Below are 68,211 nucleotides of genomic sequence, written 5' to 3'. Positions count from 1 at the left end.
GAAGATCGTAATCAATGTCTTAACCATGTGTTGCATGATGAAGAGTCTGCTCCGTCGGTGAGTTGGTAGAGACAGGCGAAAGCTTCGTACTTATCTTTGCATCGCCTTTTATATGTTCAGTAGTAGTTATAGGCTTCTCACCATAAAACATAATCCACCTGGAGAACTCTCCCTGGTTAAATGCTATTTTAACAGGCCAAAACCAGGGCGGACTCTTATGGCCATGCAACGCCGCGTGGGGGAGTTGCTCTTTTCGACTTCGACACGTAGATGCGCCAGATTGCGACGTGGGCGCCATACCACTATCCTTCGCTGTGGCACAGCACGACAGACTGACGACGCACCGAAGGACGCAGCTTCCCTGGCTCCGGCCGGCGCGGTATGGAAGGACAAGAGGTTGGTTTCTTCTTAATTTTACCTTTTGGAATTTAAAGTCGTGTTATTTTTCAAATTTATCTAAATAGTTAATTTCAAAATCGATTCTATCCCAAATCTAATTAAAAGATTATCAAAGTCAATTTCAACTAATGGAATAGACTTTAAAAAAAGAAAAATAGCACGGTGTCATTGACACGGTGCCTCTGCCGACATCCCATGGCCTCATCTGATGTCAGGCCTTCCAAGATCATCCATCAGCACTTTTATCTTAATCAATTATGTAATCTTAAATTATGAAATTAATTTGGTCATCGTAGAAGAACGACTTCATTGGGATGGAAAGAGATCCTCCGGTAGAGTGAGAAAAAAGTATCTAAGAAGATTTCATGACCTTCAGCATTTTGAGTCTCATTCTTAAGATCTCCGTACATTTGAGTTGTTGGCTACTAGATTTATTTGGCTGTATTACGAGAGTTAATCTCAAAATAAAAAAAAAAATTCCGATGCATTAGGCATATTGAGATGTGATAGATCCTAAGTTCTCCGCAGCCGGAAATGATGGAAGATGAAAGGTGAGGAGTATATACAAATAGGGAAACGAGAAAATACGTTAAAAAATATTTCTTTGTAGATAAAAGTTAAAGAGGAAGATATGTAATCCAAAGGATTCAATTGAATATACAGATGTTCGAAGAGAGGTTATGAAAGTAGAATACAGACGAAGCGGAAGATATCATATTGAAATCGGAGGTTTAAGATGAAAAGAAATGGAGATAAAATATTAAAAGGTGGAATGGAGATGAAATATTAAAAGGTGGAATGCATTTTGCTAGGAAGTTGATAGGATTGTGGTTAAAATACAGTTACTGCCTCGAGGAGGATTATTTTTCAATAGGATTATTTTTTCAATGGCATTCGTTTGCAAAGAGGAAGGACATAAATGATCATAGGTCGATACGACTATCTTGAATGTGTGATGTTGGTTTCCCAATAAGAAGACAAAGTCTTCACATATCATTCTAAATTGATTCACTAATCTGGATTAATTATACAACAGTATGATGATGCCCTCAGAGTAGGCCCACAATATTACCTATAATTCACAGATTTTAAGCTACCGTTTACATAAGTGTTTCTTTGATAGACCACACCACGCACGATTCATTCTAATCATATACACCACGCTAAAAGAAAGAAGAGGGGAAGAGTGACAAGATGACAGATCTCTCTCGTCACGCGGCCGAAGGTGCAGTCACGTACTTCACCGGCCCAGCCTCCGGCAGCGCCCCCCGGAGCGGCTGCTTCGAGGTCACCGCTGGGCCCTTGTAGTCCAGGCTCTCGTCATGGTATACGTCCCACCACCTTTTCACCAGCACGTTGATGTCCTTCCGGTCCATGTTCGCTTCCTTCCCTGTGAACCTCCATGGCTTCGATCCCTGCACTCATCACCACAAAACCTCTCGATGTCAAAACCATGATTCCTGTGTCGGCCCCGTGGGACGGAATAATCGCTGCGGGATGGATGCGTACCGCAGCGCAGTAGTGGACCACCTTCACCTTCTCCAGCTCCACGTTCTCCGGGTGCCTCCACAGCATGGCCAAGACCAGGTTGTAGACCAACGGGATTGGCTTGTAGATATCCTTGAAGAACATGTTCAGGAAGTCCTACAATGGTAGCATACGAATCCTTAGGTTTCTGTACACCTATGGGCACGCGGATACGACTAGGGAGAGGGGGAGAAGTTGTTTCATCTACCTGCTCGGCGAAGGGGGTAGGGCGAGTGATCTTGAGGGCGGCGAGGAGGGACTCGCTGGTGGCGAGGCTGGGCTCGTGGACGAACATGCCAGCGTTGAAGTAGAGGGAGGGCGGCGGACCCAACTCGTCGCTGGGCCAGGCCACCCGGTCCGGGCACTGCTGGCAGTAGCCGATCTTGTACTGTGGTGAGTGACTCCATGTCTTCTCGCAGAAGCAATCCATGACGGCGTAGAAATGGCCGTCCGGCAGATCGAACAGGTGGTCGATGTTCTCGAACACCTGTATGTCCGCGTCCAGGTACACCATCTTCTTGTACTCCACAAACTGCAATCGAGTTTCTCCGTTTCTTACACCCCCCAATCGTACCAACAGAATGGAGCCTCGAATGCAAAACAACAGATAAGAGAAAGATTTAGTTTACCTCCCATAAGCGGAGCTTGGAGTAATTGATGACGTAGTAGGCCATGGCGAACCGGGTCTGGCTCTCCGGGGGGTAGATAGGCTCGATCTCGCGGACGATGCAGCCCTGGGCGGCGAGGAGGCGACGGTGGCTCTCCGGCACGTCGGGAAGGACCGCCACCACCAACGGGTAAGCGGATCCAACCTTCCTCAACCCCTTCGCTAGCCCCACCGCACCCTTCACGTAGTCGCCGTCGCCCGCCAGGAACGTCACGTACGCTCTAGACGGCTTCCCCCCGGCCTGCTTCCCTTTCCCCTTAGCCTTCATGTTCGGCGCCATGGATGCGACCGAAGTCAAGAAAGAACAAGGTCAAACGCAGCTACGAACGCAGAGTAATAGAACAGAGAACACTTCGGAGAGTCTGTTGAGATGGAATGGGGGGAAAGGTGAGTTCGGATGCGATTAAATAAGCGCGGTGGAGAGAATGGAGACTTGTGAAATTACATTTAAGGTAATCTGTCCCTGGGGAGGGTTAAGTGTCGGCACCGTACACGTGTCCGACTAAGGCGATCGAACGGGAGAGATGGTCCTACGAAAGTTCTGGAAGAGGGTTACTTCTGGAAGTCGTAGGCAGCACAGAACACCGATATCAACTCGCCTCACCCAGCGCGTCCGCAGGAGCGCCACCTCGCTCTTCGAAATTGCCACATATCTGTTGTACGGTTCATGATTTAGGTACCGGTTTAGTTATCTAGGAGCGGCGGTACGACCCGTGCTCTCCGGGTAACGTGTTCGCTCGCCCGCTGGCGAAGGGCACAGTAATAATTATGGTCCGTGTCCGCCACGGTGCACCCGAAGGTGAAACGAGTTCGGTGATGATCAGAGCCTTTCATCTGTTAGTTCCAGCGGATCGACGGTGATGAGGCAGCTGTGTGATCTCAACCAACGAACGCGGGGTCGGTCGTTGTCCCCGCGTGGAGGTGGCGCGACGCGAGTGGCCGAGACCGTTAGTTCGTCGAGGTACCATAACCGACTTCGGGATTCAACGAGCGGTGGATCGTGACCGTGCATATCTGGTTGATATCGCGGTGTCGTCACCGGCTGCCCACACAGAAGGCCAAGTGGACAACTCCACCGCCTCGACGCGCGGTCTTTGCCTTATCCGAATGGGCGGTTATGGGATCGCACGTCGTGGTAGGTGCATTCCTTGTTTTAGTGTCCGGTTGGACCACCGACCGGGGACTACACCGGACCGTGCGTGGACACGTGGAGCTACATGAGCTGCCTGATGGAGACCTGATGGCGATCATAGAGACAGCTATAGTCTCCACCTCGCCCTAAACATAAATAAAGTAATGGGTCATATTCTACTAGAAAGCAAGACTAATTAGTGTCGGGTCGACAAGTTTTGTGTTTTGGAGGAAATCACAACATAGAAAGAACTTGATAACGAAGAAAAGAATCATTGGGTTGTTCGATGTATCTCTAATTGATCGATAGAGAGTTTCTTTTAGGAACATGTGTTTCTCTCCCTCATGACCGTACAATTCCTGAAGGCACGAATGCTAAAGCGTCAATTCGATGTTTGCACGATTCTTGAAGCATGATGGGCCTATCGCTGAACACTGATTTGGGCCGAGCCAGGCTGGTATCGGGCTTCTCCCACAGATAATTAACGGCTCTTTTGTGCCACCCGTTAAAGGCCCAAAACCCCATATTATCGGTCTCCTCTCTGTCTCTGCTTGTCCGCTGAGATGATGGATGATGATGATTATTATTATCTCGAACTTAAAGTATTTTTATTAATAATAAAAAAAAATTAATAGATTATTAGATTAACTCTCTTATCGGATCCGATTGTTAAAACCATTATGCAAAATGATCATTAGAGCATTGAACAGCATTATGATTAAATCAATTAAGAGAACTATATTGTTTTTCTTTTCTTTTTTTGTGGAGGAATCGGTTCGTACGATAATAACAAAAGAAAGGCATCACATCTTCTGCTATCTTCATTTGCCAATGCAATGGTATCTTCTGTCGTTTGATATGGTCCCTTTTTCTAGGGCATTCATTTGTCTCCCCTACTATTGTTGACTTTTTAGAGATATTTTGACCTTTTTTTCTATGACCTACCATAATGAACTTGAAAGGTGCATGTCCTCCAATAGCATCGCACCACATGTCCTCTACGAAAGCAAATCGTTTGAAGCCTATATATCCAAAAGAGAAAAAGCTCTTCATATCTACACATCACCTCCATGGCCTGAGCACTTCAGACGGCCACCAAAAACCTGCTGTGTTTGCATGAAAACTGGTGATCTCTATTCCTCTTCCTTTCGTATGAAAGCGAGGCTGCATAGGCTGCAGAATTGACAACAGCAACACGGAGAGTAGAGAGCTGAGGGACGACCAAATCAGTACCTTTTTTTCTGCACCTTTCTGCAAGTCAACCTGGGACATTTCTTTTCCCCGCCTCCGCCTCCTCCTTCTCCATCTCTCGTCCTCTCATACTGTTGACCCTTTTGGAACAGGAGCAAAGCGCCTTTCTCCTCTTGTACTTGGGGTTTAAAGGCTTCTTCCCCAATGAGACGTACGCATCCCACGCTACATCATCCACCTGTGTCGGCCATCTTTGGTGAGTGCTGCAAAGTGAACACGATCGCAAGGAAAGGTGCTTCATATCTTTTGATGACTCTCTCAAGGATAAGCCCCACAGCACACCTCATTGACCTGAGACATGGATTGACCCTTAAACACTGCTGCTGAGGTCGTGATGGGTTGACCTCAGGGGTGCAAGAAGCATCGCTGAACCTTCGTACAAATCAGCACATGGTAGGTACCATGGCACTGCATGTTCGTGATACATGGCTCTGCAGCTCCTCTGAGCATGCAACGCCTGTGGATTCCCCACTCGATCAGCCACTTAGTCGTCGTCGTCATCATCGTGGTTGCAACACGCGGATGTGAACTCGCCTTCTTTGGATGACAAAAGAGGAATACGCGTATAGACTCGGTACTCGGGAGACCTGCGATGGCGGTGGTGGTGGCTATGAGGGAAAAGGAGGACCTAATCACAAGAAATTTAGCCATCTGAATCATATCTTGCCAACTCGAGCCTGCTGACTGTCAGGTGTGAAGGGCTTGGTTGGGTGTCGTTCTCATGCAGCTCTCGTCATCCTCACCATCGGCCGTCTCCCTTAAATCGACACACGGAGCCACCTGATTGGTTCGAGGGAGGTGATGATGAAGACATGATGAAGGATTTCGGCGAGTAATAGGGTGGCTGGAGTAAAGTGCGTGTGGTGGTGTGTGATAGGGATGGCTGCAACTCCATCACCTTGAAATTTCTCTCTCTCTCTCTCTCTCTCTCTCTCTCTCTCTCTCTCTCTCTCTCTCTCCTCCATTAACAAACACGACGAGGAAGGGGAAGGTAGAAAAGGCTCAACACCTGTTACTCATTCTACGATCATGTCACTAAACTAGTGAGCTGCTATAAACCTTGCCTAGTGGTGCAAGAACACGCTTCATTAAAGAACTCTCTATCTATCTATCTATCTCTCTTAATTATTGAGTTGTTTATGATTATAAGTGTTGTGGACTCTTCCTCTCTCTCTCTCTCTCTCTCTTATTCTGTTTATAAGTGTTGAGGATTGAACCTTAGTCCATACGTTCAAGTTTCAGGGGGTTGCTGTTGTATTGGGAAGGGGGGAAAGAGAGAGAGACAAGGAAGTTGAAGGGTTGAAGAATGTGATACAGTGAGCTCCACCACACACTCTAAAATTATCTGTTGATTGAGGGCAGGCCATGACCATTGGATGGGAGATCCAATGGTTGGGAGGCTGGTTTTGTATTTTCATTGTATTCTTTTGTTTCTTTTTAGTCCAATACTATTCCCAAGTGGATTATGCAGCTGAAGCTTGATATGTCATTCTCAAGATTTGTTAGGCAATTAAAGCTTTCATATCACAGTTGCAATTGAGTTTGGCATGCTATGTTACATACAATGTTGAAGAGAGAAGGGCAAAAATTAGTGGTCCACATGAAGCATGCAAAGTCATTCTTCATGTTCTTTTTCCAAGCTCTTTATAGCCATTTCTAATCTAGAAAGATAATGATGAGAGAAAATGACACATGGATAAACTGATGATACATCACTATAAATTTGATTTCGAGTCAACGTCGACGAAGATGACTATCCATTCTGACACAAACATATCGATCAAAAACTCTCGACATTAACAGAGTCATTGTGTCATAATCGTAACGCCTATTAGATTGGCGTACATCATCTTTATACTGGAATGATAGGTCAAGATTTTATAAATTAACTTTTCACTTCAATTTAATGAGTTTTCAAACTATTATAAAAAGAGCTCCTAAATACATCTCTTATCTAATTATCTTAAAGTGTGCCTGAAAACTAAACTAAATACCTCGTGATATTGATTTAAACATCTTGAGGAAATTAACTTTGGATCATCCTAACATGTTATCCTCATAATTATCAGGTTAAGATTCTAATCATCCTTGTCTTTGGCGAGTTAGGTCTAAGTAGGAACCACCATTACTATAATACTACATGTATTTGAATGAAGGTCAAAATATCAATGGAGAACTAAAGAACTTCCATCAACATAAGGATGATAGTTTAGTAAATAAAGAAAAGTCACTCAAAACATCCCCTTTGGCCTACTCACCCTCATCACATCAAAACATGAGGTCACCATGCTAAAATCTGATCTGAAGTAAGGTTTTTTGATTTCTTGTCTGGCTTTCTGACCACTGGTTCCCTTCACAGAGTGAGACACACAGGAGAAAGCATCAGACAAGGAGTACAAGACATATATGGGGTTGATCTTCCAGTTGTGGTGTTGGATTTAGCTGGTGTTTCTGTTGCCACATCCAACCAAGTTTTCTGAGAAGGAGTGACCAGAAAACTACTTGTCATGTGTCATGAAATGGTCTATTTGCATGATGATCTGATGACTTTCTAGTCAAATGAAATATATGACATTCTTCATCGTTAAGAGTTAGTGGTGGTGAGGTGATTATTGTGTGTAATTTATCATGAGAAAGAGAACTTCCAGTAGTTTAGTTTAGCTATAAATTAGGAGAAGAGAAAGTTTCCTTGATTTTTGTGCAGAATGCTGTATTGACACCAAAAACTGAGAGCATAATGGTAGATAGATATCAAGCCATAAAACCTTGATTTGGTTCATCTTTGATCATAGTAATTCTATTTAATCTTGGAAATTCTTATCGGTGTCACCGTAAGATTGTTTCTTTACGATCAAATAATTGGATCATTAACATTAATACTAGTTTATTTTTTACGAGTGGCGGTAAGGAAACCGAAAACTAAAATGATTAGATCCTTTCCTACCATCTTAAACTTTTGAATTTTGAACTGATGATCATATACTTCTAAATATTTATTATGATATCAAATTATGAATTTGAATAATGACTCTATAATTTGACTTCACATAAGAAGGGACATTTAAATCAAATATAAATTAAATTCTTTTCTAGCTTTATGAATCATTCAGATGAAATCACACAAGCAAATGCTGTCAAGTACATACAGCCTCTAAACCCTTTGTTGGTAACAAAGTGGCTCCACCTCAGTGCTTCCTTCTTCTCCTTCCCTCTTCTCATGTCATCTCCACTTGCTACTTAAACTAATACAAACCTGTTAAACAATCCATTAATACACAGATCATAGTATTTTAGGTATATATCATTCATGCAACCTCCATCCCAAGTACCAAATCATTTAGGCATGGCCAAAGACGACCTGCTTCGTCTACTGCAGTCCATGTCAAGACAGTACTCTTTCCTGAGAGAATCCAACTTGCCATATGAAGTCACAGCAGTGTTGCAGGGTTACCCACTTGAGAGCCATGGAAGTCTAAGGAGGACATGGCCACATGGAAAAGAAACAGAGAGGAAAGGCTGAGAAGTCAAAGTTCAAAGGTCGTGTACGCTGTTGGATGACGGATGATGATGAAAAGCCACCACTTTAGGCTTTAAAGAGCTTAAGCCAATCCATATCTCTTCCACTCCATCCCTCTATATAAAGCTCGAGTCTGCTACCAAAAGTGGTCATGTACACATCCAACTCTCTCTTCCCTTCTCTTGTGTGCTTCACGGAAGAACAGTCACAGGAAGTTGGAGGAATCGATGGAGTTCCATGGCAGGACTTGCGGCTCCTTCATGGCCCAGAGCGAGGAGGAGGTGGACCTGAGAAGGGGGCCGTGGACCGCGGAGGAAGACCTCGTTCTGATGAACTATGTGGCGGCTCACGGCGAGGGGCGATGGAATTCTCTCGCCCGTTGCTCGGGTACGTAGCTCATCCGCTATGAACATCTCTGAGACTGTTCCTGATGATGGCGACAGATCTAACTCTCTCTCCCTCGCTGCAAATTACTGTTCAGGGCTGAGAAGAACAGGGAAGAGCTGCCGGCTTCGATGGCTCAACTATCTTCGTCCCGACGTCCGGCGGGGCAACATCACCCCGGAGGAGCAGCTCCTCATCCTGCAACTCCACACTCGCTGGGGAAACCGGTAAGCCAGTCTCACCATGTATAAATCCCCTCCTTGGCGCGACGAGCTTTGCCGACGATGAATGATGAAGAGTCATCTGTCGCAGGTGGTCCAAGATCGCGCAGTACTTGCCCGGGAGGACCGACAACGAGATCAAGAACTACTGGCGGACGAGGGTGCAGAAGCACGCGAAGCAGCTCCGGTGCGACGTCAACAGCAAGCAGTTCAAGGACGCCATGACATACGTGTGGATGCCTCGCCTCGTGGAGCGGATCCGGGCGGCCTCCGGCGTCTCGACCACGGCTCCGGCGGGCCCGGCCGCGGAAGTCGAGCTGGTGATGAAGCCGAGCCCAGAGGAGTCGAGCACCCCCAGTTCGTCGTTCGGAGCAGAGTTCCCACCGGCGCCTCCGGTCTTCGACACCTTCCCCGCCGCCGCCGCCGCCGCCACGCAGAGTGGCGAGGGTGAACTCCCCGGATGGTGGTCGGAGTCCGGCAACACTGACCTGGGGTTGCCTGACTTCGACCACAGCGTGTGGGGAGACGACCTGTGGAGTGCGGAAGACATATGGCTGCAGCAACAGCTTTAGAAAGAGGAGGAAGAGAGAAGAACAAGAGTCTGTACTGTGAAGCCAAACCACATGATAACCTTAAAAGACTTACAACTGTGAAGAAAAAGGAGGATTAGATTACATATTATTTTTGCTTGAGAAAAATAATAAAATTACAATTCTCATTCTTTGGGTTTAACATGACATGAACTTCACTTACAAAAATAAAATAAAATTATCCTTAACCTCTATGTGATTACATCAACACATAATATAATATCTCCTATAAGATGGTGGATTAGAGTGATAGATAGATGTTGAATTCCACTAGTGGAGGTCCCATTTGTTTCACTGTCTCATTATAGTTGGCCACTTATGTGTGCATTTCCAACCATTCCTTCTTCCTTACAACTTAGAACTGTGTCATCATACATTCATGTACTTTTTATTCTTTGGGAAACACCTATAGTGCTCTAACCATAAACACATCTCGAAACAGCACCTTAATCGATGCTTGCATCAATGGAAGAGATGACCCACGCAAGATGATATCTTAACCATTACGTGGGAACTCTTTTTTTTTTTTCTCTCTTACTAATATATATTTGATGTGAGAAATTCCCCCTTTTCACTTCTCCAATAGTGAAAATTTATTTTTAATACCTCCTTCATAAACTGATTAATGATAATTCATATTTTTATATTTTATTAAAAATATTTATTCACAAGAAAATATCATATATCAATAAATAAATAACATACTAGAATGTCGATATAATATTAACATGGTTCGATAATTCTCATTTACATCTACGAATATATTTCAGTTAAATAAAAATCTCCTTGTTTATACTATCATATATATCTTAAACAATTTATATTTTTCTCTCGTCATTTTTATAGAGGATAGTCAATCAAAATATTCTTCATATTTTACTCTCCTCCCACTAAAATATAAGAATACATACGACTTATAAAAGAACTAAATCTAATTTTAATATTTTATTTTTTTACAAGAACTCTTTTTTTATTAAGATTTTTTGTTCTCGCGGGATATAAAAGAACCAAATCTAATTTTAATATTTTATTCTTTTACGAGGACTTTTTTTTTACTAAGATTTTTTATCCTCATGAAATATAAAAGAACCAAATCTAATTTTTGATATTTTATTCTTTTATGAGGACTCTATTTTTGCTAAGATCTTTTGTCTTTATGGGATATTAACTTCAGTAATCTTAGAATACTAGTCATCAAATATAAAGGTAATTGAATAAGAAATATTTATACGGCTAGATTAATTATTTACCTATAAAATCAGAATATTATTTGGTTATTTGTTTTCCTTAATTGCATTAAAAAACACCTGAATATAATTCAGCAGTCCCGTTCGTGGGTACCTTTGGCGCACGCACCCACTTCTGCACCCGCGCTTCAGGTCGCGAGGAGGACCACCGACGCGCACAAGCCGGTCGCCCGCGGTCTCTGACGTGCGTCAACGCCGCGGGGCCCGTCGGCGTCGGTCAAAGTAGGGTCTTTTGCGCACATGGTGGTCAACCGCGGAGTCGTATTCCCTCGTGCTTAATTCCCCGTTTAGCCACGTCGGCCCACTTAGTGCCATGATCTGATCCCCTCAATCATCGATCGCATGTAATGTTGGGGTGGGTGACAAGTCGATAGATTTCCCATGTACACCTACGATTACATAGATGCAACTTTTGACCACTTTATACTAGGTTTAGAATTCCCCAATTCGCATTCCAATTGTTTAGTTTACGAGATGAATTCGGATTACGATTTGTAACACTTACAAATTATTTACATATGTATAGGGACCTCCTCTCCATATAGGATGAATCTCTAGCCATATCTCCAACTACTTCTAATATGTGCATTACACTAGATTTGCAAGATCTTCATATTTCATATCCACCCACTTGATTTCAAACCATAAACCCAAAATCTAGCATAATTAAATTTAATATTATTATCAATACAATTATTTAATAATCATTTTGACTTGGTAAAATTGATTTGACCTAACTTGTGTTTGAAGTATTATCACAAAAAATTATTCTATACGTATATTATTTCTCACTTATTGTAAAACAATACGTCGAGAGTATGCCTAGTAAAGCCTAAGCTAATACGTATTCATAAACATCTAAAACTTGCATCAGAAGACTATTTTACATAGTGTTATTCGTGTAATCTTTAGTTTAATGAAAGAATATATCATTTTTGATGTTGTATAGGTTTTTTTCATTATGTTTTATAATTGACATAACATATTTAGCATGCATCGATAAGATCGCATTTCTCGAATCTCACTCAAAATAATATTCATATCAATTATTAATAATTAAAGAAGCTTTATAAATAGGTTGATTTGGGCTATATTTCTAGCCTCCATTTCGAAGGAAAGTTTATTCTCGTATAGGATCCGAATTACTTTTTATCTATTATTTCATAAGATTGTAATATTTATATCGTGATAAGATTATTCTAAAATTTGATAAAAAGATCATGATAGAGACACGTAGAATAATATCACTTTCCCAACATATTCTTTACAAAATTGACCTATAAAATCCCAATTAAATAGAAAAGAGTTGGAAAAACGTTGCATGATTAATTAATTAATTAATTGCAGCCATAGTATGTGACCAACAAATGGATAGTAAAAATAAATATACACCAAATAATTAGATTATTAGGAATTATTGTTATTATTATAAGCATAACTGCTGTCATCTAGAAGTGTAAAGCAGACAGGAAGAGCGCAGCATTGGATGCTCGAGGAATCCAAATACATGAAACGACGCCTTCGTCCTTCAGCAGAGAAGTCCTCACCTATGATGGTGACCTCATGATGAATGTGTGCCAAAGGCATCATCGTCATCCTATGAAGGCTTTCCTTGATCAGATGTTACTCCCATGGATTCTGAGCCATCATCGTCACCGTCATCGTCCTCGATGGGTCTGTTATCTCACCATCTTGTCATCTGAGATGACAAACCCTGCTATATCTTTTTCCTGGACGCTGCCAATCTCAGCGCTGCTAAAACCCATGGCTTGTTTTGTGATTTCCTCGCGTGTCGCAGAAACCGAGGTGGATCGCTCGAGATTCAGAGCGATCTCGGCATCAAATTCAGTGACTGCATGCAAACCCATGCGAGCTCATCGACATCAAATTTTATGGAGTTTATCTTTGTTTTCTTACAGGCTCCAGCACCATTTTAGAACACACCAAAAGAACTTAAACCCAAAGTGATACATATATACGTACATACATATGCCAGTTGGAACAGTGAAAGCTACCACACATGAAAGAGTGCAGATGATGTTCCAAGACTTTTCATACGTTGTGACAGACTCGAGCGGTCAATCATCCATCATCATCAACATGTGAGACGAAAGAAGCAGGCGAAACAACATTGCAACCACGAGCACAGTCACACGTAAACGGCTCAAGAGGGATAGACGGGAGAGGAGGGCAAGTGGGAAGCGAGAAGAGAGGGAACCAAAGACCGTCGGGGACGAGGGTGGAGATCGAGGAATGAGGCCTTACAAGGTCAAGAAAAGGTCTTACAAGGTCAAGAAGACTTGCAAGGGAAGAGATAACAACATGAAAAAGAGAACAACATGCAAAGAAGTGAAAAGCTCAGTACAGATAGCACCATTTCGAGACTAGTAACACGAAATATTGCATCCATGTCTGGTGTAGCCAAGCAAGTGGATGCTGGTGATGACAGAAACAACGACGAGTCCTCCCATCACAACGGACTTGGAATAGGTATCCTGCAAGTAAAAGAAGGAACATGAGATGCAGAACTGAAGAGTATTAGTATATCCTTTCTCTTCTCCTTACCAAGTCGTTATCAGAGGTAAGCCATAGAAAGTGACCGAGATCCTTGTCCTCCATTCTCCAAACCTAAAGCTAGGCCTGCAAAGAAAGAAGATAATGAAGATGCCATTTTACATGTACTGCCTCAACTCGAAAGCCTACCTACCACGGGGACAGCGCTGTAGAGGGAGCAGAGTGAAGCAAGACAGATCGTGAAGGGAGGGAGAGGGAAGATTGGCTAAGAAAACAAAAATAACTCTACAAGTTGGCTTGAAGAGATGGGGAAGAAGACATGAACTCGTAGATGGCTATTATATAGCTGTGTGGTAGTATGTGTGGCGGAGAAGGCAGGTGCATGTCACACGAGTGCCTTCACATTCACGTTATTACTATTATATTTGGAGACAAGGTGGAACTAAGCACAAAGACTCACATGAGAGTTCGTGCACCACGAAGAACATCGGTATCATCTTTCTCTTTGAAGTTAGAACGACTCGAGTGGAGACGACGACGCACACGTAGGCTGGGACGGGTATTTAATGAGCTTTGATGAATGCTCCATGGGGAAGCGGGAGGGCGTGGGCGCTCGTCGAGCACAAGGGTAGACACTGATGATGGCCATGGCGACGTCAACACGGTCTTCAAAGAGGGAGGAGAGAAGACCGGTCAAAGAAGGGCTGGAGAGGCAATGCTTCTGCTGCTGTTGATCTCTTTTATCATCATATCATACGTAGTCGATACAGTGACGAGGTACTGTTCTGTTTGACGCAAGAATGAGAAGAAGATGGAGGTAATGGTAGAGAGAGAGAGAGAGAGAGAGAGTTGGTGGGGAAAGACAACAGAACAAGAAGAATCATCCTTCATGTTTGAAGCCCTTGGCATCAGTGAGACTTACGCCAACACAGTAAAGAGATAAAAATGATGAAAGCGCTCTGCATGACTCGCTGGAAAACAATTAAGTACTCGCTTTCATCTCTGCATGAAAGGCTGTCATTTCCTTCAGCTCTCAACCTTTTTAACACTTCTCTCTCTCTCTCTTACATATATATATACATATATATATATATGTAAGAGAGAGAGAGAGAGAGAGAGAGAGAGAGAGACAAAGACACTGATTCTGCCCCTGCCGTTGGCATAAAACTCTCTTCCCGAAGATATAATTAGATCAGCTTGAATGTTTTCTTTCAGTCACGTGAAGTTGATCTCCATATGCAGGTTTACTGACAGGTTGACGGGGACATTTCATAAGAATCAGGACCAATTCCTGCATTGAATCTGATGATTTCTTTTGTTCTCAAGCTGTCAGTTCTGAATGGAAGATGAACAAGTTCGAACACATCGTTAAAAACGCATTAGAGATGACGAAAGAAAAGTAGAGACGGGAAATGAGCATGTATGTCGTTATATTGCAATATAATTTTGATGCGGCACATGTCACACTAACGAGAGATTCTTCTCGAGCGGCTAAGCCTCCATGTGAAACATGTTAGACTTGTTATATTTGAATGGCAGATGTGAAATGAGATAAACAACAAATGCAGCCGGCGGCCGTAGTTAGGAAGGATTTTGATGCGTCGGCGTGAGACGGCAAATCCACGCCGGCGGCCATTGAAGTACTTGGTCCGCAAGGGCTCATCCCGCCGCGGAGTGTGCTCCTCGTCGCCAGTTTCCCTCTTATTACTCTTGGCGACGGCTGCGGCGGCGGCAGCAGTGGTTGAAGCTACGCGATAGGGTTCGAGGAGGATGGTCCTCATCCCAGAATCCATCTCCTTCACCAGGTCGCTCGTCGGCGTCGCCAGCTCGATATAGATACATGCGTCTCCTCCTCACGCAAAGCCGAAGGTTCTAGAATTGCCTTCGTCATGTTCCCTGTAAAAAAACCCCCGGGGCCCCTCGTTTCCCGCCCAAGGCTGAAACCCTGGCTCTTGGGCGTCCACTCCAAGCCCAAGCCCAAGCCCAAGCCGATGGCACCGACAGATCTCATCCCCTCCGGAGACCCTCGGTGGATCGGGCCTGCTTCCCCGGCAACCGGGAGATGATGGAGTTCGGGGCTCAGCAGCACAGGGCTTGGGGAATGGATTCTTCCCGAACCGCTGGTACTTGGATCGCTTACCCCCTTTCTTTTTTCCCCTATTTGTTGATTTTTCACTCGTATCGTTCGTCTTAACGCCTCCTCCTCCTCCTCCCCTCTCTCTCTCTCTTCTTGGGTTTGTTGAAATGTTTCTGATCGGATTTATGGGCTTCTCATCTATCCACTTCTTTAGCTTTACTTGTAGAGCACAGACAGTGGGTTTTTGGATTGTTTGACAATTTAGAGGTTAGAAATTGTGCAATCTTGAGAAAAATAGGAATCCAAAATCAGAGAAATGGTATCTCGAGCTATTTTTGCGTGGGTTTATAAGAATTGTGGAAACAAAGGTGTTTCTATCAATTTCTTTCTCTTCAAGAGATTACAGAATGCTATTGTCAAAACAAGAAAAATGCTATAGTGGATTCTTTTGTTTATTTAGGTTATGAAGACTCATCTGGTTGTGAGACAATGGTTGTGCATCCAACCTTTGATACGGAAAACAATTGACAAGCAATCTATGAGTTGGACCCGGATGACAAATAATTCCAACGTCAAAAGCAAGATTTCAGAGATGGGAATGGGCCAGTTTCCAGGTCGCAAAACAGTTTCACCGTCAAAAGACTTCTTTTCTGATATTATAGAAATGGAGATCTTCAACTTTTGTCTTTGATTGAATATTTAATGGCAATCAGCTCGTTTTAAGAGTCTATGGAGAAAAAAGAATGATTATTTTCATGTTTGCGACATAAAAAAAAATTGATTCAACTGAGATGCTTGAGAATGTCATCAATCTTGATCGGGATTTGGATTGCAAGGATTACCAGGGACACGGTGTGATGAAGTTGCCCATCTCAAACTAAATTCCGATGTTGCTTGGCGTTCCGCTGTTCTTGTTAACAAAAAAAGGTTGATTGCCAGTTTGTTTTAAGAGTACATGGAGAAAAAAGAATGTTCTTGGTGGGTGCACTATGTGGAACACTGTTCTGATTTTAGGTTAAGCATGCAAACTTGGGAGGGTCATGAAGCATCAATATTAGTATTTTTGAGTTTATCCGCATATTGCTAGTATAAGTTCTATCTGCCATACCTGTACGATTTTCATACAAGTATGCAGGTTTATCATTAAAAAACCTCAATTCTATGATTCTTAAGACCGAAACATGTTCCCTTTTTGATTAGTTGAAGTAATAATTTCAGAAGGTTTTTTCAGTACCATGATTCACATCAACTGTACTTAAGTCAATTGGGAAGGATTCCTTGTGCAGCAGGATAATCCACAAACAGATGATGGAACTGTGGCTCCTTCACACATCAGGCCTACTCCTGAAATTTCTGGCTGGAGAGTTTAGGAAACTGGAGTTCTCCTTCGAATTGAGCCCACCACACTGAGGCATAAGGATCTTCCAGAAGACAAATTCCAAGTATGTTACCTTCTTTTCAAAAACAATTAATTAAAATTAGATTTCTTACTTTGTATACTTGACCAAAGTCCTTGTATATAGTCCTCATGTTGTTTCTATTTCATGTAATTAGTAACTTTTATAAGATATTGGTAGCACAAAATATCCACTCAAGTACTGGTTCTCTGTTACTGTATCTTGAAGTTAATATCATTGTTGATAGGTTAATTTGAAACCAGATTGATTTCTCCTATGGTGACGCAAAAGGCTCATACATACAAGTAGCCTGGTTCCCTCCATTAAATTCTCCTTTCAATTAGCTGACTGACTCTCTGACAAGCAGTATGGAGGAACATGCATGTATATGTCAGGTACGTGAGGATTAAAATAATACTGTCCCTCAAGTTAAAGCAGTGAATATTAAAGATTCCATTTATGAGGAGGGCTTATACACGATCTGTCTTGACCCTATAGTTTGGAAACTGACTTGAGTCTCTTTCTACATAATCTGTACATCATTTATCGGGAGTAATTCTGCAAGTATTTTCCATCAAAAATGATCCTAATAAGGTTCTTCTGATGAGAAATAATACGATGGAAAGTAATATACCTTTCTCGTCAAATTTTCTACTTATGGATTTTTTGTTCACTAGTTGAAAGATGGTAATTCTTGATTAGTTTCTGCTCAGGTGGAGCCAATTGTTGAAGGCTCTCTTGACATAGCTCACAGTAAAAGTGGTAACTTCAAACATTAAGAAAATGACGGAGTAGTTACTTTTTTATGTTCTACCAGCATATAAGTGCTTGTTTTGAACAAGTATTTCCGTGAGGTAGGAGAGGACGCCCATCTCCCATTTTAATTCATATGTATATCCACTGGTTGATAGTTGATAAGATATGATTTTTTTTTCGTAATATTTGATCTGTTTTCACTTTTTTTAAGTGGAGGTCTTTGTTAGCTTAGGTGGTAAAAAAATCTCATCTTGTAATAAGGGAAAAAAAAATCTATGTAGATTATAAATCTCAAGGAATCTATTTCAATGTGGGGTTTCCTATGACTTTAATATTAATCACTATTTCAATGTCCGATGAAATTTAATTCTAAGAGCATTCATATCAGTCTTTTATGTTGCAGGACAACCATGTCGATGAATTATGCTGCGGATGTACACGGCATATTTTCCAGAGACTTTTAGGTGGAAGGAAACAGCGCAGGGAGGCATTAACTTCAGTTACAGAGAAATTGTTCAGATGTCGCTTTCTCGCGTTCTTTTTCATTACTAAATTTCTGCGGAAATAATGCCGACTCTTTATACATTGCAGTTGTGACTTGAAAGGCACCGTTTCAAAATTATCCTGAGAGGATAACAAGACTCATCGATGCATCACAACCCATTCCAGAAAGCTAGAAAGGCATTCTGTTCTCGGGGAAGATGAGATGCATGAATAGTTCGACAGCCTTGCGCATATCGCCAGCAACAAAAGAATGACAGTGCCCTGCTTTTTCCTTCCCCCAAGAAAGAGAGAGGAAGAATCCACCAAAGCATGCATCGGTACTGAAGGAATGAACAGGTCATATTTCCAGCAACCAAAGGAGAAATAGGTTTATAGCAATGAATAGGTCCCACTACGCACTGCACCACGAGGGTTGAAGTCTATAGTTGGAGGATGATTTATTATAAGGTATTCTACCAGAAAAAAATATACACTATTTTTATTTTAAAAATCTTAAAATTTGATAATTAATCATCATAAAATTATCAAAAATCATACTAATCATCTTAAAAATCATATCATAATAATTTTTTAAAAATTTAGATCGATTTACTTAAAAATCATCAAGCTATATTCCAAATTGAAGTAAGTTAAACTCAGTCATGGAATCTATTTATTTTTTTAAAATTTGCTAATTAATTATTATAAAATTTTATTATAAAAATGAAAATTATGTTACAATCTTAAAATTTTGGTCAGATAGTTTGGTGAAAGTTTGAGTTAGCTTAGTGAAAGTTAATTAAATTATATTTAAAATTAAATTGAGTTACACTTATCATGAAACATATCTAAAATTTTTTAATTTAATAATTAATTATTATAAAAATATTAAATTTTTTTTAATAAAAGTGATACTAATCATCTTGGAATGATTATGTCCCAGTAGTTTTATTGAAGTTTTGGTCGGTCTAGTAGAAGTTGATCAGATTACATTCGATCATTAATTATCATAAAAAATTTAAAATAATAAATAGTATCAATCATCTAAGAATCATGTTCTACTTATTCTGTGAAAATTTGGTTGGGTTTAGTGACTCATTAGAAAATGGCACTAATCAATCACCATTCATTTCAGGTGCTTCGATTTGACCCATTAGAAAAATAAAGAATATTCTAGCAGTCTTCAATTAGGGTTTGCGAATGCGAGCCCTCTTTCGGTAGAGTAACCATGGTTTGATTCAAACCATGAATTGAATCAGGTAAAACTAGAATCGATTAACGGTTTCATAATTTCGAACTTTTTTAGTTCGAATGGTTTGATTTTAGTTCCATCCCCCTAAAATCGTGACCAAATCATAACCATCTATTTGGATTTGACTCCAAATGGATTGAAAAAAATCAAAAAAATAATTAAGGCATAAATGTAATAATTATGGTGTAGTGGTTTTCACTTCAAACTCCAAGTGTAATGTTTTGGATCAAATCTTAGTTGGAACTTTTCTTTTTATTTATTTATCCTTGTTTGATCAACTAGAATCGTTGGTTCTAGAGGCACGTTCAGGTCCACTTCTCGATGTGCTGCAGAGTGCGCGGAGTAACTCCCAAGCTACTATGATCATTACTGCTTACCTTCCTGATATCGTCATTCGCTACCTACCTCTTTATTATTGTCGTTCACTGCCTATTTCACCGTCGTTGTCTATGGTTCCTTATCCTCCTCTTTTCCTCCACCATCATTTTCTTCTTTTTTTTTCTTTTTCTCCTTTCTCCTTCCTAATTGTCTCCTTTTATTTCTTCATTCTCTCTTTCTTCTTTCTTTTTATTTGAGACACTAATACATATCAATTTATCATGTTCTATTTAGGATTTAAGTTCAGATTGGTACATTAGTATTGGATCGATACATGTATACTCGTTCATTGGTCGGGTTAGCCTTAAAACCATGTACAGTGCCACCAAACTGTTTCCTGACTGCACCTCTTGGTCGGGTTGCGTTGGACCGTCTCTTTAATGGGAAGTTGGTTGCTGGAATTCATTGCTGAGTGAAACGGGGGAAGGCAGGCAGATTTGAATTAATACTGGACGTCGTTTTGGTCACTGCTCCACTTGTTCTCCTACGTCGAGGAGCAATTTGGTTGTGTGTGTGTGTGTGCGCGTGCGCCTGCCTGTGTTCTACACCAAGCTCAACTCAGCTTTGGCTTCAGAAGTCCTCTTTTGGTGATCTACGAGCACCTCAGACGCACCTATCTAGGTGGGTCACGTACATCTCGCCGGTGCTTTCGCAGGTTGCCTCGTTGCACATCATGTTTCTTGGACCGAAATGATTAGTTCGCTGGCTTCTTTTTCGTGTGTGAATGAGCCCATCTCTTTACGCCTCACGTTGTCTGTTTTGTTAGGATTGTCGGATTGTTCTTTTGTCTAGTTAACATTGTTTTGCCTTTTGCACTGACCACCGATGATTGCAAGTACGAAAGTGAAAATTGCAGCTGTAGACAAGACGGATTGGCGCTTCATCGGTTTATTAGATTGTATTTTCTCTTACTTTCAAGTTAGCCGGAAGTGATATACGTACGTCTGGCTGTTTCTTCTTGGTTAGGCTGACGACTGACTGCAGGATCATGGCAAATCATACTGTCAAAGTGGAGAGCGGAAGAGCAGGGGAAGATGGGAAGCCATCGGTCGGACCGGTGTACCGGAATTCATTAGCCAAGAACGGGTTTCCACCGCTCGACCCTGACATGGCCACCTCATGGGATGTGTTCAGGTACTCTGAGAAAAACTAAGAGTCAGATGCTGCACAAAACATGTTAGGGTTCGTTGATGCTTTAAGAAAGTTCTTTAATGTCCTTTAGTGTATATGTTTACTTTGAGATCCTGTTAATGCCATTAACAGCTGAACACAATTGTAGTTATTTGAGTTGAATACTTAAGTCTTGTAAACTCCACTACGGCTTTGTCGATCGTTGAAGTTTTTGAGAAGACCGAAGTCTAAGTATCCGCCGATAAAGAAGCCTGAACAGAGGCTTCGGGCTTTCATACTAATCACCTTTTAAGCATATATTCCTGGATGCTTGGATTGATTTTTTTCAGTGAAGATCTTTTAGTTTTTGTGGTTAATGTCTTCTGATGTAGTCGACTTACATTTCTGCTTCTCGTGCATGAATAATTGTGCTTCAGGGTAGCAGCAGAGAAGTATCCAAATAATAGGATGCTTGGATGGCGTGAGATCAAGAATGGGAAGGTAAATTATGCTTGTTATTCTTGGTTTCAAGGCTCTTCTTGTAAATCTTCCTTCTACTCCATAACTTATGCATGTTTGTGCATGGATATGATTTGTTCTCTAACAGGCAGGGCCTTATTTATGGAAAACTTACAAGGAAGTATATGAGGAAGTACTGCAAGTTGGTTCTGCTTTATGTCATCTGGGTGCTAAACCTGTGAGCAAAGAACTAATTTCAATGATTCAACCTGAGTGCCAGACATTTTCTTTTAATATTTGATAATTCTTTCTCCTGGTTATTGGTGTTCATGATGCCCATATATCACTCTGTCATAGGGTTCACGAATAGGGATCTACGGAGCAAACTGTCCTCAGTGGATAGTGGTGATGGAGGTTTGTCCAACTTTTCCCTATGTGAAGTTAGAATGACATTTTAGTCTGCCGAATAAACTTAATGCTAACCAAGATGGGATACTGTACAGGCTTGCAATGGATACAGCTTAATCTGTGTCCCACTCTACGACACTCTAGGTAAGCAAATCGATAAGGTCTATTTTGCAGTATCGTTCGGGCTTGAAGATCCGACATTCATGTAGCTTTGATAGAAACGATTATTACAAATCTATATTTCAGCCCTTTTACCTCAGGTGGAAAGTGCACATGGATTCTAATTGGAAAAATGACATGTGTTCTATTAGCCAGTGCTGTTCTGATTAAAGTTGTATGGATCTATTTTACAAATGTTGTTTGTTCTTTGTTAACAGGTTCAGGAGCTATTGATTACATTTTAAAGCATGCAGAAATTGATTTTGTCTTTGTCCAGGATAAGAAAATGAAAGAAGTGAGAGTTTACATAATCTTTTTCTAACTTAGATCTGAAGGGTCCTCCTCCTCTATCAGCTGGCAATTACAGTTTCTAATACCAACATGTATCACTCATTTTGCAGATTTTGTCCTCCAGCTGTGAATCTGCTCGTCTGATAAAATGTGAGTATGCTTCAATTTTAACTCGTTTGATATATAGAGACCCTTTTTAGTACCTTTTACTAATCTACTGTTGCTTTCGATATGATAACAGCAATTGTCTCATTTAGTTCAACCACCGGGGAACAAAATGATGCCGCTGCGGACATTGGAATAAAATTATACTCTTGGAATGAAACACTACGGATGGTTAGTTTCCTAAGATGTTATTCACTTATTTGATCACTGAGGTGTTGGTGAGAAGATCAATATGGCGATCATCCTTGTGTCACTGATTGTAGTTTATCATGGACAATTTCCAACTGATAACCAGTAATAAATTTTAAGATTTTCTGTATGCTCAGACCTCAGATGTTCTGTCCTGCTTCAATGCTTTAAATCCTCTACTGCAACTGAGCATGTTTTGTTTTTTTTTTTTGGTTTTGACTTAGAAGTAGTATTGTTTTCTCAGGGAAAAGAATATCCATCAGAGCCTTTGCCCCCACAACCTCATAATATATGCACAATAATGTACACAAGTGGAACTAGTGGCAACCCTAAAGGTGTCGTATTGACTCATGAAAGCCATGCAACATATGTAAAGGGCGCTGACCTCTTTCTGAACGAATTTGAAGACAAGGTGATGTCTTGGCTCTCTTCTCGGTGTTAACATGGTTAATTGTGCCAATTGTTTCTTTTAGGACCATTTTATTGAATGCCATCTAAAGTATTGTTGTTTTCGGCTATAAATCCTTCTCTTTTGAGGAAATTCAATGTATATGAGCATGTTTTTTTCAAATTGCATTCCGACTTGAAATATCTGATTTGAGATTTATGTTTTAGATGACTACGGATGATGTCTACCTCTCCTTTCTTCCCTTAGCTCACATTCTTGACCGTATGATTGAAGAATATTTTTTCCACAATGGGGCCTCCGTTGGCTATTATCAAGGGGTATGACAAAATATTTTTATACAGCCAGTGAGAGTGAAAGCAATTTTGTGGTTACTTATCATGATAGATTCAGCTGCATTTTCTGGATCCATGGCTATCTTTCGGTTGATAATGATGTGATGAAAATTTCAATTGACAAGGACATTCATGCCTTGAGGGATGACCTCATGGAGCTGAAGCCAACTCTCTTTGCTGGTGTTCCTCGGGTTTTCGAAAGAGTTCATGAAGGCACTCAACCTTTTTCATCAGTACAGCTCTCAATTTATTCTTTTGATTTACATGTTTCCAAAAGCTATGGCTTTGGGTTTCAGGTGTGCTGAAAGCATTATCAGAACTCAGACCACTTAGAAGGATGATCTTCAATGCCTTATACAAACAGTAAATTGGAACATATCTTTCAATTTTTTATTAGAATTCGCTATATTCAATGTATTGTTCACTTTTTGTTTCATTAACAGTAAGCTACGGTGGATGAGGTTAGGATATTCTCATAAGACGGCTTCTCCATTTGCAGACATGTTGGCGTTCCGAAAGGTTATATATTGTCTCTGTCTCATGAAATTTAGCACGTTTTTTGTATTCATGTCAAGAAATTATGCTGGAAGCTTGACACCACATGCTGCATGAAAGTTTTTCTTCAATCTCCATATTCGGATCTTAGAGTTATCGATGTTACTTTAGGTGAAGGCTAGGCTGGGAGGCCGAGTTCGTCTTATAATATCTGGAGGTGCTCCATTAAATCCTGAAATTGAGGAGTTCTTGAGAGTCACTAGTTGTGCTTATCTTACTCAAGGCTACGGTAAAGCACATGCTGTTCATTTATTTGACCAAATTATTAGAATCAAAGCTATATTATGAATTTAGCTTAATGATAATTGCAGCTAAATAAGTTGTTTCTGCTATCTTCTATTTTGTCCTTCCTTTGTCTGTCATTAAACAATTATCTTCTTTTTTCTTCAGTGACTGCTAGGTATTATGCAATAGTTGGCTACATGAAATATTCTTGATCACATCAAACTGTTAATTCATTGCAGAGCTATGCTATATTCCTGGTAAAACACGAAAAGATTGCCCTAAATTTATCTAGCAGCACTAGTTAACTGCTATTCACACTTCTTTGAAGGGTTCCACAGTAGCAGATTCTTCATCAGTGGTTAAAAGTTTTTTATTCTTATGTCATGCATTCCAGCTTGCCTCCATTCTTGGAAAAGAAGATTTCCTTCAGCTTAACATATAAGATTTGCCTCTTATGGACATTAAAACCTTTGTTTATGTATGTTGTTAAATATCAGTGTTTCCAATATAGCAAATTCCTTATGTTCAAGCACCAGCTGAGTCAAAACACTTGAGGTCAAAATCTGATAGTGAAGTAGATTGAATACAAAACTGGTGAAAAAGTGTATACGATGGACAGATAATAACCTTATTTCACTGCCTTCAAGTCAAACTCTATTGCCATAGTACTAATTCAATGAAGTCTCGGTTTTGCAAAATTGTTCTGCTGAAATGGTTTTGCCTACTTCAGATTCAAAATAGAATGGATGGTTTTGCCAATTACAACCTTGGAAGTCAGTATCTTATTCCATAATTCTGAGTCCATTGCATGAAGTGTAAACAGATATTTACTGTTGTTTAAGGTCTGACCGAAACATGCGGACTCAGCACCGTCGGATTTCCTGATGATATGTCGTTGGTTGGAACTGTTGGTGTTGCATCTACATACTCTGAGGTGCGGCTTGAAGAAGCACCAGAGCTGGACTACGACCCGCTGGGAACACCTTCGCGTGGCGAAATATGTGTAAGAGGGAAGACACTCTTCTCTGAGTACTACAAAAACCCTGAGCTGACCAAAGAGGTGATGGTAGATGGGTGGTTTCATACAGGTGAAGATGAATGCAAGTTATTCTAATGAACAAACAGCACTGCGACAACTCTAGTCTTATCTCTTGCTCTCTCCAGGGGATATTGGGGAGATGAGACCTGATGGAGTGTTGAAGATTATAGACAGAAAGAAGAACATATTTAAACTATCACAAGGGGAATATGTTGCAGTTGAATACTTGGAGAAGATATATAAAATTTCTCCAATTGTTGAAGATGTCAGTTTCACTGTCACTCAAATAGTCCACAATGCCTCTCATGTTCTAACAACTGCATTGTTTTATTTCAGATTTGGGTTTATGGGGACAGCTTTAGATCTATGCTTGTAGCGGTGGTAACACCACACGAAGATAGTGCCAAAAGATGGGCAGAGCAAAATGGCCATAAAGAATCATTCTGTGACCTCTGTAAGCTTGAAGTTTTAAATAAGTTTATTCTTCAAGAGCTGAAGACAGTTGCTGAGAACAACAAGGTAAACTGCTGCTCCTTTCTTCCATGGATTGAAAGGCTTCTTTACTCACAGTGGGTTTTTTTTATCATTTAATATTAAGAGCCAATCTTGGATTTCAACTTTTGAAAATGTTCAGCATGTTACTTACTGTCTTTTGATTAAACTTCTTTCTCTAAAAGTTTTATTTCAGTGCCATTTTTAATGAACCTAACCCATTTAGTGTTGGATTTGAGTTGAAGCTTTTTCTTGAGAACTCATTGTGCATTCCATGTTACCAAGAAGCTGTATTTGCCAGTGAAGGCTCCCTGGTAGCCAACCTACACAATTGGCACTTCTGTGTTTCTTTTAATGATCATATCATCATGCAGCCACCTATTTGTCAAAAAAAAAGGGTGCATAATCTTACTTCAGTATTAAAGGACACTTGAACAATGTGGAACATAAGAATTCAAATGGTGAACTATCAAAAAGTGGGTTCAAAAAGTAAATGTATTTGCAATTACTTCTCAATCAACTTCAGGTGGAATTTATAGAATACTAATCAAAATTTTAACATATATTTTTTTTTGCTTATTTGCTTACTCTGCAGCTGAGAGGTTTCGAGTACATTAAAGGGATTCTTGTGGATCCCCTACCATTTGACATTGAAAGGGATCTTGTGACTCCCACCATGAAGAAAAAAAGAGCACAGATGCTTAAGTTCTATCAGGTAAACAAATAGAGGGTCTAACAGTGTGGAATCTTGTGCTTCTGCTCTGGTGACTGCATGATCATGTGCATTTAATCCAGTCATTCTTCTAATTGTTTCTGGTGATTAACCTTCAACTTTACATGTTTGCATTGTGCAGTCAGAGATCGACAAACTTTATCATAATATTCTGGCAGAAGGGAGAGCTTGAACTCTGGAAGCAGTTCATATATTTGTGTCAAATAGAGGAGCAAACTCAGTATCATCATAAAAAATGCTGTTGTCTACTTGTCTATTATAGCTTATCATGCTAAAAACCTATCTTAACTTAATAAAATAGAGTGGTAAATAATCAATGGGCATTTTGTTTCTTTCCTTGATATAATATTATGACATAAGTATCGGGTTAATTACATATTATTCCTTATACTTGGACCTATTAGTATCAAAATTTATATTGGATTCCTATAATTTTGAAAGTAAAACAAATAATTGCATTTGCTTTAACATCATCAATTATATTAATGGAAAGCACAATATGTTATATCATGTGTTGTTGGATCGACGTGAAATTATTGAGCAAAAAGATAATTTGAATATTTCTTTGGCTTCTAATATATGATATGTTAAAATTATTTTTTTACTGATAAAATTATTAAAAATAGAAGGGATATTAAAATTATCTTTTTATCCATTATTTTCACATTGATCTAACACATGATGTCATATATTGTGTTTTTCATCAATGTAGCTGACGACGATAAGACAAATGAGATTAATTATTTTATTTTCATAACTATAAAGATCTCAATATAAATTTTTAAGTATAAAAATCATAATGCTAATAAGATCCAAGTACATAAGTATGGGTAGTTTAAACTCTATTTTAGTCAGATGACTATTTCTTATAAGCCTTTTGAGTTATATGTTATAAAACATAGGCTTCTTTGTTATTATGTCATGGACTTGGTTAAAATTGTCCAACTCATGAGATACTCTTGTGACAAAGTCGCAAACTTAGTTGGAGTTGTTTAAATTGTGAAGCACCATTACGCTAACTTTTCAGACTTAGCTAGGATTGTCTTAGTCATGAAGCGCCCTTGCGATATGCTTTCACAAAGAGTTAGCCAATTTATAATCTTGTTCGGATCTCATATGATCTATAAAAAAAGCAAGTTGATTAGTTCGAAAGCGAACGATAGAGAAATCTCGACGTCTCGCAATGAGGAAAGATTTACAAATAATTCAGCAAGCACTTCGAGTGCAAAAAAAAAAAGGAAGGAGAAAACAAAGACTTTAGAAAGCAAAACGATCAATCGCAAGTCCACAAACGAGTGCGATGATAAATTCTTATAAAATTAATTTGTGAACTTGTGCCACCTATGAGGTTCCATGGGTCTGAGATGACTGATATTTTGGGTAAAGCTAGATTTACATAAAACAAGCTGTGACATGCAAAAATAAAATCATTTTGGGATAATTTTACTCGACGTGGTGAACAATCACACTGTAGTACTGCGAACTATTCTTGTTTACATTTTTTCAGCAAAAACACATAAAACCAAAACAAAACATATTACCAAACATAAACATCTATACAAAGATGCAAAAGCGACGAACGATTCGTTAAGCGAAAATGTTGCGAGTGCACGACGATCGTCCATGACAATTAGGTGACCAAAGCTATGCAACCAAAGTCCGCATCAGAAATTAATGTGTAAAAGAAAATACAACATTATCCTCTTTGGAGCAAATAACCTCATCTCCTCAATCTGTGTTAAATCCTTCTTCAACATAACCAAACATCCAGTCTCATGAGACCCTGCTCTGTATCATGAGGTGGAATCAACCATAATGGCCTGAAAAAACAATTCGATTACATAAATAGAATCTTCTTCAACTCAAGATGATCCAATGACAAAAATTGCCTTGATAGATGTCACCACACTATCTGTAGATCTTGAAGCTGGTCCATGCTGCCACTGAGATCATCAGAGTCATAAACTTGCAGAGGGTTTGCTACATCCGTCTTTCCGTTCCCCTCATGGTCAGATTCTGACTCTTCTGCTTTCATTGTCCACGAGAATTCTATTCATAAGCCGATGTTTACGTATCATTTGAACTTCTCTGTTTGAGGACGTAACAGAGCTATGGATCGGATTCTCCTCAGCTAGCATCTGTTGAATTTTTTTAGATGAGAAATTTTCATTCATAACAAAATGAAGAGAAGATTAATGAGTAAAAAAACTATCAAACAGAAACTTGACCAATGAATGAATGTCCAGAATCAATCAGTAAAAAGTATTCTTAATCAAGGCCAATTTCCAAAGGAACTAGCAAGACTTGTAGAGTACATAGAATCCCTTCACAAGTTCAATATCTTCTAGCAAGTAATACTGACAAACAAAGTTTACATAACAGACAAATAGGAAAGAAAACATCATTTTATTAACAAAAGGACCAAATACAACTGAATCTTGACAAGCAGACATTATTTAGCCTTAAAAAATACTGTTACAACAGAAAAATCAGTAAGGCCACGAAAAAATAAAAAAAACAGCTTGAAGTAGAGGGCAAAATATGAAATTGATTATTCATTTGCCTCAGTATTTCAGTGAAGAAAAGGAAATATAAAATTCTAGCCAAAGTTAATCTAAATCTGAGCACGAGTGGTAGATAAATAAGATTTACTTCAGCATACGAGATCATGAGATTGCCACTTATAGGGGAAAAAAATGATGATAGGTTAAGACCCTCAAAGAAGACTAAAAAGCTCCACCAAATTGTCCAGAGCTTGTCATTCTTTTAGTAATATAACTAAAAAAACAGTTACACAAAGCAATGCTTGTTGAATCTGATGCATCATGTTTTCATGACAGTAAACATGAGGTATAACCAGAAGTTAAAGCCAAATTTGAGTGAACTGAGTAATTAAAATGCATATACTAAAACAATGCATCATTCGTAAACTGGAAATGTACTAGCTGCTAGATGGTGTCTACTTGCAATCATTTGAAAGTCCTTGAGACAGGCCATGTAGTACACTTACAAGAGTTAGCTCTTCCTACTGCTTTGATAAGCATATCAATTGCAGTAGATACACTAGCGATCAATACTGTCCAGATTAAGCAAGACCAAGATTATCACATCATCATACACATCTAAATATCATTCTATAAGCATAAAGCAAGACTAAATTAAGCAGCAGGGCAGCACTATGCAGTCTGGAGAAACACTAGCGATCAACTCTGTCCAGATTAAGCAAGGCCAAGATCATCACATCATCGTACATAAAATTAAGCAACAAAGAAGCACTAAGTGAATTCTCGGTAGCATTTCAGCCAAATCAAATCATGCTGCTAACCAACCTATATTCCAAATTGAGTAAATCCAGAGCATCTGATAAGTCATGCTGAGATTTCAACTTTTCTCAGATTCGACTGTTTTTATCAGGGACCATTAGAGGTCCTCTTTGCTATGGTAATCTTCTCTAGAAAGTTACAAATCCACAAACTTGGTACAGCTTAGCTTCAGAAGGTGTTTTACTGTTTACTGATGAGGCAACATCTAGAAGATGTATAGAAATGTGAAGCTGTCATAATTCAGTGGTTATTCTTCTTAGTTGATATGGGAATCATAGCATGAAATGTCAATCAGGGCCAACAAAGAGATGAGAAATGAACATATGCATAATAGGGTAGGAACTTAAGCCTAAATTCTGCTATCTGAACTATGGACAATCTAATTCCAAGAGTTTGTATCCAAATTAATAATGCCTTTGCTGGAGAATTCATACATGCCAAAGTTTACATAAATCTTACAATCAAGTAAACTTATCATGTGAAATAAATGTTTATAAGATGAAATGAGAATATTTTATTGAACACTAAAAATCAATAACAAATGTTTAGGTTGTTGAGGTGAAAAACATGATTAGTGATATTCAAAATTAAGCATTTTAAAAAGACAGCATGCTAAGCTTCCTTGAAAACTTGCAGAATACTCAACCTAACTATAACCAATATTGTTTGGAAGAAAACAAAAAAATGACATACTACCACAATACTTTATAATTGACGTAGCACCTACAAGTTGCTGAGAAATGATAAGTGCCCTAGAGCATGCTGTCTGCCTAAATTTACTTATCACTTATTAAGCCAAGCATCTAGTAGCCAATCCAACATCACGTTCAAAGCAATTAAGGAGAATAACAAAAATAGACAGATCTAACTGTATTATTACTCCATTAGTAATGAACCAACCTGACATGAATCTTGTACCATTTAGGGGAAAAGATTACAGGATCTACAAAAGACAAGCTATTATGTAACTGTTAGCATGAACATTCATAGATACTCCATATAATATATTAAAAGGAAATAAAAAACCAGGAATGCAAGTGAAGTGAAATTGTAACCAAGATGAGGCGACATATCGAGTTTACCTCCTTAATTCCTTTTGCAGTTTCAACTACTAGAATCAAATAAATTATATTTTAAAATAAGTGATATCAATCAAAACTCAAAAGTCACCTAGACTATATAAAAATAACTGAAAATGCTCATCATGTTCGATGAATCTGCAAGATCATTGTCCATGTTTTATTTCATCTATGATAACTCAAGCAATACTTCAATGAAACTCTAGGAATTTATTTAGTTGATGGACTTCATATCTTCTTGAAGGTTTTGTAAATTTTACAGCTGAAATGAAGTACAGTTAACATTTTTGAACATTTTTTAAGGCTTTAAAGATAAGAAAAGGCTGCAATAGGTTAATAGCATATAATGTTAAGTAGAAATTAACAACATACTTCTGATGTAAGTGGGACCATGTAGCAACATTTTATTATCTACTTCACATGGATAAGTGCCATAATCTGTAAAATCATTTAGCACCGATTATCAACTTCAGTAAAGATACATTTCATACAAAGTTAGAGCATCGAGAAGTTCCTGTAGTTATCCTCAATAATACTGGCATTTGTATGTCCCCCAAGAAATTTCACTTTGGAGATGTCTTCCTCTAGGATTTTGATGGATGACTTCTCCAGTTATTATTGTGGGAATTCTGCTAGAAAACCTCTTGAGATACAAAGCAAGCATCTACCACAAAACATGGATGCTATAAGTGAAGACATAGAGCCATAGATCAATTAAATCAAATAATAATTATCAGTTGGTCAGAAGCTCATATTGGCATGTTAAAGCATGCCAAGGATAAATTTTTGACACAAGAGGCTTAAATTTAAAACCTTTTATCTACTGAACAGATAAGGTACCTCACCATCAGTCAATGGCTAATGCAAGTAGTTGTAGCAGGGATATTTACTTCTAAAAAAGAAGCAAGATTTATTGTTACCCAAAACTAATCAAATAGCAAGATGCTCATCAAGGTTCTTATACCATTGTCTCTGCTAACTCATGTATTATGTGAATTGTAGGCTTTGACAGACTATAATTCAACCTTGTGTCACCCAAAAATGTATCAGCTCATGGCAAAAGCAACTGCCGCGGAAGGATAGGAAGCAAACTGAAAATTCTGCTGATTATAAAGTGGGCTAGAAATATTCAGAATCCAACTCGTTGTTGATGATTGTTAACAAAGAATATACCATCCATGCTCTATCACCATCACCTTAATTCAGGATATGATTCACTAATTGAATTGAACTAGAGTAATCCATATTCATGGAAATGCTGCGCACTAGCACGTTCCATGTAGCAACATTTGGGAAAATTCCTTCACTCAACATCTTCAGAAGATATACCATTGATTCTTCTAAATTCTGCTGATTGCAAAGACCAGAAATCAGTCTAGTGTATGAAAAGACATCCCTATAACAATTTTCTGTATTCATTAGACCTAATAGTCGAGCAGAGTTTGTAACTTTGCCTTCCTCACAGAAAGCATGAATTATTCCATTAATAGTGAGTGAATCAGGTTGTACACCCTGAACTATCATCTTTCCAGTAAGTAGTAAAGCTTCCTCGATCATACCTGCCTGAGTGATGCCATGTATTATGGTGTTATAGGTAACCAAAGTTAGCTCAATCCCATTCACTAACATATCATTCACAAGTGTAAAAGCTTCTTTGAAGTTTCCTTCTCTGCAAAGGCCATCAAGCAACTGATTGTAGGTTCTGGTGTTTGGTTGACACCTTTGTATTTTCATATCATCAATTATACTCATGGCCCAACCCACTCTTCCACTGTCACATAGATGCTTAATTAATGTGTTGTATGTCACTGTATTGGGAGGACAATCCTCTAACATCATGTTCTGGATAAGATTTATTGCATGATCAAACATGGAGTTCTTGCAAAATGCCTCCACCATGTAAGTATACACGAGGACATTAGGCTTGCAACCGCTGTCCATCATCTTGTTCCATGTTGACATTGCACCTTCTAGGTCTCCTTGCTTCGAGAAGCCATCAATAAGAGAACCATAAGTTCTAATATTAGGAGGAAAATCATTTTGAATCATCTCATCAAAGACAGATAAAGCACTTTTCAGATTACCAGTAGAGCAAAGACCATGAACAAGGACATTGTATGCAACAACATTGGGCATGCATCTGTCCCGAATCATCCTATCCCAAACATCGAGAGCTTCAGATATATTGTGCTCTTCAAAAAAACCTTTTATCAAAGATGTGAAAGTAAGGATATTAGGCGCACATCCTTTAACCAGCATTTGAGCCAAAATAGCGAGGGACAACCTCATTTCTCTAACCTTACAAAATGCATTAAGAATTGTTGTGTAGGTAATTACATTAGGGAATAATCCTCTAGCTATCATATCATCTACAAAACATAGTGCCTCTTTCATTCTAAGTTCTTCGCACATGCCATTTATGAGAGCATTATAAGTAGGTACACATGGGGTTGAACAAGTAACCAGCTCCTTAGCCTCATTTAACTTCCCATACTTGCAAAGGGAAGAAACTATTGTTGTATAACTCACAGAATCTGGAGAATGTCCCTTATTTGCCATCTCAATAAGAAGTTTGTATGCAACATCTACTCGATCATTTTGGCATAAAGCTTTGAGAAGAATGTTGTATGTGAACACATTGGGCTCTATTCCCTCTTTCTTCATGTTGCTGTAAATAGGATTTATCATACTAAACCTGTTATCTTTGAGCAATGAATCCAAAAGATGATTATAAATTCTCACAGTCGGTCTGCAACCGAGATCTTGAATGCGATAGAATGTTTTTAAAGCTTGATCTGCAGATCCAATTCGAGCATATGAACTTATGACGCTGACAAGTATGTCCTCGGAGCAGGGTAGACATTGCAGCTTCATTTGTTGCAGGAGGTATTGAACAGCATCCATCTGACTTTCCCTCCCTAGTTTCTCAATCATAATTTGGTATGTGAGCCGTGTGTGCCTAAAGCCTCTTGATACAGCTACAGATCTGAAATAATCTAGTGCAACTGCAACATTCCTCTCCGAATGTAAACTCTTCTGTACATCAGTCTCTTTCACTTCAGAAACATTTGAAACCTTTTCTCGCTTACCATCAGGGACCAAATCCATATTGAGGACCACTGGCATCACCGGATTTCGAACCTTTAGCAACAAGGAGCGACCCTCTCTGAGATACATGATTCAAGTTTACAGGAAGGATCACCAATCTCCACCAATGGATTGCATATCAAAAAAATATCCAAGATCAACACAACAACATCTGGCCATAGCCGAGGTTCATCGCCCAATAGCCATCATTATCTTCTCAGATGGTTATGAAGAATGCCAATATCAGATACCACAATTAAAAAAAACAAACAAACAAGGAATACTCTCTCAGTCACCTATCTTCCGACAAACAACCAAAGGTATTCTTTCTCCCAATAAGAAGAGAAATGCAATGAAGCTTGTCCCAGTACGCATCATCTCAAACGTAACATTGTCAATCACTAAAGCTTCGTGATTTAATTCCAAAGAAGCGTCTTTTCCACACTCTAGCCACACTCCAGCATTAATTAAATGAACCCGAAGAGTAAATTGAGCTATGGCGCAGTAATTTACCGAAGCCTAGTAACACAAAGAATCAAACGGAAAGAAATGAACTGCAAGATCGTCTTTTTTTGCTAAATCCTGAAAGATAAATTCCCAAAGAAAATTCGACATAAAACAATATCGCCTACCTTTGTGTTGAATTCACCGGAGGGAGTTACTGAGTGAAGCTAAAACCCTAAAGGAGCCCCCAAGTCCACACGCGACATCCATGCTTGCTATCCTAGGGACACCCGTACGAGGACTTCCATCAGGGCTGATCGTTTCCACGCCTTTATGGCAGCGTCAGCGACGGTGAGAGCATGGCTGAAACGGCGACGGGAAGAGATGCCCCTTCAACTCGCTCTCGTCGTACGAGAACCGTAGGTCGCTCCAATATGAATCCCTTACGTTTAATCTAGCGGAATATTCCGGGTATATTCTGTCATTTTCGTCGTAGAGCCGAAGGTCGCTCCACTACGAATCCCTCGCGTTTAATCTAGCGGAATATTCCGGGTATATTCCGTCAGTTTTCGTCATCCGCATCATAGACTACAATGAGCAACCCCGAATCCCGCTTGCATCATTTACCAAATTATAGTAAGATTGTCACATTATTTGAGTAAGATGAATCGTCAAAGTCGCAAATTGCCACATTATTTAAGTACGATGAAACGTAACTTATACCAACATATATTTTGGAAATATAATGACATAAATTTGAAATTAGGATAAGTGGTTCTCTCGGTTTAATTTACAAGACAAAACGGATCGAATCCAATCGAATTGAGTTGGATCGATTGGAACATCAATTCCTAATCGCAATGGGAACGCATGCATTCTTGGCGGCACCGACACGGAAAGAGGGACACGTCACCTTGGAGCTCACAGTGGCAGCCCCGTGATTCTGATCATCTAACAAACGAACAACTCATCCTGCGTCACTGATCTCTTAACTCAATTTATTTCCGGGTTGCTGTCTTTGGGTGACCGCCGCTCACCCAACCTCGCATTTACGCGCTCGATCAATCCCTCTTGCGTTAATTTCTTGGTTGTGGCTGTAATGAGATGAGTTTGGGGATCAGATCTGGTGCTCTCCTCTGATCGATCCATCGAATGCTCCTCGATCTTGGGCTCTTCTCCTTGTAGATCTGCTGTTTACTCTTCCATCGTCGATGGAGATCTCTGGCCCTGTAACTGCGGGGCAGGTAAAGGGAATCGAGCTAGATCTGATGGTTTTTTGATCCGATTTGTCGTTTAATTGAAATATTTCCCTTTACCTTCGGTCGATTTGAGTGTCGAGCGATTTCGATTTGGGTTCTTGTTTCGAGCTGCATTTCCTTGGATATACGAGAAGTCGGATACAGATGATATGCTAGGATTCGTGGATTTTTCGTGTGTTCGAATGTATTTTTTAGTTGCGATGCGACATTGCGGAGCCTAGGGTTTTGGGTAGTGGGTTCCGTGGTGTTCAATGTGTTAAGAGGTGAACAGAATTCTCTGATCGGTCGTCTTATCTATGAAGGACGGCATTTCCAGTCTCTTGCTTTTGGATTTCAATTTATAGATTCGGAATTGATGACTCCGTTACACTTTGTTATATTCGTGAATTACAATGTTGAAAATGAAGTGATTTACAAGATATGTTTTAAGCATTTATCTAACTCCAATCAGATCTCGCTTGTTTCCGGTTTTCATTCCTCGATGCAGTAAGAACGCCGTAAAAAGCAGTTCATTGGCTTCTTGTGAACTAATGTATTATGTTTTGCTTGTGACAGGTGTCATTTATGCTTGGAATTATTCCACTTTTGGCAGCATGGGTGTATTCAGAATTCTTGCAGTACAGGAAAAATTCAGCACCCTTGAAAGCGTGAGTTGTTTTCCATTTATATCAGATAGATCTTTTCCTGTAGGTTTGCTGTTAGTTACTGTTAATACTTTGTCGTTCATCTTAAGTTGGAGTGATGGCCATTTTATCTTGCACCACAAGGTGGAGTTTATGATACAAATTTTAACACAGAATTTGCTTTAGTAGCTAGCTTTCTGTTTATATGACACTCCAATGTCATATGAAATAAGCTTAAGCGGTACTGGCTATTTGAGATCAAAGAGCTGACGTTGCCACTATAAGTTGAATGAAATTTATGCTTCCCTTATGCTGATTAGTGACACCAAAGAAGTGATGATGTCATTGATGAAGTTGTAGATAGACTCGAGAAGATAATTTTACGATCAACTTAGTGAAATGGGCTTGGCAGTCAAATCATAAACATGTGGTGATACTTGATACATCTTAAAATTTGATCAGATATGAAGTTGATGAATTGGGCATTCACCTTTTTGTCTTTAGATGGAGAAACATATGTATAATATGGGAAGCCTTTTAACCTGATGATCTTTGGTTATTTGGAGGAAATGAGTTTGGACAATCATATTTGTTTTAGATGATTATGGATTAGATGGGTATAGAGTATAAACAATGATGGATCTATGCCAACACAATGAAATGCTATTTGAGGATGAATGACTATTGAATTGAAATAAATGATAAACAAAATGATTCTTTATCTCCCACCCCCACCATTTGGCTGGTCAAGCTATGGTGGTGTTTCGACCGAGGTGATGGTATGGGAGAGCTGTTTGCTGTTGTGGACTGAGGATGTCACCAAGATGAACTACTAATATGATCCAATTATCTTAGCATGAGTTGCTACCATACTGGGTACTAGTTAGTCCTTCAAATTGTTCTATTTTTTAATCTTAAATTTCTGCGAAGTTTCATGTCTGTTCTGGATTGCAGTGAGTAAGCCGGAGTTGTCTTAAAGTTTAGCCTTAAACAGCAACTGATGATTACAATTCATTCTGCAGCGGCAGAAACTCGGACGTCAATTTGGTTGTATTGGATAAGGAAGCAAACAAAGAAGATGATCAAGCTGTGTTATTAGAGAGTGGTCTTCAAGCAGCATCTCCAAAAGCTTACCATTTGTCTACCACATCACACTTTTTAAGGTTGGTCATCTGATGTTCTTGAACCATCTGTATTGCTAGGAAAGCTTTATGTTGCTATCTGTTCTTAGCTAAGGTCAAATTTCATTGTACATTTTGGAGCTGTTTAGGTTCTTTCTGATGGACGAAGCATTCTTGCTAGAGAATCGATTGATATTGAGGGCTATGTAAGTAACTATTTTATTGTATTATAAAATGTTTGTTGATTTTACCGATTGTGATTTTTGTCAAATGGCACTTTCAGATCAGAATTTGGTGCTTATTTGCTCTATTTTTATGTATGTGATCGTACTAATCTATTTGGGGAGTCAAAAAAGGTACGATTAGCACTCAAGTTGCTTAAATTATATCATGCTTCTTTTACAGAGTTTTTGTCCACACTGAAGCACCTAGATATATGGAAAATAGTGTTAATTTCTGATGCATATATGCAGATATGGATATTATAGTAACTAGTACAACTTGGTATATGAAAGCACTGCTATGTCAAATCAATGTGGTGAAGTTTGATATTTGTTAATAGTCTTAAAGTTTATAACTAGCACCCTTAAACAATTCATGATGATTTTTTTTACTGACATAGCATTATGATAAGAAAATTATGGTTGAACTTAAATTTTCATTATTTATATCTCAATAATCATAACATGATGGTTATTATGAATTATGTATATACAATTATTTTATTAATATATTTATGTCTTGTCTATAATAAAAGACAAAATTCGACATTTAAGATAAGCAAACTTCTCCGAAGTAGTATTCAATGCCATATCCTAAATTATCATTTTTTAATGTATTTTAAGATTCAGATGTTTCGAGGAAGTATCCATGTCCAAGAATTATCGTACAATACTGTGTTTGGCATGTACTCAATATAAACAAAACAAGCCATCAAAGTATTTGTGCTCGATAGGTGTGGGCGTTTAGAAAGTTGCAGTTAAGAAAGTTTTGAGAATCGAGCTGGTTCACAGCAAAACTCTTTCAGAGTGAAAGCACAACATAGAATGGCTTGCAGCCCTTGGCAATTTACCTAGAAAATCAATGTTTGTAAAAGAACATGACCAACAAGCCTTACTCGACATTACATGTGATACCTTTCTGGATGTAGGGTTCTGTTTTCAACTAGTTCAGATCTTGGTATTCTCATCCTTTTTTATTGTGGTAAAATCTTGGCAATTCAGGGAAGTGTGTACCTACAAAATGTATCAAGAATATTCGTCACAGTAAGAACTGTTTCTTAATAGAATAGAATGTTAGGCACTTGGCAATATGGAACCCAAAAAAAATTGATAATCAGAATGGTGATTATATACTCTAGCCACAAGGAAAATTATTATTGCAATTTATATACTGTTGAGAGAAGTTTATAAATTCAAATCGTCGCAAGCTACCCAGTAGTCATCTGTGTCTGACTTAATTGTTATGGGACTGAACAGCTGCATTAACTCTTGCATAGGCTAAAACTCAGGACCAAAAAGGCACCAAATTGGATAATTATCAACCTTATCTCTTGGCAATACTGAGGTGATACTGGTTATTTCTTTGGGAAGTTACAGAGAGCTGTTACTTATAATATACATGAATACATGTCTCTAGAAACTTTCCTTTAGTAATAGATTGATGGTAAAACAACTCTGGAATGCAATAACCCCTACAATTTCTTTTGTTCATAATTTTTTTATGATTTTCTTTCTGTTTGACTGTGGTTTGACAATTTTATTGTTGTTTGGCATAGTTGCAGAATGTTATATACTTTTAAAAAATGCTCACTCTATATCGCCTTCTATCTGCAGAATTACAGCCGTGATCTCTTTCTTTTTCTCTACTTTCTTCTTATTGTTGTGGCCTCAATGACATCTTTCAAAGTCCACCAAGACAAGTCGCCATTTTCAGGAAAATCTATATTGTATCTGAATAGGCATCAGACTGAAGAATGGAAAGGATGGATGCAGGTTTATCCTCCTATTGACTATCATTGCTTGGTCAACCTGTGTTTCTGTTTGTTTATACTATGTATATGAAAATTGTCTGTGCAAATAAACTGTTCCAGTTTAATTTTGTTATCATGTAGCAGAGAGCTTACCATGATTACTAGTTAGATAATATGTACCTGGATATATTTGTGTAGTAGAAAATGTGAAACAAGTTTGTGGACGGCACATGAAGTACAGACGATTAGAAATCAACAGCACAACCTAAGGCCAGAGGATTAGAATGTTCTTTTTCATCTTGAATCAACAAAGCATAAATTTCTGGTTTCACCAGGAGGCTTTTCTATTTTGATTGATTCCTACTGGCAAAGCTAATCATAGAAGAAACTTGCTCGAAAACTTTGTGTTCATTCTGTTGATCTGGATTTTGTTGGATATCTTTCCCAATTCTGTTGGTTAATATATTCCTGTTGAATCGTATCTGGTCCAACCTATAATAATTCCTAGTACTGTTTAAGCACAATCTGTTTTTCATTCTCAGATAAAATGTTTCGTGGCTTGACTTTTGTAGACTCCTTATATTATTGTGTAGACTCCATGACCATTTTTATTTTGTCCAGTATAGTATTTATAAACTCATTTTTTAAGATCTTGGTTTTTGAATTACTTTGGAGCTGGACCATCAGATATAAGCCTCACCTTTCAGCATTTATGCTCTTCTTATAGTGGCTGCTCTTTTACAGGTATTATTTTTAATGTACCACTACTTTAATGCAAAGGAAATATACAACGCAATTCGTGTTTTCATTGCTGCATATGTGTGGATGACTGGATTTGGAAATTTTTCTTACTATTATGTTCGGAAAGATTTCAGTCTTGCTCGATTTGCTCAGGTAAATTGTATGCACACACATATAGTTATTTCTTTGTGTTGATTTTGTGGTTTTGCCTATCTTCTTGTTTCCTTATCCTTTCTAACTAAATTCTGCTAACAATATGTCTTTGTTTAACAGATGATGTGGCGCCTTAATTTTTTTGTGGCATTTTGCTGCATTGTCCTTAATAACGACTACATGCTGTATTATATCTGCCCCATGCACACTCTTTTCACCCTTATGGTCTATGGTGCACTTGGAATTTTGAACAAATATAATGAGCTTGGTGCTGTGATTGCCATAAAAGTTGTTGCCTGCTTTTTGGTTGTTATTCTGATCTGGGAGGTTCCTGGGGTTTTTGATATTGTTTGGAGTCCATTCACCTTCCTGCTCGGTTGGTGCTCTGCAAAGTTTTCACCAAGTGCTTTGACTTGATTATGTTCGTTTTAAGTCAAATAAGTTATTTTCTTTATACATATCCAGGTTACAGCGATCCTGATCCTTCGAAACCAAAATTCCCTCGTCTGCACGAATGGCACTTCCGGTCAGGACTTGATCGGTATATCTGGATTGTTGGAATGATATATGCATACTATCACCCAACTGTAAGTTTTAAATATTTTTAAGTACTTTTTGCTAAGAAATTATTCCATAATTTAATTGAACGTTCTACATTGCACAATGATTACTTTTTATCTATAAATCATGGTTCTGACATCTTAAGGCAACCAGAGGCTTGCAGCTATACAAATTACACAGAACTGTTCTATAAGATTTATGACCATGCACATGAATCAGATATGCGAAATATGCCTTTATGAAAATGTTCACATTGTTGTCGTGACTATTTTTTGAATATGACATTCTTTATGAAGTATAATCTTACTCTTTTTTTTTAGTTCGTTGCCAAACTTCTATACTTGCTGTTACAGGTTGAGAGGTGGATGGAAAAGCTTGAAGAAGCTGAAACAAGGAAGAGAATATCAATCAAGACATCTATTGTTACAGTTTCACTAGTGGTAGCTTTATTAGACGTTATATTTTTCGTATAATGTTCACAATTATTCTGCTTTTTGTCTCAAATGCCTTTCTTATTGCATCTCAGGCTGGATACTTATGGTATGAGTATATTTACAAGCTGGACAGGGTTACCTACAACAAGTATCATCCATATACATCATGGATCCCGATAACGTATGCAACTACTGTACATGCATCGTGCATTTTATGATCTTCATTTGCCATCTTCTAACACTTCTTTCTCTTGTAAATTAAGTGTTTATATCTCCTTGAGAAACTTTACCCAACCATTTCGGAGCTGCTCTCTTACCCTTTTTGCGTAAGTAACCTCTTTCCTTTAGTCATTGTTTGTTGATTCTTCCATGAGAATACAGATGTATATACTATTACCTTTTAAGTTTTAGGAAAGCTATTCTTGTAATCTAAATGCCTTTTATGTACTAGAAGATTCTAAAATTGTCTGTAATTACATGTTAGGTGGCTTGGCAAAATAACCTTGGAGACTTACATATCTCAGATCCATATCTGGCTAAGGTCTGCAATGTGATCTATAGTTCTGTCGGAATTCCTCAGTCAATGAATAATCTTGGAAATGCATTTTATTCCTGAATTATGGATTAAAACATATTCTCACTGAAGTTTTGTGACCTTGCAGATCAGGAGTTCCTGATGGACAACCGCGATGGCTGCTGTCACTCGTTCCTGATTATCCAATGTTGAATTTCATGCTCACTACCGCGATATATGTTGCGGTGTGTGAATTACCAAATCAACCTGGCACATAAATTGGTAGCTAGTGTGTGAACAAACAAATAAACAAAGAGTGACTATTTCTTGATTTCCATGTGCAGGTTTCACATCGACTCTTTGAGTTGACAAACACATTGAAGATGGCATTTGTGCCGAGCAGAGACGATAAGCGCCTCGCTCACAACGTGATTGCTGGAATTGCAGTCTCAGTTATCTTGTACTCAGTGTCATTTGTACTCGTCAGTGTTCCAAAAATGCTGGTAAGCATATCTGCACTTATGCCAGTTAAGATCAGATGCAAATTTGAAAAGGAATGCCTGCTTTGCCTAGTTCCTACTCTCATGTTTCTATCCTTTGTAGGTATGACGTGATACACTGTGTCAATACTTCAAATAATATTGGGAAATATAGCAGCTATGCAATCTGTGTATTGCTAAAATTTAAAGAGCTTTGGCAAATACACCTGGCGTGCATACGAGACAAAGCTTGTGGCGATAACGTCTATTTGGAAGATGAAGCACCAGCAATCAGGCTGCAGATTTCTATATAAAAGTTAAGCTGTTGTGATGTGTATTTTTGTAGTTTCTGTTCCACTACATCCCCCAAGTTGACACAGATGCTTCATAGCAATTATTTTGCTCTTTCTGAGTGTTTCTATGCCTCGGCCTGCAGTGCACATCTATGAATAGGGGAAAAGCGTAGAGCAAGCTGCAGTTTTATCCTCTTTTAATGAATGCAATGTAGATATTTGAAGTCAAACTAATGATCATAACAAAGTGAACTAGTGGGGGATTTAACTCATTGCTGCTGAACCTGATTCAGAAGCCATATGTATAGATGATGAAATGGAACTGATATGGTATGGACTCGACAGAGACGGAGATGCATTTATTATTATCTGCCGCTGGTAATTTTGTGACACTAACGAACCGATTAATTTGAGGACATCATATTTTCCATCTGTAGGATATGGTCTTTCATTGTAGACCAGTTCGATCAGACCTCAGAACAAACGTCTTCTTGGGACAGTTCGTAACTTTTGCTGAAAGGGACAAATGTGGACGTCGAGGAATCAATGAATGGTCAAATCAATCAAGCGGTTTGTTTCAACTTGCCAACGCGCGTTTGATTTGGGGAATAAAGAACTAAAATAATTATATATATATATATAATTTATAACACATAAACATAAAGGCGTCTGTAGTCCAAAGGTTAGGATAATTGCCTTCCAAGCAATAGATCCGGGTTCGATTCCCGGCAGACGCAATTTTTTTAAACAATTTTCTTTTATACTTATGTACTATCATTTCCGACCAACAAATTACCCTTTTTTTTTTTAGTGCTTTTTTTCTAATTCTCTTAAAACATTATTTACTATCTAAAAGAATGATATTAACTTTATTATGACTTCCATCATCATCACTATTATCTCTCATCCGATTTGGATTCTTGTCTCATCATATCATATTCGACATTTATATTTAAGAATAAATTATTTAACAAATCTTATATTTTTTATTTATTTTCTAAAGAGGGCTTCTTTTTTACTTTAGTTTTGTAATCTTTTATTTTTTAAAAGAGAATATTACTCTTGTGACTCCCGTTGTCATTGCTAGTACCCCTCTTCTGATCTTCGTCTTGTCTCCTTATCATCTTCCCGATATGATCGCATATTATCTTTTTTTTAAGTATTTTTTTTAATTCTCGTAAAACATTCTTTACTTTCTAAAAGGATGATATTAACCTTATTATGACTTCAATCATCGTCATTATTATCTCTCCTCCGATCTTGACTCTTGTCTTCTCGTGTCGACATTTATATTTAAGAATAAATTATTTAATAAATATTATATTTTTATTTATTTTCTAAAGAGGGCTTCTTTTTTATTTTATTTTTGTAATCCTTTATTTTCTAAAAGAGAATATTACTCTTGTGACTCTTGGTGTCATTCCTACTATCCCTCTTTTGATCTTCGTCCTATCTCCTTATCATTTCTCGGTAATGATACGATCACATATTACCTACTTTTTTTTTAAGTTTTTTTTTCTAATTCTCATAAAATATTCTTTATTTTATAAAAGGATAATATTAACCTTATTATGACTTCCATCATCACTATTATCTCTCCTCCGGTTTTGACTCTTATTTCCTCATGTCATATTCAGCATTTATATTTAAGAATAAATTATTTAACAAACCTTATATTTTTATTTATTTTCTAAAGAGGGCTTCTTTTTTATTTTATTTTTGTAATCCTTTATTTTCTAAAATAGAATATTACTCTTGTGACTCTCGTCGTCATTCCTACTATCCCTCTTCTGATCTTCGTCCTATCTCCTTATCATCTCTCGGTTGCCTACTTTATTCCTTAGTTAAGCACTCCTATATTGACCCGAAGTCTCTTATTTTCAACTATCTTAATGAGAAGCTCATTGGCATCGAAGTTACAAAGGTCCCCAACCTCTATCCTTTTGCCTTGTCATTACCTCTGCATTCTTCACCTCCTCAGCCCCCCTTTATGACCATGTGTCTCCCTCCATGAGAGTAAGAGATTGATGACTCTATAAATCTCATCTTTATAGTATCATGACATTACCATGCCTATGACCCTACTATTCATCGTCTCTTATCTGCGTCTTTTTCTTCATAATTGATAGGTAGCTATGCAACACTATGGCACTCCTCCAAGTCTATCTTCATCTTAACCGTTGCTTAATTTTGGGTAGCTAAGTCCCTTTAAACTCATCGTTGCTTCCTCGCTTTTTTAATCATCTGCTTCAAAACATTTGTGTTCTTCAAGCAATTTTCCTTAGTTGACAAAAAGATATACTACACCTCTCATGCATAGCCCTCGCCATCAAGTTGTAAGGCTCATTTCGATTTTATTATCTTTTACATTCTTAGTAGTAATGTTTACTTGCTCGATATTATTCTCTAACTTATTGGGCTCTCTCAAGTAAATATGAGCTTTAAATTAGTCTAACTTTCTAACAACTATGATCATATCTCTATATGATCATGTCTCTCCCATGGGACTCACTAGTACTTACACTCAAAATTCTCCTTAGTGGTACATAGCCTTCATATATTGATGACTAAAGCTTTCATATGATGCAAAATTCAGTACAGCATGAAAGACCCACTTCTATAATACTATGACATTCACTTCTTAAATTCATAGCTCTTTTTATTATCACATTGAAGTATAGCTCCTAATAGCTTCCGATCATGCCTTCGTATAATTGTCCTTCGCTGGACATCTCTCGTGTATGTCATATTGCCTCGAATTGAGCACTAGGATTTGCTGGACTATGTCATCTCCTAGTATATCTTTGTTATATTTTAATTATTATATGATAAACTTGGATCGTGATCTCTCAATATCTGTTCTCCACCAGCACATTCTAAGCTTCCATCACTTTCAATTATATTCACTTCTTCGGTAATCGACCTTTGTTTACTTGCTTTTAGGTCATACATAGATGAAGTGCAACTCTAAGATAGTCCATCATCTAACAGCTCTCAAAGTTCATTGACTTCACTAAAATTGTTATACTATTATATGGATACAAGGCCTTTGGCCCTAGCATAATCTACATTACACACATCTTCCTTTGTGGCAACTTAAATGATAATACTACAGCATATTCTTCAAAAGTATCTACCTCTATATTCTTTTGTCTCATGCCAAGGCCTTTTAAATCTAATTTTACCTCTGTAAGTTGAGTCACCTTAGTCCCTATGTTAATTACTTTACTAACATATGCATGTGCCTTGAAGCTCTATTCGACTTTGGAATAATATAAAATGAGTTCGCTTCATTAGAACATGAGACCCATATAATAATATAATCTCACTCTTATCTCTATAAGAGTTCATGTCCTTAATCTCTGTCCAATGAATGTGCCTAGTATCTTCGTGCCTTTACATCATGTTTCACCTTCTATGTTGACTCTCTTTATGTGACTTGAGCACTTCACCAAGTTTTACCTAAGTTGCTCTAATCCTTGGATTACATTAAGTTGATGTTGGTCATCATGTCTACTCCATATGTCAGTCCTCCATTGAAAATGATCTCCGGCTCCAAGTGTGTCATCATCTAGTGTTGCCTAGAGTTGCTCCCTCATTTGATCTCATACTGCATCTACCAATGTATTATCTCATAAGAGATCATGTGATGACTCCATGTCATCATCTAGTGTTGCCTAGAGTTGCTCCCTCATTTGATCTCATACTGCATCTACCAATGTATTATCTCATAAGAGATCATGTGATGATTCCAACTTCATTTAGTCTAATCAGACCCTTATAAGTCAATCTTAATCTTGCCCACTTTCGATGTGGGACTAATTAGGGGTGTTACAACCCCTCTCAACATATGTAGTCTATTGTATATGATTCTCCCTCTAATTGCCAATATCAAGCCGTAGCTCAAACTTAGCTATCTCAATCTTTATGTATTATATATTTTTTTCTTGCTCGTTTGTCCTCATAATACATCGTGTATAAAAGGTTGGTCATTCTTTTAAATGTCAACCTTGAATATTTGCTCGTCTTAGTAATTCTTTTTTATATGTATCTACACCCTCCCTCAAACGATCATATGTGTTGGTTGCGTTCAACACAACCCCACTAAGTCCCCCATATTTGTATGCCAAATATTTCTAAGTGTACTTATCACGCTCTGATATCATATGTTATAGATTTAGTTAGTTTTGCCTAAATCGTACTATCACAAACTTAGTTGGAATTACTTAAATTATTAAGCATATTTGTGTTATCCGTCCATAAAGGGTTAGCTTAGTTGCAACCTCGTTTAGATTCCAAAGGACTTGTAAAAGAGTAAATTGATTAGTTCTAAAAATAAATGATGGATAAGTCTTGCTGTCTCATAAAGAGGATAGCTTTACAAATAATTCAATAAATACTTGGTGTGCAAGAGAGAAATAACAAAAATGTCTACCACCACAAGAGGTTATTGAGTGGCCTCCACATCATAGCTCCAACTTTACTATAACTATGAAAGTTAATTCACCTTTTTGTGCCCCTCCTTCTTTAGTTGTAAAGTTGATATTTGTTGTGGGTCTTTAGTTTCTCCTTGAAAAACTTGAACCACACAAGGGTCATCACCTTCTATCAAATATAGGGAGTAAGAACGACATTAACACCAACTTCATCATGTGCATGAACTCCATTCTAAGGATCACTTGAAAGTCATCCAATAGTATCATCATATTAGTTGTGCTTTCGCTCCATATCTTGATCTTAATAGGGACCCCTTTTGTTAGCCCGAAGATTTGCTTTGCCTTCGAGTTTATCATCTTCATTCCACTTGGGCTCTTCTCTAGGTTCAACTTAAGTCGTCTTACTTTTTGATCGATAATAAAATTGTAAGTACAACCCGTGTCCACCATTACACGAGTTGTTCGACTATTTAGCTTGATGTTCATGTACATTAGCTCATTGCTCCCTATTTTCTTTTGCTTCATCTTCTTGTTCTCCCCCACTTGATCTTGCAATGCATTCAACAAATGCATTGCTCCCATATAGGATTCTTGCAAATCCTTATTATCACTATTGGATTTCGAACTACTCGAACTAAGGGTGATAATTTTTCCCTTCTCCAACCTCATTTTGCTTAATTCACCATAATGTTTTGCCATGTGAGATTGTAAACTTCCGTTATTTGATCGAACTGTTTGTCCACTCTAATACCATAATATAATAAACTTAGCTAGAATTACCTAAGTCATGAGACACCCTTACATTATCCATTCGCAAAGGACCAACCTAGTTGTACCCTTGCTTAAGTCTCGAAGGACCTAAAAAAAGTAAATTGATTAGTTCTGAAAATGAATGATAGACAAGTCCCAACATATAACAAAGAGGATAATTTTATTAATAATTTAACAAACACTTGCGTAAAGAGAGAAAAAAGAGAAAAGAGAAAATATAAATTTTAAAAGGTAAACTAATAATCGTAAGTCTACGAATGGCTACTTACTGAGTGCCAAGTGGGTTAACAAGTTTCTATAATCTTAATATACAAATTTGTGAATTCAATCAATGCTCAATACTACCCAAAATCCTCATCCAGTCCTGGGCCACTCGAGTGGTTCTAGAGTACTGAGATGGCTGACATTTGGCTCCACATCACAACTTGCAAAAAACAAGTCATGACACACGAAAATTGGGTCATTTTGGAGCAGTTCTACCCATTTTGGTGAGCGATCATTCCGTAGTCTTGCAAACTATTCTTGCTTATAATTTTTAAGTAAAAACACATAAAAACAAGGTAAAACACATTGTCAAATATATATGCAAGTAAACAAAGGTGATGAACGATCTATTAATGAAGGTATTGTGAGTGCACGATGACTATCTATGACAGTGCAACACCCTTGCATATTCATTTGCAAAGGACTAACCTTATTGAAACATCTTATGGTCCAGTAAAGGCCTGTAAAAGAGAAGATGAGTTAGAGAAAGCATTTTTCTCGGGATCCTACGAGTAGAGATTTTACCAAACACTTGATAGATAATATAAATTATAAATATAGACTTCGCAAACACTGAACAGTCATGTAACAAATGATCTCTCATGATCAAAAATCCCCACAAGTGCCCATATGACGCTACTGTGAAACATGGCAATGAATCAACCTTACATAATATCCCAAAGACCTATTCAATCATATAACATCTGAGTAGCTCTAGGATGCTATACTGGCTAACACTCTATATCACCATACGAAGTTAAAAAATTTTAAAATAACTATTTGGATGATATATTTTGGGATAGTTTTAAATTTATACGATGGCCATAGACAACCTATATTTACAAAACTAAAATGATAATTAAAACTAATCAAAATAAAATTATCAAATCTATTGAAACTCTTTATATGGTATGTGAAAAAAACTAAATGACACAAATATAAACAAAAATTACATCTAACATCCGACTTTTATAAGTTATTTAAAAGTACGAACTTCTCTTCATTTTCTAATAGTCTAAAATGATATGATCATGAACGTTGCTATGATGGAATCAAATTTGTCCTTCAATTGATGAATTTTTAAGATTTGTAACTTCAATTATAATCATAATTTATTTTTTTTATATTTAATTTCTTTTTCCCTTCCTTGAGCAATATGAGAAACGACATTAGAATTATTCTAAATATTATCATGTGCAACTTAATACCTTTAAACTAATTATAATTTATGCAAATATAAGATAAATTAAATTGGCTTTCACTAGGTAACAACTTATATCGAGTTATATAATTAAGATATGGATCAACTTGGATGATAAAACATCTTAACTAAAATACAACTCTAATAACAAATAGGTTTAGGAGTAATTTACAATGAATATGGATTTTTTTATGATAATAAAATAAAATTAATAAAAAATAAGATAACTATCAGACTAATCAAGGAATAAAGTTCAAAAATATCTCTGCTTATAGACGATAAAATCATACCATTAAAAAAAAATTGACAATTGTGTTCTCTCTCATCTCCCAGGTAGTGTAAAAAAATAAATTCAATTCATTGACTCACTTCCGAATAACACATTACAAGATCTAATATATGATGATCATAATTGATAAACTTGTAAGATCTTAAATCAATATTTGTAACCTCTAATAACAATCATAATTTAATTTCTTCCAATTTTTTTTATACATTTGCTTCTCCTTTTTTTCTCCTTAAGTAATGCAGTAAACTTGATTAGAATTAATTTTAAAAAATTAGATTAAAACTGTTCTAAATATTGCCATGTGACAATATATAATATAAGATACCCATAAAATAATTAAATCTATTATAAATACAGTTCAATCCCAATTTATAAGTACTTTTAAAACATGGTCAAAGGTACTAAGCAACAAAATATATCGGCAAATGACCAGAAACCAATCAGGGCAAGAAACTTCTCTTTTTCTTGGCAAAGGGTGATGGCTCATGGATCAACATGGACTGGAAAAATATGCACAAAGGTGCCAAAATCTTTAAGAACAAGCTGAAGGTTTGAAGGCCAGAAGAACCGTCAAACTCTTAGCGGCTCACTGTTATCTGATCGTATTTACAGAACATAATTACTATCAAACAGGATGCAGATAGTGTCTCTGCAAGAAGGGCAGGCGAAAAAGAAAAGGGTGACACATTACATTCGGATCAATCTCTTGAGAAGGTTGCAAATTTCTATTGCTGAGATTGCAGGAGATCTTGAGAACTGCTCATCATCCAGTTCTTCTTGCTTACAAATTACTGCAATCAGAACAAAGACATGTGATAGGCATTAGAAACATGCATATCATTAAATAGTAGTATTCATATTACAGAAGCGGTTAGCAACATGAAATCTCTAGTTACATAGCTGCCCTTAGTGCTAGTGGGTATATATTGCCATCCAAAACATTGCTAGGATATCCTATATAAACACTAAACAGATGTAACTATCTCAAGATTTTTTAATGAAACTGGTATAGATAATTACAAGGGTGGAAAAAAAAAAAAAAAAAACCAAACCTGCCTACCTTGGGTATCCTGAGGAAGACATATTAAGGTGATTTACTGAAGCATTCTTGTGAAAGTGAACAGAGATTAATCCACCGCGAACCGAAGATTCAGAACCATGAGATCTGACTATGGAACTCCTTTGTGAAAAAGCTTCTAACAGAACCACAAAAAGTATGAAACTGAGAAGCTTGATCAGTTAGATATTAACTTCCAGGATGTAATTACATCATAACTTGCAACAGCAGCTGTATTACTAGAGAGTTCGAAGACATACCTGATTGCAACTAATAAATCAGCACCTTAGAGGACAATTTAGGTGCCATGAAAACGAACTAGTGAAATATTTTTCATTGTCCCACAGATGTCAACACTTATAATCATGATTTCTGATCAGTTATTTAACGATTAAATTAGAAGAGAATAACCCCAATGTGCTGGAAGCTTGTCCAAGAGTACAATTCCAGCAGAATCTGGAACCAAATCTTGAACAGATAGATTCCCAAAATGTTTTCATTATAAACTTCTGCAACTGAAGAAGTTATTGCACAACTTCTCCAAGTTTATATACAAAAAACTACGAATAGTGATTAATAACAAATATTGCTAACTTTACCTTAGAAGTGAGTGTTCATGATTCACAGTGCACAGGATGGACTTTTTATCATTACATAGATGTAAATAGGCTGATAGGACAATCCAAACCTGGAGAAACTATATTTTCCTTTGATGCTTATTGCTATACAACAAATCACAAGTGAAAAAACTAATATAGAAAGGGACACAAACAGCTGAAAGTCAAAACAGACCAAATTTGTTTCAGCTTACATCAGAATACACCAAAATTAAGCTTAATTGAACATTAACTAAAACTCAAATCAGAGATTGATATAAATACTTTATATATAATATTAATTAATAAGCAGTTTAGTGCCCTTAAACACTTAAAATAAACCAGATACAGTTTACATTTATATACGATCAAATCAAACACAATTGAATCTTAACATGCTCGAAAAAGAAAAAAAAAAGATCCATATAAATATCATAATCAGTAAATGATAGTTGCACAAGGAAAAAAATATAGAGATGGTGTCATGACCCGGGCCTGATGGGCTAATTGACCTATTAACTTCGTTTGGTCTAAACCACTGTCCTCGTCAAGACTCAGCATAACCCATATCAAACTCTAACATAGTGCATATGAAGCGTAGCTCAATGGTGGCTCCACGCCATGACGAGTCCTCTGACTTCATCCACGGATAATCCTTTTCTACTTGAGCCCCCTCACCATGCCCAAATACTAGGCCGACTCTGATACCAAATGTCATGGCCCGAGCCTGATGAGCTAACTAGCCTATTAACTTCGTTTGGTCTAAACCACTGCCTAAAATGCTTAAACTGAAGTTGATAGTAGTACACTCATCAGACCCTTATAAGTCAATCTTAATCTTGCTCACTTCCGATGTGGGACTAAACATGGATGTTACAAATGGTGTACATTATATAGTGTATACCACATCAGGTTGAATTATGTTTGGACTTCTCTAAGTGCTAAGCTTCATCAACTATAATACGAAGCTGATGAAAACCCATTTTTAAGCACTCTGAATCAGTTGTCAGCCATAATTTGGGGCTAGGTATTGTAAACAGAATAAAACTGAGCATCAACACCATATTTGTATATCAATCCTAACATTGGAGTCATGTATAAAGCATGACAACAGATTCGGCAGTTCATCATAAGCCATTTTCCAGAAAACTATTGGCTTAAAAGCAGGATAACTAAAGAGCCATGCATACACATGAAAGTTGCAGTCATTGTAATTTACATAGTGAAATATTTAGATACAAGAATTGGTGATGTAAACAGGGAGATGATTACACCATTTTAAACATGTTATTCTAACGCAATTCACTCATATATATGAAAGCATCAAACTCAAACATCAACATTAGCTGAAAGATGGCTGCAGATGAAAAGACAACTGAGATGACCAATTGTTTCAAATTCTTAAATTGATATTAATTCAAAATTGTCATTCTAACACAACTTTTGTCATGATTCTTGTCAGTCTTTGTCTCATAAATCAACCTTCAACAATACAAAGTTAAACTTTTAAAGAAAAAGGAACAAGATGATCAGCTGTTTCTTATTACTGTTCTCAGATAAGGCATGCTATTCTGGTGAGGTTTTTGACTTTGATTATGGCAGCATCAATATTGGGTGTACTAGCAACATCTGCAAGCATCTTGATTTGTATGAACTAGCATCAAGCAGAATTAACAAGACTTTCTTATACCTAGCAGAGGGTTACTTGAAACATTCCTTTTCTGCAACACAGAATGTAAAACAACACATTGTAAAATATTTGCACTTCAAGGGATCTGACATCAATATATGGTAAATAAAGCACATAAATATATATGTCAATGAAGAACAAATTCTTCCACAATATCTTACATCAATTACTTGGTAGCAACACAACCCAAGAAAAAAGAAGCTACAAAATGCTAGTAACTATACTGCCATTGATATATAAGTAACAACTTCCAGTAAAACTTGGAGGTACCAAAAATCATGGATGCAGTATACCTTGCCAGATTATAACAAGGCAGAAAAGAATGGTAACAATCAAGGCAAAGAAGTTGCCTGTAGAAGATGTCGACTTTGTGTTCCTCATCTTCTTTTTCATCTGCTCAATCCTTGCCCGCTTCATCATGGAAAGCTCAGAAATCTCCCTTATCAGCTTCTGATCAGCAGCATCCAACGATGGAGACCTGGGAGGCCGGGGTGGTTTCGGATGCTTTTTGCAGCCTTTCTTTTTCATTTTCTCCGCTCCCACCTTCTCCTCCAGAAGCCTCACCCATTCCTCTCCTCCATCCCTCTTGTCCACTGAAGCTTCTGCATTCCTGATAGGAAGCTCAGCACAACCAGGCATACCATTTTCCAATTTCACAGCTTCTTCATGTTTCATGAATCCATCAATGCCCAGAAAGCCACTCCATTCCTTATCCAACACTCTTCTCCCCTGCCCTGCGCCGCAGCCCACATCTCTTGCTTCCTCTTGTTGGTTTATCATCGTATTCATGCCACTTTCCAAATCCACCAAAACATCTCTATCTACTGATATTTGTCTATCCATGATAAACACAATCAATATAGAAGTTTCCTTTTCCCTTATCCGTCACGGCCCTAATCCAAACAGAAGCCCCCACATTCTCGTTATAATTTACGAAGAGCCACTTAGAACACCTCCAAATATTTCAAAAATCTCATCTTCCTGCGTAAAGTTAAGGTCAACGTTAGAATCATCGCCCAAAAAAATACTGGCTTTAACGCCCGAAATCGAGAAGCCAAAAGAAGCAAATCATCTTGTCGTGAGAAACAACCAAAAATCTCAAAATGCAGCTACTGCATCTCCGATTGAACCCAATGTACTTGTTCTGACCTAAAGTCCAGATCATATTATCCCAAAGAAAAGAATAATCATTGGAGGAAGGCAAGAAAGCTACAGAAGACAAAAAAACACCAAGATGGGCCAAATATTACACAGAGTTCGTGCAAGAACAACCACTACCAAACAACAAAAGGAGATCGTCAGCGCTTACCATTTTCCACCGGGGAAACAAAGCGTATGACCAAATCCAGAAGACGGCACGGGCGTGTCGCCCATTTCCCCATCAACGAACACCGAAGCTCCTCAAATCGGAGAGGGAATAGGGCAAGGGGAAAAGGATGTGTCGGCAAGGCTAAGACGAAACACAGGAAGAAGACGGAAGAGAAGGATAGAAGAGAAGAGCATAACAAAGGCACGAGAGAAATTGATGAAATAACGGAGGAAAGGTGAGCAGTTGATTCGCGGGCCTCCGATGGCCTTAACCTGTTCCATCTGGCCCAAAACATGACATTGGATCAACGACTCTACAGGTGACACGTGGTAGCCGAGATCAGCAGTTTCCCGATGGTGCGCTGATCCTAACAATATCTTTGCCATGTGATAAGGTGAAATTGATTCTACATGACCCCGTGGTAATTGCCGACGCTAAGCTGGTCGTACTAATATGTGTGTCACGTCAATTATTTAGCGAAATTGATTTTATATGTTCCCATGTTTCGAATACTATTATAAGTTGAGGGTGAGAATTTTTTCGAACATGAAAGATATATGTCATTCATACCTCTTCTTACAAAAGAAAATAAATAAATATTTTTTTAAGATAAAAAAATGACTATATCTCGTGTCTCTTATCAAGATATTTATCTATATATATCTTTGTGTCTTTATAGAGTGTTTGTTTAATTCCTTCAATGTTTTTAATCATAAATAAGAATATCATTTTTATATAATATAATTATTCTAATTAACAAACTAATGATATAATATACTTGATACGACATATTCTAGTATCGCCTTCACAACAACAGTCAACAACGTGGAGCCTCGAAGTTGACATGGTGCACACATACCAATATGATATTTCGGACCCCTTATGTGATAATAGATCGTGCTTGTGTCACTTGGGGTCATACGAGATAACGTCACATAGCACGGAACCACCTTGGAAACATGTGAAACAACACCACATGGCATGGAACTATGCAGATCAATCGACACCTTACGGAATGTATGAGCAAATCGACGGAAGCATCGACGATCATTAACGAACCACATATGATCAACCCCTTGGCTAGCACCAGGCGATCGAACCTTGGACACTAAAAACACAACACCTTCAACTCAACCTCATATTGACGTGCTGGAATTTTACGTGAAAGAACCCACCTCATATTGTTCTACCTTGGGTCAATCCAACTGACGATGCTCCGACACAACCTGACATCGACTCTCTCGCCTTAAGAATCTGCATGAACCACCTTGGGTCCTTGGGATCGAGTCATGTTCACTCCCTGACGATGACGTAAAGTTGTGTAACAATACCTTTTAAACTTTATTGATATGAAATGCTTAATAAGCCCTTCGTTATCTTCAGAATTGGCTGAATCTCATGAGTCAGAATCAAAATAATAACCATATCACTATGTTTATGAGAAATTAATAAAATATATTGTATTTATCTCTCTAAATTTATTTAAAGTATATATATATATATATTATTTTTTTTTTGTGTGTGGGGTCATGACACAGTTCTCCAAGTATTGTACGGATCTCGTTTCACCATGGTGGTATCAAATGTAACGGTTTACATGAAACATATTTGACAAGATTGACACGCTTGCTCATACCTTCATCTCTCCATGCATGCCATTTTCTCCTCACCTCCGTTTAAACCATTAGCCGTTGCACTTTCCATCACTGAAACCTGTCAATAAATGTACACAAGAATTCCATTAGATTGGCAAAATCTAAGAGCCAGATCAGTATTAGATTACCCTCCCCTGTATAGATCTTGGGGGATCTATTGTGTACCTTGGGAGAATCTAAGAAGAGTCCAGCAGCAACCACAGTAATGTCCAATTCCACTCGATGTGCTGCTTGTCGATACCTGAGGAGGAGATGCTGCGAGGATTGTGTGTTAGCCCCCTACTTCCCCTCCGCCAACCCCGAAAGATTCACCTGCGTTCATAGGATCTTTGGTGCCAGCAATGTCGCTCGAATGTTGCAGGTTATTGTTCTTCCTGCATTCTTGCTATAATCACAATCACTAGTTCATGTGCCCTTCTCTGGATCTGGAACATATGAAAAAATTTCCTGCAAAACCAAGACATTTAATTAGACATGGTCAATCCAAAATTAAAGAGAGAATTTTCCAGCAACAAAACACAAGAACTTATATAATGAACATGTACTCGCATCAGTGTGCATAAATATCTTGCAGCAAATTCCAGTGGAGCAAAGAAGACAAGCTGCAGATGCTATTGCATTGGAGGCCTACTGGCGTGTGCAAGATCCAGTTTACGGGAGTGTTGGGGTGATATCGATGCTGCAGAGGGAGATCAGCGTCGCCCAACGTGAGCTGGCTGAGACCCAGGGTCAGGTCTCCATATACACCGCTCAAGTACAGTCCCAGTCGAATCAAATCACACAGGTCCAATACTTGGTGGATAATGCACACTTGATTCCAAATCAACCTCCCATCCCTGGTCTCTGCCAACCACCAGATATCCCTTAGAAGTTGATCCAAAGTTCAAATGCTTCATGCAACAATTTCTGGTAGAATTTTATTTTAATTTTCTTTCTTGTGAAGACTATTAAGATGTTCTAACCCTTATAGCATGAACTGAAGAAATAAATGTTAGATCAACTTAATGGACCTGACATTCCTGACTAGTTCTTAATATCAGAACGTTATTGACTATTTATATGAACTAACCTTGCAGCACAACTTTCAACAAATCCAAAAAAAACTTTCTTTAAGAGTTGCATCACATATATCATAACAATGTCATGACAAAGGATCCTTCAAGCAGGTTATGTTTTTGCTGACTCCTAACAGAATTCTTATCACAAGAGCAAGGTAGGCTATTAATGATAAGCATAACATACCAAATGATAAGAGCTCTTGAGACAAACATAACTTGAGACGACTGAGCCAGAGGTTTAAACCTTTGATTGAAAGACTGCCCCTACCGTCTTGAAGAACTCCATTAGGAGTTAACAAGGTCAGTGTCAAGAGACATGTTTGGGAAACAGTGTTGACTTTAATGACTTCATATTCATAGTCTTCAGGAACATGCCATGGCTCCCACTCTATAATTAAATATTTAAAGTAGAAAAGTATAAGTAATTAAAAACAGGATAAGTTGCTAAAAGAAAAAAGAAACAAACAGCAAATAAACTAGAGATTTCGTTGTGAGATGTTCATGACAAGAGAGGACTTCAACAGATAGATGAAAAAGGATTTCTAGATTTCACTAGGACCTAGCTCCTCTCAGCTGATGTCTTTGAGCATTACAAGCCAACACAAAGAAGAGAGGTCAAAACACTCAACCTATTTACATAAAACTTCCAACATCTAGTTCTCTCTTCTCAAGTTCTAATTTTTTTGTTCGCTTTTATCATTATTATGACTACCAAATCATGTTAAAAAAAGATAACTACTTATCCATATGAATATGATAAACCACCGCAACCATACCAGAATGCAAGTATGTAGCAGTTTAACTCCATATGTAACCACCAACAACCATACTAAAATGCGAAAGAAACAGTTGCTCTGTATGGACTTATGTTGATATGACATTCTTCCTAATCTTGATGGTGCATCATTTAGAGCCAATGCCTGAAATGTGCATTCCCTAAGTTAAGGAGAAAAAGATTGACAAATGTGATCCTAGAAATCAAAGCAGGGCATGATATACAAAAAGACACATCTTATGATCTGCAGAAATTGTGGAAACAAACAAACCAGAGGCATTTATTAGTTTTGGCTTCAATCAAGCTTTCATCTGTAATATATGTCAAACTTATACACTAAATTGCAGAATGGAAATTTCTCTCACATATTCCTGTGTTGAACTGCACCAAACTATGTCTCATATATTTGATGTGCAAGACTGTCTAACTTGACTTGTAAGAAGGTTGAACTTCTAAATCAAAAGCTTGAAGCAACAACTGACGTTAGTCACTAAATACAGCAGCTGTAAATCATACCTTCGCGATTGTTTCTTTAGTTTTAAAAAACTAGATCCATCCTGAATTTTGATTTTCTCTTACTTGAGACTCCTAGAAAGACATCTAGTCCAGAATTTGCAACCAAAATTACGTGGCCAGAGTACTGAACTCACTAGTACTTGCCTTGGTGTCCACATTTATAGACTTAATACATTCAATCACTATGCATAAACACATTAATATTGGACATTAAATAGATAAACATTCCATTTGTCAGCTTTGTCCTTTTTAGTGTATAACAGCAAGATTTCAGTTCAGCCGATGTTAGCATCATCCTTGACCATAAGGATAGGCATGAGAAATGATGCAAATGATGACAAAAATGAGTTTTTACCATCCCTGCACTGAAAAACAAATATAATACAAATTCATTATTTGACATAAAGAATGGTGATATCATTTTTAAACAAGATAACAACCTTAGTTTCAACCTGCATCTAGTAAATCAGACAATTAGTGCAACCTAGGCTATGAGGTGCCATAGTTTCTACCAAATTCTGGACAACATTAGGAAGCTTGATGTGTGGATATGTTGAGTGTGCTAGCCAAGTCACATTTTAAAATTAATATGATTCAGCAAAGCATTGTCTAACACCATATTAGACAATCACATCTGCACTTTTCTGAAAAAGCAGGCATAAACCAGATCTCAAATGAGATAACAACTAGCAAGAATAAGACAAATTTCAACATGATGTAGTTGACTAATTTTAACATTTTATGTTCCAGCTAAGTATGTAGGTTACACAGGAGCAAGTATTGTATAATTGATCTCATTGTCAACCACTATTCATCATCCTACCATCCCGACTGTCACAATATGCATGAGCTGTTCATTCAAAGAAAAGATCATCTTTTATGGCATTGCCATCCCCATAGTCTTCCTTCTCATCGTGAAACCTATAAAGGTCTTCATTCTAGTGAGACGGCGAGAACAGACAACAAGCAATTCTATGAGACGGATAAGCCATAGAATACTGAAGAGCCTACTCACTCTAAATACCTACTATTTACTAATAAACATGTGAGAAAAGGATGAAAATCTCAAAGATCACTGCGTTTCAGACCCGGGAAGCCCTAAATCACCAATCCGACTCTGGCGAGGAACAGAAAAGAAGAGAAAGGGGGGATCAGAGCAAGGGCGGACCGATCATCATGTAGATGAGGTTGAGATTTCCAAGGGCTTCCTCGATGAGCTCCTCGACCTGGCCAAATCCGAGGCGCTTCTCGACGGCCTCCCTGTCCCCTTCCTCCCGACAGACCTTGAGGCGACAGCGGGTTAAGATCTCGTCATCTACAGCCTCGCGGTAGCCCTCGTCCTCGAATGTGCGGATTCCGAGGGAGATGAGGCAACCTCCCATGGGCCGGGAACCACCTCAAGTCCCACGATGGCCGTCGTCTCCTTCATCTCCGTCGCCACCTGCATCCACGCGCTTTCATGCCGATTGAAATGGAGAAACTAAAAGGTTCGACAAAGATGAAGATGACCGGTTCAATGCGTTAAAACGTCGATCCAACGGCTCAGATTGTGCACTTTGGGATTTGTTTTAGTTCCGCTTGAGTATAGTTTTTAACCGGTTCAACGGCCCGACCAAACCAGGTCCGATTCGACCGGGTAATCAATTGATTCGAACCTAAATTAATTATATATGTACATTGGATCCATTCATACCCCTGGATTTTGCATGCTGTTGTTCTTTCTTTAGTTTTGGTCACGCGCTCACGTAATCCGAAGTAATTGCTTCCCGTGCTTTAAGATTAGAGACCCTTCATGATCCATAGAAGCGCACGAGCTGTGAGTCGTCAACGAGGATAGTTTTATCATTTTAAAAAATAAGGGCTTCCTTGCGCCATTTTGGAAATGAGGAACGCTATATAGGAAAATTTAAACTTGAGGCTTGTCTAGAGAAATCGACTAAAATTATATATATATATATATATATATATATATATATATATATATATATATATATATAATTTTAAAATTTGAAAGATAAAATATAATATTTTAGTGAAAAAAAGAGAGAGAAATGATGATGCCAAATAATATGTCGATCTAATTATATATTACTCAAGTAATTAGTTATTTTTAATATCTCGATCCTTATATTTTTAAAATTTATATTGAGATCCTTATATCAAATTAAAATATTTAACATTATTTCTTCTTATATCAATAATTTTATTAACGAAAAATATTATATAATTTTCATCTCGCTTTAGTTTATCAATGAATATATATTATATTTTCGTGAAACAATCGATGATAATATGAAAAAAAAATAAGATTAAATATTTTACTTTCATAAGTATAGAAATCTCAATATAATTTTTAAAATTATATATATCGACTAATTAGATGAGATAATTTATAATTAACTCAAATACTAACTTATATATAGCCATCCACATGCCCCTCCCTCTCTTTTGAGGTTGCCTCCGCCTGTCCCATCCTCAAACTATGTTCCTTCCATCCTTAAACGCCCGTTGACTTTGGTCACGCTGCAGGTACATATTTGGACGAGTAGAACAATGAGACATTATTGCCTGGTCTTTGAACACTGAGATCAAATTGCAGGTGATAAGGCGTACACAATGTTCCTCGATGAAGCCCTGTGAATTCCTCTTTAATAAACTGAGATGTTTCCACTTCAACAATGTTCATTCAGAAGCCACTCCTTCCCTTCCACTGCTTTCTGACTCCATCAATCTCCTGCTGCAACTGGAGACCGCATTTAGTAAATCTCATATTTCCTAGCAAGACCAGTACATATATGCACCGCCATCATCATCTCACTCATCTTTTTCACCTTATGTTTGAAAGAATGAAAGGACAAACACAAAGAAACAACGCATTAAGTTCATCCAGAACCATCAGAATTGCATTCCTACTGCTGTCTGCAAACCTGCAGTGCATTTATGCAATGTCCAATCTCAGTGGCTATCTGCTTTGACAGGCAGCATGCAAACGGCAAAATGAATGAAAAGGAACCATAAAGTCCATTCCAAATGAGATGAGGAAAGCTTTCTTCTTCATACTCCCTCCCTGGCTGTTCTTTCCTGCACATTCCCCTCATTGTGAGGTTTCTTTCAGCTTTTCAAAGGTGAAGAATTGAGCACATCACCAGTCCTTCACACTCACCCTTCCCTTTCCCCAACTCAACTCGCTCCACCCATGACTCTGATCAACTATCCTACAACCCTAACCTTAACACATCTCCAGTTCTATGCTTCTGCATCCCTCGGTGAAATCTCCTAAAGTGGCTTCTTAATGACAAGAATGCAATCTTTCAACTGAAAAGTTCAGATAAACAACTCAATATACAGAGAGTTACCGAGAGTAAGTAATACAACATAATCAGCAGCAGTAGGTAATCTGTGCATACGGGAAAGAACGGCTATGATTTCTTTATCCAACTGATCGGAGTCAGAGGAAAATATTTGTAGGAAAAATCTCCTAAAATGGAGGAGAAAACACCAATCTCTGTCAGGAGAAGGTCGACCAACGTACCATAACTCTACGACGACTACTCCTTTCTTATCTCTGAGGGTATCAAGTCCTGCAGCAGCCCGTCGTCCCTGATCGCGGACTCGGCCGTCTGACTGCGGCCCTCGATGGAGGCGGTGAGATCGGAGGTCACCACGAGGGTCCGTGGGGCGGCTGAACGGTTGAAATCAAGCGGGGGAGGCGCGAGGTAGCTGCTGAGCAGGGGGAGTTGGAACTCCTTCGTGTTCACCGGAGGCGAAAAGACAAACCCAAGCGGGGGAGGCATGGACGGCTCCGCCGGGAGGAGCGGAGGCGGGGGAGGTGGCGCATGGTGGGCGCCGCGCGGCACGATGGGGCTGGGGTGGTTGTGTTGCCCTTCGTACGTCGTCACCACCACGGCGGGATCGTCCGACGACCGCTCCACCCGCTTCTTCACGCCGCATGTTGCGCTGGTGCAGCGGTAATAGCTCCTGCAGCAGAGAGCCGACAGAAGAAGCGTCAGGCCATGATTGCAGCAAGTTAGGGTAGCGCAGTGGAGATGGAGTGGCAGAGGGAGCAAATAATACCTGGGGAAGCGGCTGTTCTTGACGGCCTTCTGTCCGTATTTGCGCCACCGGTAACCGTCGTCCAAGTGGTCGACCTCGCTCCGCGTCTCGAACGCAAATCTCGGCTCTTCCTGAGGCTTCTGCCCCTTCTTCTTCTTCTTCCCTCCTTCCTCCTTGCATCTCCTGCCATTTTTGTAATGTTTCCCCAACATTAGCTTCGATTTCAATTCCATATTCAAAGATAGCTACAAATCGCAGTGTCGTGTGGCATACTCTTTCGTCTCGGCCTCCTGCTCGTTCGCCTCCCCCGCGGTGGCGGGCTTGGTCGGGTTGGCGCCCGTCTCGGTCGAGGAGCACGACATCGACGACGGGTTCGCAGGGAAGTTAACCGCGTCGGAGGACTTCGCTTGGACCGGAGGAGGAGCAGACGCCACACACGTCGCTCTTGCGGCCGGTTGTTGGAACAGGAAGGACGACTGGTGCAGCTCCTGCAGGCCGATCAGCTCGAGGAAGCCCCTGTCCGCGCCATCAGCATCGAGGAACGTCCCTCTCGGGGGCGGAAAGGTGGACGGCGACTGCGCGGAGAACGGCAGCGGGATCTCGGCGGCCGGTTCCTCCATCGTCTCCTCATCTCGCTTATCCATCATCATCATCATCTGATCAGCATCAGCAGGTACTCGCCTGCTCTCTCGCTCGTGAGAGTTAGGGTTGGCTTCTTACGGATAGGAACTAGACAGAGAGGAAGACCGGAGAAGACAGAGAGAGAAGACGTAGCTTTTTCTCCTTGTTTCTCTTTAACCGTGCGGGGGGAAAAGAAGGCAAACCAAAAGGGACAGGCGACCGGCGATCGCAGGTGGGCGATGAGGCGTTGATACGGGCGGCGATGGGGAGCGTCGAGCGCGAGCGGCTCGTACGAGGACAAAGACGTCTGTAGAGAAGATAGTCACACGTGTGGGTGTGGTGTGGTGTGGTGTGGCGCATGTGATCCGACACGCGAATGACCTATCCATCAGTTGCGCGTGTACTAAATCTGAAGGGCCTCTTATAATTTTGGTGACATTAAACTTATTTTCAGGAGATACTTAGATCTACTTTTTTTTTTGTTAACGCCAAAATTCGTAAGAATAATTAACATGTCAAATTGGGTAGATTTTTGTTGAAATTTTATCAAAAAAATATTATTTCAAAAAAATAAGACAATGATATAGGAGGCATTATGTCTGAAATATTTAACGCAAACAACTTGGAAGAATTTATATTAGATCTCTTTAAAGGAAAATACTCAAAATTTATTTATTTTTACCTAAAATATTAGGTTCCAATTACGAAAATAATAATTTACTTTAGTTGTAAAGGAGATAAAAAATAATCATTTACTCTTAATTGCTAGAGGAGCAGGAGGAGAGACTAGAAAGCATTTAGGTGTCAGTAGCCACATCTAACTTTGGAGTTGGAAGAAGCGAAGAAAAGTTCCATCTTTGAGCACGACGACGATGGTGGGCATGGTTATGATCGCCTTCCGGTAATTCATCGAAGCCAGAAGAGAGAGAGAGAGAGAGAGAGAGAGAGAGCTGCCCGGTGGTGGATATCCCTTACGAACATCGACTACATCAATCTCCACCATGGGATGAAGAAGAAGATAAGGTTTGGCGCTGGTTACGTCAATGATCGCGTCCACGGCAGTCGAGAAGCGAGGTGGAAGGCGAAGGAAAGAGGAACCCGTGCTAAGTCTTCACGTCCACTTCACTTCCTCTCTTTCTCCTCTTCTTTTTTTTTTCTTCTCTTCCTTGGGACTTTTGGAGGAACGAAGGAAAGCGATTTGGAATTGGAATACGAGCGCTTGGCCGGTGAACGGTAGGATTTAATTAATGGACTTTACAGCGATCTAGACGAGGATGGGAACGGTGATTAGGACCTCAGAAAAGGCAGCAGTTCTTTGTTCTTTCGGGGTTGTTGTATCTCCATTTTTGCAGTGTTTATTACGTGAAGCCTATGTCCTCATTGAAGACGATGCACTTGTTCGACGTTATGGATGGCAAAAAGGAAGGCCAGGTTGCAAGCTTGACACCGCCCGTCCCTGCATCGGACGGCTCCCAAGCGTCCCACGAACCCTCTCTTCCGTTCTCTCGATCCGAGAGGGACGTGTATACTAACACACCGCGCACGCCATTCCTCGGTCGCTTGCTTCACACCTTCCTCCCCTCTTCCCTTAGTATCATTATTTTCTCTCTCATAGTTCGAGACCGTTGACTTCGTTGCTTGGTGGACGGGTTTCGGGGACACGCACAAGTCACGGGGAGGCGTGAGATCGTTAACCCCAAAGACGAGTATACCACGTGGCCCAGATCGACACGGGAACAGAAACGTTGATTCTGCCCGTCAGTGACGTGGGGGTGCTGACGTCGTCCGATAATATCGTGAGGACAAACAATTAATGTGATTACATAATCAACAATTATTATGTCACGACGTTACGTCCGATCCGAGGTGGATTAATTGGGACTGCGCGCATGAAGATTTGAAGGCATCAATTTTATGATGCTATGATGCGTCCAAATGAATGGCACCGAGACGAGATTATGATGGATAGTCTCATCCTAGAAGGTAAAAAAGATGCTGATTTTAAGGTGATGGACGCTCGTCGTGGTAAGGCACAGCACATTGAATCCATTCGGTGGCTGAAGAGAAGACTACAGACTTGTCATGTACGTCACAAGAATTCCTTGCCTATGAACGTGGGTTGGCTATCAACAACAAATCAGCTTCGGTTTCGCTTCGCTCGTCGGAGCACGCAGACAACGTATCGACCATCGCATGCATGGCTTCGACTGGCACTCGCGAACCTTCGACGGAGTCGGCGGCCGGCCGGATGAGCCCGTCGAGCTCCATGGACCCGCCATCCGGCACGAGCTACCGCAGCACCTGAAACCAGCTCAGCTCCCGTCATGAGCGGCCTGTTGGGCCTTCAGCGCTACTCTTCATCCTCTTTTGAGCTCGGTGCCTCGAGGCCTCACGCCGAAACGGGCTTGGGCCGGCGCGGCGAGACCCATCGACAACCATGACCAATCCTGCGTGCCTCCATGCTCTTGGTGCTCGAACACAATAACAAAGTGCTGTCTTGTCTCTCAGGTCCTTATATATGTCTTGGAGACACACCCTCTTATGTCTGTGGTGCTAATTGTGCATATAGGAATGGGCACTAAATCTGCTATCCTCGTGGCATAGGCTCATGTTCTCGTAAGTCAATGCACATGGATTCACATGATGCCATGAAACCCCCATCCTCTCTTCCCACTATTACTCATGCTTTCTCTCACCTGAACACCCTGGATTATTCCCATTGCCTCACAAATGGAGGGGACTCCTTCGTTACGGCGAAAGCTAAGTGACACTGTCATGGGTGGGTCCCATCTTGTTGGGCTGCTAAAACATGACAGGTGTTGTGTTAGCCAATTAGGTTTGTTGTTTCTCTGGAGGAAAACCCTAGAGAATAATATAGTTGAGGATCCGAGATTGCATTATTGTGCATGTGTTAAGAAAGAGTAGGGAGCTTAGATCTTAGTGTTGGGATAAGGATGAGCTTGTTCCCTTTCATCAAGAAGTAGCATAAACAAAACACTTGTACAATTATGATTCAGCATGTCTGGTGCAGGAAGACATGGGGTCTGTAGGCATGGAGGAGATTACTGAATGAGGAACAAGAAGGGATGAGACAATTAGGCCAAGAGAATCCCCATGTGCTACTCCTCCTCCTCCTCACTGGATGACTACAATCAGATTCCATACTTAATTGCTCAAAGCAAGCATCTTTGACATCTGGCAAAGTTTAGGTACAAACTAAAGTTAGGTTTTGGAACTTGTGCTGCTTGTTTAATTGCACAGGAGATGGCATTGAGTCAATTGCTTGTTTAATTTGCTCTCTTCATACTTTTTATAATAATGAATCTCCTTGTCACCTGCATAATTAGGTGTCTTTGACATTAAGCTTTCTGATTGAAGGATCACATGTCTATCCATAAGCCATCAATATAAAGCTTACTGTTTCCATATGGTACCATTAACTTAAGCATAGGTACAAGCTGCCGAAAGATGTGGTTGATGTGTCCTGCATCTACTCCTTGTTTGGATGTGATCAGGTTTAATTGATGCCTAGTGTAGGACATGCATTTGGCTCAAGTCTAAGCTATGGATTCTAATAATTTAGGACAATTGAGGGTTTTGGGTTTTCAAAGTCTGTACATTATTTTATAACCTTGAGACATGAACTAAGTTAGGGTTCCTTTTACTGATGGCACAGGGAGTTGTGGCCATGCACTTGATTTGAGAACTTCACTGCGGACAAGGATCTCAATCTTATTCTTATAGCAAACATGAATAGTAGATGACTACTTTCAAAATTTTCTGTCAACTTTTTTCTGCTAATGTTTTAGCTAATGAAAAGCTATCCGATATGTCCTTACGGACGATATTCTTACTGCTATGGTAATAAAATTATTGGCTTTACATAGAATTTTAGAGAGAAAGGGAAGAAGATAGTAAAAGAAACCATCAATACTTTCAATCTATAGTGTATTATTTTATAAAAAAATAAAAAAAAAATTGTTAAATTTTTTGTAATTTTTTTTTTAATTTCTCCTTTTATCAATCAGTTCATGAATAAAATATTATCAAATTTTGATATGTTTGATATGCTCGTGGAAGACAAGATTCTTTGTTATTGAAATAATAAACTTATTATTGTAATAGATTTTAGTTAGTTCATCTTATTTTTCTTAAAAATCTATTAGAATTATTCGAAGTTCAATTGTTTGACATGATGCACTTGTTGTCATAACATATTCTATTTTAGAGCTTGCAACACATTCTTGTTTTTTTATTGTTCATGAAATCACACCTAAGCCAAGGTTGATTATAAATTTTGAATATTTTTTCTATCATCTTGGATTTTTATATACAAAGTTGGCTCATTTAATTTTTTTAAAAAATATATTAAAGAAAATACTTATTAATTCTACTATACTATGTCCTTGGTGCTTGTTTCAAGTTATATAATATTTTATCCAATTTATATATTTTTATCTTCTAATCCTTTAATTTTAAATCCTTTAGACTACTTTAATAAACCTCCTCTTACAACTTTTCATTCAAAAAAATTAATTGAGCATCAAATTGATAAACTTTTCTAGTGTCTTAAAATCACTAGAATTAGAATTATTCAAGAGAAAATTCGGATGAGGTATTAACAATAGGCAATATATTATAGGTCTTATTGACTTCTTCTCCTATAACTATTGGAATTTGAATAGCTAGTTCCAAGCTTCTTCTTTATTAAAAAGAACATTATCACTTATGATTAATTTCTTAGTTGTAGGATCATAAAATATAAGACCTTTTATCTCATTACTATATCTCACAAATATGCATTTAATACTTTTACCATTAAGTTTGGTTTTCTTTAAGAAACATAAAAATAAGCAATACAACCAAATATCTTTAGGTGATTTATATATGCTTTATATTTAATCATGCTTATAAAGTGTTTTTCTTTATACTGTCTTGTCTTAGTAGGATAGTAGTTTAACAAATATACTATTGTACTTAGTTTTTTCTTAAAACTCTTTTGGTACTATGTTTTCTTTAACCATATACCTGGTAGTCTCGACCACAACTTAGTTCTTTTTTACTATTCTATTTTGCGGAGAACTATAACTAATAGTTTGTATTCTTAAAAAAAAAAAGAAAAGTAAATTCACCTTTTCATATAGTTATAATAAAACAATCACTTTAATTTTTTTTTCATATGCTTTGAAACTTTTAAAATAAGAGAAGAGAAGGGTTCAACTTTTTTTTCTAAAAAATATACCCATATCATTCTTATGCAATCATATATAAATAACAAAAACTATTTACTTCCATGACAATTTACATAGGTCCACATATATCTACATGCATAGTTCAAATTATTATTTAGCTCTCTAAGATAACTTGTCAAAGAAATTTCTCTATTATTTTCTAAAAACATAAGATTCACAAAGAGTATCTTTATTATTGTCAAAGAAATTTCTTTTGATTTAATAGTTTTAATCCATCATGATTCAGA

General features: G+C 38.4%; 8 protein-coding genes, 3 long non-coding RNA genes and 1 other non-coding gene across 31 annotated transcripts in view; 6 read left to right on the top strand and 6 right to left on the bottom strand.

The window, feature by feature from the left end:
- The window catches only part of LOC135588957 (uncharacterized), a 5,503-nt gene extending 5,014 nt beyond the window's left edge, over nt 1–489 (top strand). Inside the window, exons 2-3 of the long non-coding RNA XR_010476546.1 lie at nt 1–57; nt 196–489. The exon at nt 1–57 is cut by the window's left edge and continues 2,676 nt beyond it. This is a non-coding gene — a long non-coding RNA (uncharacterized LOC135588957). The remainder of the gene's footprint in view (nt 58–195) is intronic.
- An 895-nt stretch (nt 490–1,384) lies between these two features.
- Nucleotides 1,385–2,977, bottom strand: LOC135587376 (galactinol synthase 1-like). Its single transcript, XM_065078709.1, has 4 exons — nt 2,556–2,977; nt 2,135–2,458; nt 1,909–2,043; nt 1,385–1,814 (listed from the first exon to the last, which is right to left on the bottom strand). The coding sequence occupies exons 1-4, from the start codon at nt 2,871–2,873 to the stop codon at nt 1,611–1,613; spliced, it is 981 nt and encodes a 326-aa protein (XP_064934781.1). The 5' UTR covers nt 2,874–2,977; the 3' UTR covers nt 1,385–1,610.
- Nucleotides 2,978–8,650: 5,673 nt separating this feature from the next.
- LOC135588955 (transcription factor MYB2-like) lies at nt 8,651–9,935 on the top strand. Its single transcript, XM_065081284.1, has 3 exons — nt 8,651–8,880; nt 8,975–9,104; nt 9,190–9,935. The coding sequence occupies exons 1-3, from the start codon at nt 8,721–8,723 to the stop codon at nt 9,668–9,670; spliced, it is 771 nt and encodes a 256-aa protein (XP_064937356.1). The 5' UTR covers nt 8,651–8,720; the 3' UTR covers nt 9,671–9,935.
- Nucleotides 9,936–12,888: 2,953 nt separating this feature from the next.
- Nucleotides 12,889–13,752, bottom strand: LOC135588954 (uncharacterized). The gene is made up of 3 exons (XR_010476545.1): nt 13,643–13,752; nt 13,501–13,575; nt 12,889–13,430 (listed from the first exon to the last, which is right to left on the bottom strand). It is a non-coding gene; the product is annotated as an uncharacterized LOC135588954 (long non-coding RNA).
- A 1,441-nt stretch (nt 13,753–15,193) lies between these two features.
- On the top strand, nt 15,194–18,817 carry LOC135587375 (uncharacterized). Of its 6 annotated transcripts, none has more exons than XR_010475857.1 (5): nt 15,196–15,572; nt 15,987–16,968; nt 17,171–17,318; nt 18,083–18,178; nt 18,271–18,817. It is a non-coding gene; the product is annotated as an uncharacterized LOC135587375 (long non-coding RNA). The 6 variants fall into 6 exon arrangements; XR_010475860.1 differs by lacking the exon at nt 18,271–18,817 and having other exon boundaries at nt 15,201–15,572; nt 15,987–16,140; nt 16,816–16,968; nt 18,083–18,262; XR_010475858.1 differs by lacking the exon at nt 18,271–18,817 and having other exon boundaries at nt 15,201–15,572; nt 15,987–16,140; nt 16,813–16,968; nt 18,083–18,262.
- Nucleotides 18,818–20,177: 1,360 nt separating this feature from the next.
- Nucleotides 20,178–26,675, top strand: LOC135586632 (long chain acyl-CoA synthetase 1-like). Of its 6 annotated transcripts, none has more exons than XM_065078705.1 (20): nt 20,178–20,413; nt 20,759–20,926; nt 21,340–21,403; nt 21,510–21,599; nt 21,719–21,775; nt 21,865–21,913; nt 22,147–22,223; nt 22,330–22,369; nt 22,461–22,555; nt 22,818–22,985; nt 23,189–23,299; nt 23,440–23,527; nt 23,611–23,677; nt 23,758–23,833; nt 23,981–24,098; nt 24,937–25,182; nt 25,259–25,398; nt 25,470–25,652; nt 26,221–26,340; nt 26,480–26,675. In XM_065078705.1, the coding sequence occupies exons 2-20, from the start codon at nt 20,781–20,783 to the stop codon at nt 26,528–26,530; spliced, it is 1,986 nt and encodes a 661-aa protein (XP_064934777.1). In that variant the 5' UTR covers nt 20,178–20,413; nt 20,759–20,780; the 3' UTR covers nt 26,531–26,675. The 6 variants fall into 6 exon arrangements, with proteins under 6 accessions (XP_064934777.1, XP_064934778.1, XP_064934776.1 ...); XM_065078706.1 differs by having other exon boundaries at nt 20,178–20,447; XM_065078704.1 differs by having other exon boundaries at nt 20,180–20,447; nt 20,777–20,926.
- Nucleotides 26,676–28,005: 1,330 nt separating this feature from the next.
- LOC135582921 (pentatricopeptide repeat-containing protein At3g48810-like) lies at nt 28,006–34,710 on the bottom strand. 5 transcript variants are annotated; one of them, XR_010475852.1, is made up of 3 exons: nt 34,480–34,710; nt 29,301–34,366; nt 28,006–28,496 (listed from the first exon to the last, which is right to left on the bottom strand). XR_010475852.1 is itself a non-coding variant. In XM_065078702.1 (2 exons), exon 2 carries the CDS (start codon nt 33,935–33,937, stop codon nt 31,958–31,960), a length of 1,980 nt encoding a protein of 659 aa, XP_064934774.1. In that variant the 5' UTR covers nt 33,938–34,401; nt 34,480–34,710; the 3' UTR covers nt 28,006–31,957. The 5 variants fall into 5 exon arrangements, 2 of the variants coding, with proteins under 2 accessions (XP_064934774.1, XP_064934773.1); XR_010475853.1 differs by having other exon boundaries at nt 28,006–31,424; nt 31,725–34,366; XR_010475854.1 differs by having other exon boundaries at nt 31,725–34,366.
- A 573-nt stretch (nt 34,711–35,283) lies between these two features.
- On the top strand, nt 35,284–42,569 carry LOC135587374 (protein REDUCED WALL ACETYLATION 1-like). 2 transcript variants are annotated; one of them, XM_065078699.1, is made up of 16 exons: nt 35,284–35,535; nt 36,106–36,197; nt 37,196–37,336; nt 37,444–37,500; nt 37,578–37,650; nt 39,130–39,288; nt 40,011–40,160; nt 40,281–40,536; nt 40,626–40,747; nt 41,075–41,161; nt 41,248–41,336; nt 41,419–41,481; nt 41,640–41,696; nt 41,818–41,914; nt 42,014–42,172; nt 42,273–42,569. In XM_065078699.1, the coding sequence occupies exons 1-16, from the start codon at nt 35,503–35,505 to the stop codon at nt 42,276–42,278; spliced, it is 1,641 nt and encodes a 546-aa protein (XP_064934771.1). In that variant the 5' UTR covers nt 35,284–35,502; the 3' UTR covers nt 42,279–42,569. The 2 variants fall into 2 exon arrangements, with proteins under 2 accessions (XP_064934771.1, XP_064934772.1); XM_065078700.1 differs by lacking the exons at nt 35,284–35,535; nt 36,106–36,197 and having other exon boundaries at nt 37,436–37,500.
- Nucleotides 42,570–43,106: 537 nt separating this feature from the next.
- TRNAG-UCC (transfer RNA glycine (anticodon UCC)) lies at nt 43,107–43,178 on the top strand. Its single transcript has one exon. It is a non-coding gene; the product is annotated as a tRNA-Gly (tRNA).
- Nucleotides 43,179–49,900: 6,722 nt separating this feature from the next.
- LOC135587372 (uncharacterized) lies at nt 49,901–54,249 on the bottom strand. Of its 3 annotated transcripts, none has more exons than XM_065078696.1 (4): nt 54,055–54,249; nt 53,039–53,726; nt 50,463–50,598; nt 49,901–50,193 (listed from the first exon to the last, which is right to left on the bottom strand). In XM_065078696.1, the coding sequence occupies exons 2-4, from the start codon at nt 53,586–53,588 to the stop codon at nt 50,184–50,186; spliced, it is 696 nt and encodes a 231-aa protein (XP_064934768.1). In that variant the 5' UTR covers nt 53,589–53,726; nt 54,055–54,249; the 3' UTR covers nt 49,901–50,183. The 3 variants fall into 3 exon arrangements, with proteins under 3 accessions (XP_064934768.1, XP_064934769.1, XP_064934770.1); XM_065078697.1 differs by having other exon boundaries at nt 53,096–53,726; XM_065078698.1 differs by lacking the exon at nt 49,901–50,193 and having other exon boundaries at nt 50,463–52,776; nt 54,055–54,248.
- Nucleotides 54,250–55,605: 1,356 nt separating this feature from the next.
- Nucleotides 55,606–59,533, bottom strand: LOC103993321 (probable NADH dehydrogenase [ubiquinone] 1 alpha subcomplex subunit 5, mitochondrial). 3 transcript variants are annotated; one of them, XM_065078693.1, is made up of 5 exons: nt 59,227–59,533; nt 56,952–57,155; nt 56,255–56,552; nt 55,875–56,156; nt 55,606–55,767 (listed from the first exon to the last, which is right to left on the bottom strand). In XM_065078693.1, exons 1-3 carry the CDS (start codon nt 59,438–59,440, stop codon nt 56,260–56,262), a joined length of 711 nt encoding a protein of 236 aa, XP_064934765.1. In that variant the 5' UTR covers nt 59,441–59,533; the 3' UTR covers nt 55,606–55,767; nt 55,875–56,156; nt 56,255–56,259. The 3 variants fall into 3 exon arrangements, with proteins under 3 accessions (XP_064934765.1, XP_064934766.1, XP_064934767.1); XM_065078694.1 differs by having other exon boundaries at nt 55,606–55,760; XM_065078695.1 differs by lacking the exons at nt 56,255–56,552; nt 56,952–57,155.
- A 1,334-nt stretch (nt 59,534–60,867) lies between these two features.
- On the bottom strand, nt 60,868–63,167 carry LOC135587371 (probable WRKY transcription factor 48). Its single transcript, XM_065078692.1, has 3 exons — nt 62,385–63,167; nt 62,133–62,294; nt 60,868–62,036 (listed from the first exon to the last, which is right to left on the bottom strand). The coding sequence occupies exons 1-3, from the start codon at nt 62,765–62,767 to the stop codon at nt 61,607–61,609; spliced, it is 975 nt and encodes a 324-aa protein (XP_064934764.1). The 5' UTR covers nt 62,768–63,167; the 3' UTR covers nt 60,868–61,606.
- Nucleotides 63,168–68,211: the final 5,044 nt, after the last annotated feature.

The sequence above is a fragment of the Musa acuminata genome, chromosome BXJ1-8 (genome assembly GCF_036884655.1).
Source record: "Musa acuminata AAA Group cultivar baxijiao chromosome BXJ1-8, Cavendish_Baxijiao_AAA, whole genome shotgun sequence".
NCBI lineage: Eukaryota > Viridiplantae > Streptophyta > Magnoliopsida > Zingiberales > Musaceae > Musa > Musa acuminata.
Note: the sequence above shows the minus strand (reverse complement) of the source record. Positions and strands in the feature narration are given on the sequence as shown.

Bases quoted from the DNA above. Each gene is read 5' to 3' on its own strand.
- LOC103993321 (XM_065078693.1), bottom strand. From the start codon at position 59,440: ATGGGAGGTTGCCTCATCTCCCTCGGAATCCGCACATTCGAGGACGAG. The intron at 57,156-59,226 runs GTCCGCCCTTGC...ATTTAATTATAG, and splicing joins CCTCATCTACATGATGATCG to AGTGGGAGCCATGGCATGTT. The intron at 56,553-56,951 runs GTATGTTATGCT...GGTGGTTGGCAG, and splicing joins TCAAGAGCTCTTATCATTTG to AGACCAGGGATGGGAGGTTG.
- LOC135588955 (XM_065081284.1), top strand. From the start codon at position 8,721: ATGGAGTTCCATGGCAGGACTTGCGGCTCCTTCATGGCCCAGAGCGAG. The intron at 8,881-8,974 runs GTACGTAGCTCA...ATTACTGTTCAG, and splicing joins TTCTCTCGCCCGTTGCTCGG to GGCTGAGAAGAACAGGGAAG. The intron at 9,105-9,189 runs GTAAGCCAGTCT...CATCTGTCGCAG, and splicing joins CACACTCGCTGGGGAAACCG to GTGGTCCAAGATCGCGCAGT.
- LOC135582921 (XM_065078702.1), bottom strand. From the start codon at position 33,937: ATGTATCTCAGAGAGGGTCGCTCCTTGTTGCTAAAGGTTCGAAATCCG.
- LOC135587376 (XM_065078709.1), bottom strand. From the start codon at position 2,873: ATGGCGCCGAACATGAAGGCTAAGGGGAAAGGGAAGCAGGCCGGGGGG. The intron at 2,459-2,555 runs GTAAACTAAATC...ACTCGATTGCAG, and splicing joins CCAAGCTCCGCTTATGGGAG to TTTGTGGAGTACAAGAAGAT. The intron at 2,044-2,134 runs GTAGATGAAACA...CTACCATTGTAG, and splicing joins CTACCCCCTTCGCCGAGCAG to GACTTCCTGAACATGTTCTT.
- LOC135587372 (XM_065078696.1), bottom strand. From the start codon at position 53,588: ATGGATAGACAAATATCAGTAGATAGAGATGTTTTGGTGGATTTGGAA. The intron at 50,599-53,038 runs GTATACTGCATC...TGGTTCTGTTAG, and splicing joins CCTTGTTATAATCTGGCAAG to AAGCTTTTTCACAAAGGAGT.
- LOC135587371 (XM_065078692.1), bottom strand. From the start codon at position 62,767: ATGATGATGATGATGGATAAGCGAGATGAGGAGACGATGGAGGAACCG. The intron at 62,295-62,384 runs GTATGCCACACG...CAAAAATGGCAG, and splicing joins CAGGAGGCCGAGACGAAAGA to GAGATGCAAGGAGGAAGGAG. The intron at 62,037-62,132 runs GTATTATTTGCT...TCTCTGCTGCAG, and splicing joins AAGAACAGCCGCTTCCCCAG to GAGCTATTACCGCTGCACCA.
- LOC135586632 (XM_065078705.1), top strand. From the start codon at position 20,781: ATGGCAAATCATACTGTCAAAGTGGAGAGCGGAAGAGCAGGGGAAGAT. The intron at 21,404-21,509 runs GTAAATTATGCT...GTTCTCTAACAG, and splicing joins GTGAGATCAAGAATGGGAAG to GCAGGGCCTTATTTATGGAA. The intron at 23,528-23,610 runs GCACTCAACCTT...TTTGGGTTTCAG, and splicing joins TTTCGAAAGAGTTCATGAAG to GTGTGCTGAAAGCATTATCA.
- LOC135587374 (XM_065078699.1), top strand. From the start codon at position 35,503: ATGGAGATCTCTGGCCCTGTAACTGCGGGGCAG. The intron at 36,198-37,195 runs GTGAGTTGTTTT...TTCATTCTGCAG, and splicing joins AATTCAGCACCCTTGAAAGC to CGGCAGAAACTCGGACGTCA. The intron at 41,697-41,817 runs GTCTGCAATGTG...GTGACCTTGCAG, and splicing joins CAGATCCATATCTGGCTAAG to ATCAGGAGTTCCTGATGGAC.